Source organism: Drosophila ananassae (assembly GCF_017639315.1).
Source record: "Drosophila ananassae strain 14024-0371.13 chromosome Y unlocalized genomic scaffold, ASM1763931v2 tig00000168, whole genome shotgun sequence".
NCBI classification, from domain to species: domain Eukaryota; kingdom Metazoa; phylum Arthropoda; class Insecta; order Diptera; family Drosophilidae; genus Drosophila; species Drosophila ananassae.
The window spans coordinates 7,219-79,307 of record NW_025319091.1 but is presented as its reverse complement, the minus strand read 5'-3'; the positions used below and the strand labels follow the sequence as shown (position 1 = coordinate 79,307).

Below are 72,089 nucleotides of genomic sequence, written 5' to 3'. Positions count from 1 at the left end.
ATTTTACGGAATTTTATACCCTTATAAAATTCCGTATATAAGCAATATTTACTTGTCTAAATTTAATCATCTTGATGTTTTTAATGCTCTTTCAACCTTGGATATCTCATTTTCTGCTGGTCCCGATAATGTCCCGGGCTGTATTCTCAGGCACTGCTCTGATATCCTATGCTACCCTCTTACCATCCTACTCAATTTATCTCGGGACCTTTCATGTTTTCCTATGAGATGGAATTAATCTTTTATTATTCCACTTCATAAGAAAGGTTCTAAAATACTTATACATAACTACCGCGGTATTGCTAAGCTTTCTGCTATTCCCAAGCTGCTGGAGAAATTGGTTACATTGCAACTGCAAAAGCATAATTTCCTCCTCCCAGCATGGTTTTGTCAAATATCGTTCTACAACAACCAATCTGCTAGAATTCACTTCGATCGTCCACAAGGGTTATCTAAAACGAATGCAAACCGATGTAGTTTACACCGATTTTAGCAAAGCTTTCGATTCTGTTTACCATCGTCTCCTTCTCCGGAAACTTTATCTTATGGGTTTTCCTCCTAATATCATACAGTGGATGACTTCATATCTATCGAATCGTACGCAGCGGGTTTTGTTCAAGAACATCACATCTCATGTTATAAAAGTAACATCTGGTGTTCCGCAAGGCAGTCACTTAGGACCTCTTCTGTTTATCCTCTTTGTTAACGACTTACCTAGTGTCGTGAGCTATGCTTCTACACTTATGTATGCTGATGATGTCAAGCTCTGCTTTTGTTTCTCTGACCACTTCCTTCATAGACATCTGCATTTCGACCTCGATGAAGTTTTCTTGTGGTGTTCTAATAATCTTCTCTCACTAAATTGATCAAACAACAAACAAAAATGTGTTTCTATGGTGGGATCACCTGCAAGGGTTTTGGTGCCGCCGTAACTAATACAGCGGCATCAGTACGTACCGGGGGTCCGGCCGGTTGATTGCCCTGTTTGGTGACTGTTACAGGGGTTTGAATTATTGGTTCTGAGATCACTTGAAGCGATGCCACAGAGGACATATCGGACAATTGCTCATTAATCCTGAGATATTCGGAATGCGAATTTTTCTCAGGTCCGGCCTTGGGGTGGCAAGAGATATAAGCGGCTGCATAGTTGTCGGCTGAGCAGGCTGAAGATTATTCGCCACAAGTACATCACTAAAAGAGGATTTTTTAGGCTTTGGAGACTCGTTTAGTCGTTGAAGACTACTAAACTGTGTATCGAGCGCACAGATTTGGTCATTGATTTTTCGAAAACCACTAATCAACTCCTTGAAACCGCTTTTAGTCTGCCTCATAAACGATCTCATTTCGTCCTGAACAGCACGACAACCGTCACAGCAAAAGTGGAGACCAGACCTACGCGAGATTGCATCCGAAACTGAGGCCGTGGACCCGGCACACTTAGCGTCTAAAACGTTTTCACAGAGTCAGCAATGGATGGTATGCTGGGAAGACGAGATTGTCTTATTGCAAGACTTTAATGCACAGATCAATTTAAAATCCACAATTATTAAAATTTTAAATAATTAATTTATTAAAAATTATTTAAAATTAAATAATTAATTTATTAATAATATTGATGAACCTTGTACCACCTTGAAGAGAGCAGTTAGTGAAAGTTAGTAAAATGCAAATAGAGATAAGAATCTCTATTGAGCGAGAAATAGGAGCAATAAAGTAGACGCAACACCGTAAGAGATGAAGAAGAAGAGCAGGGCTATGTTTGGAAGAAAAATTTATAAAATTATTATTTTACCTCCAAATATATCACTGCACACGCGAAGCGATACGGATCTATGAATTGCAATATTTTATTGTTTTTATTTTTTTTTTAAGTGAATAGAAATAAACACCGATTGTTTATGCAAATCTAATAAGCAAATTTTATGAAAAATTGTATGACAACGCTGTGCGCACAAAAAAAACACGTCCGTCCGCTTTGAGATAAAGAGAAGAAGTGAAACTACTTATGTATGCTGATGATGTCAAGCTCTGCTTCTCTTTCTCTGACCACTTTCTTCATAGACATCTGCAATTTGACCTTGATGAAGTATTCTTGTGGTGCTCTAATAATCTTCTTTCACTAAACTGCTCAAAGTGCAAGGTTACGACGTTTAATCGTAGCATGCCTCATGTCATCTCGGAATCACTTTTTAGATCGTGTTTCCTTAATGAATGATCTTGGAGTTCTTTTCGATCACAAGCTGTCGTTTAATGAACATATTTCTGTAACAGTAAATAAAGCCAGAGGAGTACTTGCTTTTATCAAGCGTTGGTCAAAAGATTTTGATGATCCCTTTACCACTAAAACGTTGTATATCTCTTTGGTTCGACCGATCCTGGAATACTGTTCATGCGTTTGGAGTCCGCAGTATATGGTTCATCAAAAAAGTATTGAATCAGTGGTCAGAAATGAAACTGCGCGTCGATCAGCGTTGCCATGGTTATTTGTATATAGAATTTCTAACAATATTCTTAAGGGGAAATAAGATTCATGTTGCCTAAATTTAAGCAACATGAATAGATACAAAGTTGCCCAAATGCATTCCGTTCCTCAACATCCCGGCCCGCCCTGAAACATCGTTTCTGAATTTGGTAAAACTGCGATCTTGGTTATAGGGCGAGTTGCTTCTCCTGAAGCAGTTTTCAATTTGACAGCACGAACTCTACCATCTGTTCCTGTGAGAATTGAGATGACCCTTGCAAGTGGCCAGGCTGCTGGAGGAGTATTCGAATCCTTGATGAGAACAACTGATTCCAATTCCACATTGGGTTGCGGGGTTCCCCACTTGGGGCGATGCTGTAGCGTAGTTAGGTATTCCTGGTGCCAGCGCTTCCCGAATCCTTGGTATAGTGCTTGAACTCCCTGCTGCGATTTTCCTGTATGTGGCTCATGTCGCCTTCGGGAATTGTTGTGAATGATCTGCCTATCAACAGGTGTGCTGGAGACAGATATGTGACGTCGGTGTCCGGTGTATAGTACAGTGGTCTTGAGTTTACCACTGCACTTATTTGTGCTAATAGGGTGTGCATCTGTTCAAAAGTAAGGATAGTGTTGCCAATGACGCGGCGCAGTCATTAGTGATATCTCATTAGTCACTAGTGATATCTGCGGCGCAGATAGTGAAGCTTGACTGATCTTACGGAAGACTCCCACTTTCCTCCCCAGTGAGGTGCGTACGGTGGAATGAAGACCCATTTAATGCCTTCACCTGCCAATGTCTGCGAGACTCGATCCTTATGCTGTGAAGATGCCAGGAGTTGTTGCATCTTAATGCTCGCCTTGCTCCGACAAAGTTCCTGCCATTATCACTGTAGATTTGTGCACATTTTCCTCGGAGCGACATGAATCTTCTCAGAGCTGCCAGAAATGTCTCCGTGCTGGGATCAGTGGCTAGTTCCAGATGTAGTGCCGAGGCGACGAGGCACACGAAGAGGCATATGTATCCCTTTGCCTTTTTAGCGTTGCGACCCTTTCGATCCTTGAGAGTAATTGGTCCAGCGTAATCACATCCAGAATTGACAAAGGGAATTGATTGTGTGATTCTGATACTTGGCAAGTCGGACATGAGTTGATGCGTAGTAGGGTGTCTTTGAAGAAAGCATCTGATACAGTTGTGGGTGACCTTTCTTATCAGGTTGCGTGCTCCAATTATCCAATATCGTTGGCGAACTATTACAAACAGTGCAGATGTGCCTGGATGTAAGTTTACCCAGTGCTCGTGTTCCAGGATTAGCTTCGTAATGTGGTGTGTCTAGGGAGTAATATCGGGTGTTTGACTTCTTCTGGTAATTGAGATTGCCTCAAACGGCCTCCAACTCGTAGCAGACCATCCTGTCCAATGTATGGGGTTAGCTTGAATAACTGCGACCTGTTTCGCAGTGGTTGATCCTTTTGTAGAAGCCTTCTGTCATATCCAAAGCACGCCTGTGCGTCCGCAGGCATACTATTTGTGCTGCCTTGATTTCTTCAAAAGACAGTATCGTGGATTCGACTCGTTTTCGCGGCTCTTTCAGTCTTTGAATAAAACGTAAAACATAGCCCACGGTATGTACCAACCTATGCCAGGATGAGGCGCGGTGGACTAGTTCGTCAAATTCTGATAATGAATTATCCATCTCCTTCAGAGTGAGCATGGCTGTTGTCTTCAATTCGTCCTGTGCATGGGTTTCGGAAATATTCAAAGAGAGTTCTGAGTTTTGCATTTTGACTGTATACTCATCTTCATCGTGTAGCCAAGTTGGTCCGTTCCACCAGAGGTGAAATTCCATGAGCTGAGTAGCCGTCATTCCCCTTGATGCACAATCTGCGGGGTTTTCCTTTGAGCTTACGTGATGCCAGGCGAGTCGTGGCAACGTTTCAAGAATTTCCGATGTGCGATTTGCGACAATTGTTTTCATCTTCGGTATGATAACCAGGCTAATACAATTGTTGAATCACACCATGCGTAAACCTGTATATCCTTGTGTCGTAAACCATCCTTGAGTGATCGTACCAGGCGACTTAGCAGCAATGCTCCACAAAGCTCCAGCCGTGGTAGTGATTGTTGTTTCAGTGGTGCTACCCTAGTTTTGGCAGCCATCAATGAAACCGAATATGTTCCGTCTTCATGTCGAAACCTACAGTAAACAGCAGCAGCATATGCCTTGGTTGATGCGTCGGAAAAGGCGTGTAGTTCAATCGAGTCCTCCCTGTTGGGAACAAATCGTGATACTCTCAGCTTTTTTAGCGTGTCGAGATCTGCTCTGCAATTGAGCCATGGTTCGGCAATGTTTGGTGGAAGCTTCGGCGCTGATGGATGCTTTCTCCAAACAATACGTTGATAGTTTTGATGATCGGGGCTTACCCAAATTTGGCGAAACATTTTGACGATATCTGCGGAAAATACGTATCTATACATTCTAAAGCGTAGGGATACGGAAAAGAGATTGCGTTGAATACTAGGCCCAATCTGTAATACGTCATTTAGTGCAACTCCGTTGGCGTCCTTAAATGACCCGTCGAATACGACCCTAAGTTTTCGCCCAACTATAGGATGATGCGGCAAATAGAAGAAATTGCCTGAATCGAAGCTTGGTGTTCTGATTTCGTGCATATGGCCAAGACTGATGTATTCCTGCATGAACTTGATGTATCTTTCTCGTAAATCCTGATTGCGCTGTAGTCGTCTTTCTACACCCATGAAGCGGGATTGCGCTCCCTGGAACGTGTCTGCAAATTTCGGGTTTGCTATTTTGAAAGATAGCTCGTCTATATACCTTCCAGCGTCATCCCTTTTGTGAGTCTCGAGGAAATGTTTTTCCACCTTGTTTTCGTCGGGATCCGGGCCACTGATGCGAAGTTGGTATCCGCCATCAGGAATCCATTGATCCGTCTACTTTATTTTATTGTTTTTATTTTTTTTTTAAGTGAATAGAAATAAACACCGATTGTTTATGCAAATCTAATAAGCAAATTTTATGAAAAATTGTATGACAACGCTGTGCGCACAAAAAAAACACGTCCGTCCGCTTTGAGATAAAGAGAAGAAGTGAAACTACTTATGTATGCTGATGATGTCAAGCTCTGCTTCTCTTTCTCTGACCACTTTCTTCATAGACATCTGCAATTTGACCTTGATGAAGTATTCTTGTGGTGCTCTAATAATCTTCTTTCACTAAACTGCTCAAAGTGCAAGGTTACGACGTTTAATCGTAGCATGCCTCATGTCATCTCGGAATCACTTTTTAGATCGTGTTTCCTTAATGAATGATCTTGGAGTTCTTTTCGATCACAAGCTGTCGTTTAATGAACATATTTCTGTAACAGTAAATAAAGCCAGAGGAGTACTTGCTTTTATCAAGCGTTGGTCAAAAGATTTTGATGATCCCTTTACCACTAAAACGTTGTATATCTCTTTGGTTCGACCGATCCTGGAATACTGTTCATGCGTTTGGAGTCCGCAGTATATGGTTCATCAAAAAAGTATTGAATCAGTGGTCAGAAATGAAACTGCGCGTCGATCAGCGTTGCCATGGTTATTTGTATATAGAATTTCTAACAATATTCTTAAGGGGAAATAAGATTCATGTTGCCTAAATTTAAGCAACATGAATAGATACAAAGTTGCCCAAATGCATTCCGTTCCTCAACATCCCGGCCCGCCCTGAAACATCGTTTCTGAATTTGGTAAAACTGCGATCTTGGTTATAGGGCGAGTTGCTTCTCCTGAAGCAGTTTTCAATTTGACAGCACGAACTCTACCATCTGTTCCTGTGAGAATTGAGATGACCCTTGCAAGTGGCCAGGCTGCTGGAGGAGTATTCGAATCCTTGATGAGAACAACTGATTCCAATTCCACATTGGGTTGCGGGGTTCCCCACTTGGGGCGATGCTGTAGCGTAGTTAGGTATTCCTGGTGCCAGCGCTTCCCGAATCCTTGGTATAGTGCTTGAACTCCCTGCTGCGATTTTCCTGTATGTGGCTCATGTCGCCTTCGGGAATTGTTGTGAATGATCTGCCTATCAACAGGTGTGCTGGAGACAGATATGTGACGTCGGTGTCCGGTGTATAGTACAGTGGTCTTGAGTTTACCACTGCACTTATTTGTGCTAATAGGGTGTGCATCTGTTCAAAAGTAAGGATAGTGTTGCCAATGACGCGGCGCAGTCATTAGTGATATCTCATTAGTCACTAGTGATATCTGCGGCGCAGATAGTGAAGCTTGACTGATCTTACGGAAGACTCCCACTTTCCTCCCCAGTGAGGTGCGTACGGTGGAATGAAGACCCATTTAATGCCTTCACCTGCCAATGTCTGCGAGACTCGATCCTTATGCTGTGAAGATGCCAGGAGTTGTTGCATCTTAATGCTCGCCTTGCTCCGACAAAGTTCCTGCCATTATCACTGTAGATTTGTGCACATTTTCCTCGGAGCGACATGAATCTTCTCAGAGCTGCCAGAAATGTCTCCGTGCTGGGATCAGTGGCTAGTTCCAGATGTAGTGCCGAGGCGACGAGGCACACGAAGAGGCATATGTATCCCTTTGCCTTTTTAGCGTTGCGACCCTTTCGATCCTTGAGAGTAATTGGTCCAGCGTAATCACATCCAGAATTGACAAAGGGAATTGATTGTGTGATTCTGATACTTGGCAAGTCGGACATGAGTTGATGCGTAGTAGGGTGTCTTTGAAGAAAGCATCTGATACAGTTGTGGGTGACCTTTCTTATCAGGTTGCGTGCTCCAATTATCCAATATCGTTGGCGAACTATTACAAACAGTGCAGATGTGCCTGGATGTAAGTTTACCCAGTGCTCGTGTTCCAGGATTAGCTTCGTAATGTGGTGTGTCTAGGGAGTAATATCGGGTGTTTGACTTCTTCTGGTAATTGAGATTGCCTCAAACGGCCTCCAACTCGTAGCAGACCATCCTGTCCAATGTATGGGGTTAGCTTGAATAACTGCGACCTGTTTCGCAGTGGTTGATCCTTTTGTAGAAGCCTTCTGTCATATCCAAAGCACGCCTGTGCGTCCGCAGGCATACTATTTGTGCTGCCTTGATTTCTTCAAAAGACAGTATCGTGGATTCGACTCGTTTTCGCGGCTCTTTCAGTCTTTGAATAAAACGTAAAACATAGCCCACGGTATGTACCAACCTATGCCAGGATGAGGCGCGGTGGACTAGTTCGTCAAATTCTGATAATGAATTATCCATCTCCTTCAGAGTGAGCATGGCTGTTGTCTTCAATTCGTCCTGTGCATGGGTTTCGGAAATATTCAAAGAGAGTTCTGAGTTTTGCATTTTGACTGTATACTCATCTTCATCGTGTAGCCAAGTTGGTCCGTTCCACCAGAGGTGAAATTCCATGAGCTGAGTAGCCGTCATTCCCCTTGATGCACAATCTGCGGGGTTTTCCTTTGAGCTTACGTGATGCCAGGCGAGTCGTGGCAACGTTTCAAGAATTTCCGATGTGCGATTTGCGACAATTGTTTTCATCTTCGGTATGATAACCAGGCTAATACAATTGTTGAATCACACCATGCGTAAACCTGTATATCCTTGTGTCGTAAACCATCCTTGAGTGATCGTACCAGGCGACTTAGCAGCAATGCTCCACAAAGCTCCAGCCGTGGTAGTGATTGTTGTTTCAGTGGTGCTACCCTAGTTTTGGCAGCCATCAATGAAACCGAATATGTTCCGTCTTCATGTCGAAACCTACAGTAAACAGCAGCAGCATATGCCTTGGTTGATGCGTCGGAAAAGGCGTGTAGTTCAATCGAGTCCTCCCTGTTGGGAACAAATCGTGATACTCTCAGCTTTTTTAGCGTGTCGAGATCTGCTCTGCAATTGAGCCATGGTTCGGCAATGTTTGGTGGAAGCTTCGGCGCTGATGGATGCTTTCTCCAAACAATACGTTGATAGTTTTGATGATCGGGGCTTACCCAAATTTGGCGAAACATTTTGACGATATCTGCGGAAAATACGTATCTATACATTCTAAAGCGTAGGGATACGGAAAAGAGATTGCGTTGAATACTAGGCCCAATCTGTAATACGTCATTTAGTGCAACTCCGTTGGCGTCCTTAAATGACCCGTCGAATACGACCCTAAGTTTTCGCCCAACTATAGGATGATGCGGCAAATAGAAGAAATTGCCTGAATCGAAGCTTGGTGTTCTGATTTCGTGCATATGGCCAAGACTGATGTATTCCTGCATGAACTTGATGTATCTTTCTCGTAAATCCTGATTGCGCTGTAGTCGTCTTTCTACACCCATGAAGCGGGATTGCGCTCCCTGGAACGTGTCTGCAAATTTCGGGTTTGCTATTTTGAAAGATAGCTCGTCTATATACCTTCCAGCGTCATCCCTTTTGTGAGTCTCGAGGAAATGTTTTTCCACCTTGTTTTCGTCGGGATCCGGGCCACTGATGCGAAGTTGGTATCCGCCATCAGGAATCCATTGAACACATTGAGCGATGATGGATCGACATTGTGTCTCTGCAGCGAAGATGTGATCTTACTTAGAACGTGTGCGGTAATCTTAAGAGTGTTGTCCGAAACTCTAGATTTGAGATGCAGCTGAGTGACCCCTCTGGTTGCCTCAGCGTTGATGGCAGAAATTCCTGACACTAGAATTCGTGATGATGAACGTGCTAGCCCAAGTGCGTTGATGCAACGTTCCGAAATGTATGACAATTCAGATCCACTGTCGAATAGTAGCCGGCAGCTTGTATCTATCCCATTTGCGTTTTGGACATATACCAATGCAGTCGGCAGCGTGCTTTGGCGACGCCCATAATTGTTTGAAATTGCTACAGAGCCTTGTGCGTCTGCAGCCGATTGTGAGCCGTAAGCTCGGGCGATGTGACTCACTGTCACCGATGTAGTGTGAGGAGCGTCCTGATTACGCTGGACCTCCCTTCCTGTTGACACGGTCTGTGCCGTATCTTTGTCAATCAATCTTTGTTGTTTCCGGTAGCTTTGTGAACTGTTCCAATAATGAAAACACAATATGGCGTGGTCTGTCGTACCTCTCGTTTAAACGCGACACTGCTGTTTCATATGCGCTGTCAGTAATTGGCAAATGTGCAATTAGATTCGCTGCTTCATCGGTCAATAGTGATTTCAAATAGTGAAACTTCTGTATATCTGATAGTTGTCGCTTCTTATGGATAGTGCTTTTATAGATATCCCAAAATGCCGGCCATTCCTTGTAGTCTCCAGAAAAACGTTTGATTTGAATTTTCGGTAGTTCATTATGCGTTGCTCCCGCGTTCATTGCGTCATCTTGTAAAATAGGTGTACTTGCTGCTTCAGAAACAGCCATTCGTTCTAGCATCTGTTGTTGTTGTTGTAGTAACCTGAAAAGTGCATCTCCATTACCCGGCATTGACTCATTGCTTTGAGTGCTTGTTTGTGGCTCCAGTGAGCGCTTTCCTGAGACAAGTAACTCCCTTGCCCTCAGGTACCTTCCTTCGTACTCCTCGTAGTCGTTGGCTGGATCTACGTACCCATCGACCGCATCGTGAAGTCGATCCAACAAGACATCGATTCCATCCTTCGTTTGTGTTGCAGGTAAACGCTCAGCTAAGGACACGATCCTCGTGATCGTACCCTTCAGTCTGCGGCGGCCTACAACCAGCAACTTGTATTCCTCCATTTAAGGGAATATTCCGTGTAGTGGTGAATTATTCCTCCAGTCAATCCGGCTCGAAGGACCAAACGTTACTATGGTCAGAAATGAAACTGCTTCTCAGTGGACTGTATATGAATTCTGGGGTGTTTATTGATTGACGGTTAAGAAATAACTGAATAAACTAAATGCGACGCAGCGCATTGATGCCTTAGGTATACATACATGGATTTATATATGTGTGAGAAAGGGAAATTATTAACTATATAAGAAAATGGCGACGCGTCGATCAGCGTTGCCATGGTTATTTGTAAATAGAATTTCTAACAATATTCTTAAGGGGAAATAAGATTCATGTTGCCTAAATCTCAGCAACATGAATAGATACAAAGTTGCCCAAATGCATTCCGTTCCTCAACAATCAGTGCAAAAGCAGTTTCTTTTATTTGCCTTAAAATATTTAAACTGGGACTCAGATGATCTTCTTCCACCATATCTTTGTCGGCTAAAATTATTAGACCTACCACCATTGCATGATCCTTTTCGCGTTATTTGTAAAAACTATTATTGTCACATATATTTTCGCCTGAATTATCCCTAGATGTAATAAAATCTAAATTGATTGTTTTTCTATTAGAATAATTTGCCTAATTCTTAATTATAATTAATTTTAATAATAATTGTATAAATAACAGATAATTGTTATATTCAATAAATAAATAAATATCAGCCAATTGTCCGTTTCTCTTAATGTCTCTTAGGACAATTGTTTAGATTTACAAATAGTCCTTTTTGAGGTCTCTCTCTTAAGCCGAGGTTTGATGGTAAATCGATATTGATAGCAAGAGCAGTCTTAAGTCGGGATTGATCCGAGTATGAACTAAAATATAATTGTGGAGTGAAAAGTGGAAATAGCATTAAGTCGATTAAGGTTGAAGTTTGTAAAAGTGAAGAAATAAAATAAAAATAATTTTTTTAAAAAGTAAACTTCGGAACAAATTTAATTTGCATACATGTTGTGGATTCTAAAGCTAGTAGGTATAGAAAATATAAAGATGACAATATGGGATAACTTATAAACTATGTTTCGATAGTTCCGTTCCTAAACATCCCGGGCCACCCTGAAACACGGTTTCTGAACTGAGTAGTTTCGCAATTTTTGTTATTGACCGGGTTTCGAGCCGGATGATCCTGACTGCTCGAACCATATTGTCGTTTCCTTGGAAAGTGTCGATCACCTTCGCTAGATGCCATGATGCTGGTGGTGTGTTGGACTGCTTGACGAGCACAACGCTGCCGATTGAAATGTTATGGGTTGTCGAGGTCCACTTAGGACGCTGCTGATGCTTCGCCTCTGCTGACAACTGCGAATGTTGGATTTGTCCACCCACTCTCAGCAGGTTGTCCTTGTCGACGATTGGTGAGAGCTTGACCAATTGAGATTGGTTCCCTAGAGCCTTGTTTGCGCGTAATAACTGGAACTCCTGTTGAAAACCAGCTTGAGCTTGTTGTGTCATCGAATCCTTGCTGCTTTGATCTCGTCGAACGTTAGAGAGTTCGATGTTTGTTTCGAAGATGGGTGCTTCATGCGATGAATGAAGCGCAAAACGTAAGCAAGTGTGTGTATAAGCTTCAGCCAAGATGAGTTGCGATTGAGAAGCTTATCCCATGGGTTGTCCGTCGTGACATTCGTCTGCGCAGCTAGGCAGGTAGTTTTGACTTCATCTTGAATGCGTTTGCCTGAAAGAGAAGTACAGTTATGAGTATTGTTCAACCTTTCCAAGAATTTTTCCTTGTCCCTCAGCCATGAAGGACCCTTCCACCATAATTGGAAGTCAATGAGCTCGGATACTCCCAAGCCACGGGATGCGCAATCCGCTGGGTTCGATTTTGAGTCTACATGCCGCCATGCATGCTTCGGGATGGTTTCGAGGATTTCTGAAGTGCGGTTTCCAACAAAAGTCTTGAGTTGGGCTGGTAAATACGATAACCATGACAGGACTATCGTCGAATCACTCCATGCGTAGATCGTTACGTCGTTGTACATTAGTCCAACTTTTATGGTAGAAGTTGACTCAGTAGAAGTGCGCCACATAGTTCCAGGCGCGGCACAGACTGCTGCTTCAAAGGTGCCACTTTTGTTTTTAACAAGTTCTAAGTTAGCACAGGACATCAGTTGGATGAGCTCGACCCTGTTGCGTAGCAGCTCATCCTCACTATTTGCTCCAGTGAGAACGTCGTCGACATAGAAATCTTCCAACACGATTTTTGCTGCATTCGGAAACTCGTGCTTATGGTCAGCAGCTAGTTGCTCTAGCACTCGGGCTGCTAGAAATGGTGCGCATGATGTTCCATACGTTACCGTGCATAGTCGGAAGTGCTTGATAGGATCTGACGGATCCTCTCTCCATACGATTCTCTGATAGTCTCTGTGTTTTTCGCTCACCCAGATTTGACGGAACATCTTGACTATGTCCGCTGAAAAGACGTATTTGTACATACGGAATCGCAAGCACACAGCAAACAGGTCTCGCTGAATACTCGGTCCGATCGAGAGTGTGTCGTTTAACGCCATGCCTTTGGCGTCTTAATATGAGTCGTCGAAAACCACTTGAAGTTTCCGACCCAATACGGGATGATGTGGCAGGTAGAAATTCCTACCCTTGGGAATTTCGTTCGGTGAGATTTTTCGCATATGGCCTAGCTCCTGGTATTCCCTTTTGAACTTTTCGTAGTCGTTACGTAATTGTTGATTCTGTGCCAAACGTCGTTCAACTGATTTGAACCTCTGCAGCGCTCCTTGAAGTGTATCTGCGAATTGTGTTTCGGATTCTTTCAACGGCCTTGTTCGTCGCGAGTGTGTGTTGCAAGAAAGTGTTTCTCCACCTCCTCGTCTTTAGATTGGACTTCTGCTTTCAGAACCTTCTAAGATGAGCATTGATGTCGATTGTCGTTGTGAGTGCCGTAGCGCAGCATGCGCGTGATGAAAGCCGTGATGTAATTACCCATCCGAAAATTGATGATATAGCAGTGACCTTTCCTTTGTTGTCGTAGATCTTTCTTCCAGTTATAACACTCCAAACGTGTTCGCTGCCCAAAAGAATGTCAATTGGGGCATTCATGCTAAATTGTGAATCCGCCAATTGCAGATCGTTGAAAACTCGAAGTGCAGACGCGTCGATGGCCTGGACTACCAGCTGATCTTAAGAAATACGCGATTGGATGCGTCTATTGCTGCATCCCCTTTTAGTGTCTGCTTTGATTGATGAAATTCCCGTAACCAGTATGCGTGATGGCGTACCAGCCAAATCAAGTGTTTGTATACAGCGTTCAGATATGTACGACAGTTCTGAACCCGTGTCCAATGGGAGTCGGCATGCTACCAAATCTCCACTTGGGTATCGAACGTTGACCATGGCCGTCGGCAAGGTGCTCCTGTTCCATCCAGTTGATTGTTGTAAATTTGCAGTGCCTTGTGCACATACAATTGCTGCAGAACCTTCTGCTTGTGCGATGTGACTCGTAGTCACCGTTGTGATGTGTGCGCTAGGATCCTCCTGATCCTCACCAGTTTGAGCGGTTGTTCCTGTTGCGTGCGTTGCAGGTGCAACAGTGAGTGATGCTGACCTTTACATTGTCTGCATTTGAACGTGGATTTGCATTTTCTGACCCCATGTCCAGGATTCAGACAATTTTAGCATAGAGCGTTTTCCTTGGCAAACGAAAACCTCTGTCCTGCAGACATATCCAAGAATTGTGTGCATCCATACAGACGATGCTCTGTAGAATGACATTTGCTTCACTTGGTTCCTTTAATTACAACCAGCGAATGTGTGACCTTTCTTGTTTTGTCACCGATTGAGGCTGTAGTCTTGCCTCCGATTGTTTCACGCTTGCTGAGCTCCAGTTCCTCCAATTTCATTAGCGCCGTCTGACACCTTTCGTAATGTTGCTGTATCCGACATTGTTGTTGTTGGCAGCTTCATAAACTGCTCCAATAGTGCATTCACGATGTGCCGTGGACGATTATATCTTTCATTAAGTTGCTCCCACGCAGTGTTGTAAGCTGAATTCGTAATAGCCAAATGTCGTACTCGTCGATCAGAAGAGATTTCAAATGATGAAATTTGTGCGTATTTTTCAAATTCGCCTTATTGTGAATTGTGCTCTCATATATGTCTTTGAAAGCTGGCCACTCTGAATAATTGCCAGCGAACCGCTTAATTTGAATTTTAGGCAAATCACTTTGAGCTGATGCCCCTACCATTTCTCCTCCTTCAGGTCTCGACATGTTTGCAGTGGCTCTATTTGCCGCCAACTGCTCGAAGAGTTGTTGTTGTTGTTGGAGCAAACTTATTATTGCGTCGTTGTTTTGCAGCACGCCGCTGCCGTTTTCACCGTTCACAATTGATGGACTAGGTCTTGTACCTACCATCGCCGAAAGTAATGCATGTGCCCTTAGATATTTTTCCTGGTAGAATATGTTGTCATTCTCTGGATCCACATAGCCATCTACTTCGTCGAGCATAGTTATTTCATCACCAAATCTATTGAAGTCTTTCCATGTTGTGTTGAGATTTTCCAGCCGCGAACTCTGCCCGTGTGGCGTTCGAATGTTGCGCGTCCTCAGCCCAAGCCAAGCTCCGTGTGATATTGGCCTTGAGTCTGGCGTGCCCTTTTGTAAGTGCTTTTAATTGCTCCATGCCGAGAAACAATTACAAATGAGAACGAATGCACCGAAAACTACAAAACAAATCCGGTTGCGAAGGACCAAACAATGTTCCTCAACCGATGAGACGAATGAGCAGTGGACTATAGAGTTATATGTCTTGCCAGTTTCGCTGTCTAATTGGAACTAGGAAAATTTACATTTGTGGAACTTAACGATACGTGTGTGTGTGCATACATGTTGTGGATTCTAAAGCTAGAAGGTATAGAAAATATAAAGATGACAATATGGGATAACTTATAAACTATGTATCGATAGTTCCTAAACAGTTTTCAAGGTTACTAAATGGTTGCCTGTTGATCAGAATTGTGTCGTTGGAGCCAATGAATTTTGGGGGCCAATGAATTAAATAAGTTGAGTATAATATCGTTGAGTATATTTATGCCATTGCCGACGTCTTCTACTTCTTCTGTGTGATCCACGTTGCTGAAGTTACAGTGTACCCTAATACCCCTAGCTAATTTATAAGTTGAGTATAATTATGCCATTGCCGACGTCTTCTACTTCTTCTGTGTGATCCGCGTTGCTAAAGTTACAGTGTACCCTAATACCCCTAGCTAATTTAGGAATACAATTAGTTGTAGTTAAATTTACAATTTGACTCTTATTACATATTTTTATATTAAGTACTTTTTTGCAAGTATTTGTTATTTAATAAAATAGATTTTTAAATTTGAAATATTCGTGGTATTTCATATGGATTACGGTATTATTTTTCTTAACCGGCTTTATTATAATATAATATTTTCATAATCTATTGATTCGAGTATGGGGATAAATACTTTTTGGAACTGCCGGTAATAAAATATGACATTTTTGGGGGCGGTAGGGGGCGTGGCACATATTTGAAACAAACGGGGCCTGCGTTTTATTTGCAAGAGTCATCGTGCCAAAATTAAGAGCTGTGTCTCTTATAGTCTATAAGGTCCCCAAGTTAACTCGAACGGAGAACTAGCGACGACAATAACAAAAAAGAAAGGACTACTCATCTTTTTCACCCAAACTTTATTTTACCTATCAAAGTATAGATTTCCCAACAAAATTTTAGGTTTCATAATTTTATAAATGTTGAAATAAATAACAATCCAGCAGGAATGCAAAATGAATAGTCTATAACTCCTCTAAAGAATGAAAAGTCTATAACTCCTCTAAAAATGGTCCGATTTGACTGAATTTTGTTCTGTGGTAATAAATTCTGTGGTTCTGTGGTCATTGGCATTAAAACCTTTTCAAAATACTTTTTGGAACTGGCGGTTCCGAAATATGACATTTTTGGGGGCGGTAGGGGGCGTTGCACAAATTTGAGGGTGTTCATGCTGAATTCATAATTCACAATATATAATCACATATGTACATATTCATAGTATATACTAACATATCATACATATGTATATCGATAACCACCGACTGTGCCATGACTTGAGAACTTTACCATCTCTGGAAGGAGCTTAAGTTTTTGGAGTTATCTCTTGCCGCTAAAAATAAAGAAAGGAAAGTGAATTAAACCTAACCCGAGTGTCTTTGAAATCATCCTCAAATCCTTTTTTTTTACCTACCGTTCGCCTCATTCCTGGCGCCACATTGGTCCTTCGAGCCGGATATCACCGACACAAAACGGCAAGTTCACTATTCAGGTGGCTAAATTATTTTTGGTTGAGACATATAACAACCGAAACATATTTACCCACATTTATTCATTCTTACTATCATCTTCAAAAAAAATAGATATAAAAATATCATCATTTTCTATCACCTCATCTTCTGCATATATACTTACATACAAATTGTTGCCGAGGGCTGCTAGAAAAGTTCTCCTATATATTATTCCTATTATTCCTATATATTATTCCTATATATCCTATATATTACTACTCCATTTAACGCGTTAAGAGAAAGGAAATAAAAAAAACTAAGCCGTGTGCTATAAACTAAGCCATTTCGAGGCCAAGATCAATGAACCATCGACTTCTGAGTCCACGGTGGCCAACGTTCCGCGACCTTTTCACTGCTATCTATGTCAACAATCCGAGGTTGACGCCGGTGGAAAAGTTATTCCATTTAAATGCCAAAACAGAGGGAGAAGCGAAGGCTATAGTAGCAAAATCTCCACTCACGCATGACGGTTTTGAATCGGCTTGGACCGCGCTTTGTGACCGTTATGAAAACAAGCGTCTTCTTGTCAACAGCCAATTAAAAATCCTGTTCAATCTTCCCGTAGTGGTTGTTGAGTCCGGTGCAGCTTTAAAGGAGCTGCAAAGTACCATCCAAGACTGTCTCACGGCGTTAGAACACTCCAAAATTTCAATCGATAATTGGGATTGTCTTCTCGTATTTCTCTGCTCCTCCAAGCTTCCGAAATTGACCCTTTCTTTGTGGGAACAATCCTTGTCCAATAAGTGCGAGATACCCGCATGGCATGAAATGAACTCGTTTCTCAGCGAACGATATCCCACCCTGGAAGCCATAGAGGATGTTAAACCCAGCTCCAACCGCCTTCAAAAAACACAGGCTCAAAAAGGATCAACTCCTTTGAGACCAACGTGACGCAAGGACCCAAAAACTGTGACCTTTGCGCAAAAGAGAATCACCCAGTGCGGGTATGTTCTCGGTTTCTCCAAATGCCCGTCAGTGAACGATCCGCATATATAAGGAGAAAGAAATTGTGCTTAAACTGTTTCGCTGGGGGACACCAACTTAAAGAGTGAACCATTAAGCACAATTGTTTCACGTGTAAAGGGCGCCACAATACGCTCCTGCACAGAGCTGACCTTCCTCAGTTGACTACAATTCAATCCAATAATAATCCTACTACTTCAACTATACAGTCCACTACGCCTACCAATGTGCAAAGTTATCTAGCGGCAGCCATACAAGGTGTGCTGTTAAGTACGGCAATGATAAATGTCTGTCACTGAGAAGTGACATATACTGCAAGGGCATTACTTGACTCCGGGTCTGAGGCTACTTTTATCTCGGAGCGTCTCTTTAGGATTTTGAAGCTTCCGTACCAATCCGTACAAGCTAGAGTTTCCGGCTTAAATCAAGCAGTAGCTGCCCAATCAACTAAGATGTGCCATTTTCATATTGGGTCGCCAATAAAACCTAGACTACACATCGAGGCAGAAGCATTTGTTGTGCCACTTCTATCCGGAAAGTTGCCTTCAAACTCCATACCAAAGGAGCAGTTAAAGGACCTTCCCGGTTTTACATGGGCTGATCCTTCGTTTTTCGAGAGCTCACAAATTGATTTGCTGATTGGGGCGGATATTCTTCCGTCTATTCTTCTGAGTGGCTCGAGGACAAAGATTTGTGGCACTCTGTTAGGTCAGGAAACAGTATTTGGCTGGATCCTGAGTGGGCCAGTCTCCAAGGCCGTGCAAAAATCTATTTCGAACTTTTCCACAAAGGTCTCGATAAGCTCTGAAGCTAAACTCGAGAAACTTCTCACCAAGTTTTGGGAGGTGGAGGATCTTCCAGGGAAGCCGGTAAAAGAGTCCGATTCTTTCTGTGAGAAGAACTTTGTGCAAACAACAAGGAGAGATGGCACTGGGAGATATGTTGTCACCCTACCATTCCGAAGTTGTGATCGGATTGATCTAGGGCATTCAAGATCCATAGCACTGGCTCCATTCCTAAAGAACGAAAGCCGTTTGAGGAAAAATCCAACTCTTAAAGATGAATATGAAGCAGTAATCAGGGATTACTTAGACCAGCGGCATATGTCTCCAATCGTTCCAGACTCCAGTGGGAAGAATTTCTACTTGCCTCATCACGCCGTTTTTAAGCCAGATAGCACAACTACCAAGGTTCGTGTAGTATTCAATGCTTCCTGCCCTACTTCCAATGGAAAGAGCCTGAATGATATCCTTCATCCAGGGCCTGTGTTACAGTCCGATTTGACTTTGCAGGTCTTACGCTGGCGGTTCTTTCGCTTCGTTGTCAATGCCGACATTACGAAAATGTACCGGCAAATTCTCGTTGCTCCAGAGCACACTCCATTCCAAAGAATCCTGTTTCGTGATGCAAATGACCAAATCTGTGACTATGAACTCAAAACAGTCACATTTGGAGTAAATTGTGCTCCGTTCCTTGCAATAAGAGTATTGCAGCAGTTGGCGAAAGATGTGAGAACGACTTTTCCATTGGCAAGTGAAATTATTTCTACTTCTATGTACGTAGATGACGTACTGGCTGGGGCGCACACAAAGCAATCTGCTGGTGTAGCTATTGAACAGCTACGTGCGGCGCTCAGGAGCGCAGGATTTCCGTTGCGCAAGTGGACGTCCAACTCCAAGTGCATTCTCAAGGACATTCCTAAAGATCACTTGCTAAGAGAGGGTTTCTTAGAGCTAGATGATCAGAGCACTGCCAAAACTCTCGGGATTCGTTGGCAGGCAAATAAAGATGAATTTTTCTTCGCCCCATCCGATATTACTCCAAAGGCAGTCCTCAGTAAACGGGAGGTACTGTCACAAATTGCAAGACTTTTTGACCCGGCAGGATGGCTGGCACCTTTCGTGATCCGAGCAAAAATCTTTATGCAGGAGATTTGGCTCCAACAGCTGGGTTGGGACGATCCACTCCATGCTGAGCTCATGGGAAAATGGAACGAATTTCTTATGAGCTATCCTACTATAAACCAAATCCGAATTCCAAGATGGGTGAAATTTGGTCCACAATCCAAAGTTCAATCTCACGGCTTCTGCGATGCATCGCAGCAAGCATATGGAGCCGCGATCTATGTCCGAATTGAACACGCTCAGGAGGTTTCTATTTCTCTTTTGACCGCTAAAACTCGCGTGGCTCCAGTAAAGACCATGTCCATACCACGCCTTGAATTATGCGGTGCAGTTCTTCTGGCTGAGTTATTCCAATCGGTTGTTCCACAACTCCCTCCTGATGACTTCGACACATTCTACTGGACGGACTCCACGATAGTGCTAGCATGGTTAAGCAAACCGCCATGTACCTGGACATGTTTTGTGGCAAACAGAATTGCCAAGATTACACAGTCCGGAGATGCTGGGAAGTGGTCTCACGTGCGGTCTGAATTCAATCCAGCTGACTTGGCTAGTAGAGGCGTGGTTCCACAGGATCTCGTCTCAAGTAACTTGTGGTGGAATGGCCCACAATGGCTACAGCTTCCTAAGGAGCAATGGCCTACTCCAATAGAATCCGTACCTAAGACAGAACTTGAGCAGCGTCCTATCAAATGCAACCTAAAGACCTAAGTCGTGCCCTCCGGGTGACCGTTTATGTCCTGCGGTTCCTAAGGCGTTGCAAGGTACCATCTACGGTCTTGCCAACTGAAATCAGTACCGCCGAAATCCGAGAGGCACAGAAGTGTCTTCATGTTCTGACCCAACGGCAAGGGTATCCAAAAGAATACAGTTGCTTGTTAAAAAAGCAACAGATCCCATCATCCAGCCCTCTCAAGAACCTGAATCCCTTCTTAGACCACAGAGGGGTACTGCGAGCATCGGGCAGGCTTGTTGCGTCTGACACGCTTTCCTACGATGAGAGACATCCGATTATAATACCATATTCCAGTCCATGGGCCCGTCTACTGGTTCGATTTACTCACCGCATATCCTTGCATGGTGAGAGTCAGCTCCTAATGCGACTCATTCGATCCAAGTATTGGATTCCAAAGCTTAAAACTTTGCTAAAAGCTACTATTAGTGCATGCAAGGTGTGCTTGATCTACCGAAAGCGGTTGCAGACCCAACTCATGGGGGAGCTGCCCGCGGAACGGGCCACTTTCTCACGTCCGTTTACACACACTGGCGTAGATTTTGCCGGTCCCTTTGAAATTAAAAATTATACGGGCCGTGCGTGCCTTATCACAAAGGGCTACGTGTGTGTATTTGTCTGCTTCAGCACAAAGGCAATCCACCTTGAAGCTACGTCAGACTTGACGAGTGAGAAATTCCTGGCGGCTTTTGCGCGCTTGGCTGGAAGGAAGAGGCTGCCCACAGAAATTATATTCAGACAACGGTAAGACATTTGTGGGTGCCTCAGCCATTATCACGCGGGATTTCCTACAAGCAACGAGAGAGATGGTTACTGCACAATACAGCCACCAAAACCTATCCTGGTACTTCAATCCGCCAAGTGCGCCACATATGGGAGGACTGTGGGAAGCAGGAGTGAAGAGCTTTAAGGCGCATTTCTACAAGTCTGCTTCCTCAGTCAAATATACGTTTGAAGAACTTTCGACATTATTAATAAAAATCGAGGCGTGTCTCAATTCACGGCCAATTTCTCCAATGTCAGAGGATCCTACTGACTTATTAGCCTTGACTCCCGGGAATTTTTTGATCGGAGGCCCACTGCTGTATTTGTCTGCTTCAGCACAAAGGCAATCCACCTTGAAGCTACGTCAGACTTGACGAGTGAGAAATTCCTGGCGGCTTTTGCGCGCTTGGCTGGTAGAAGAGGCTGCCCACAGAAATTATATTCAGACAACGGTAAGACATTTGTGGGTGCCTCAGCCATTATCACGCGGGATTTCCTACAAGCAACGAGAGAGATGGTTACTGCACAATACAGCCACCAAAACCTATCCTGGTACTTCAATCCGCCAAGTGCGCCACATATGGGAGGACTGTGGGAAGCAGGAGTGAAGAGCTTTAAGGCGCATTTCTACAAGTCTGCTTCCTCAGTCAAATATACGTTTGAAGAACTTTCGACATTATTAATAAAAATCGAGGCGTGTCTCAATTCACGGCCAATTTCTCCAATGTCAGAGGATCCTACTGACTTATTAGCCTTGACTCCCGGGAATTTTTTGATCGGAGGCCCACTGCTAGCTCTGGCCGAACCAGAAATTAAAGCTAACGCAGTATCCATCATCAACCGTTGGCAACGTTTAAAGGGCCTTCATCAACAATTTTGTGTCCGATGGAAGGAAGAATACCTAAAGGAGCTCCACAAACGGAATAAGTGGCAGTCACCAACTACGAATCTCCAGGTCGATGACATGGTTGTCATAAAAGAAGACAACCTGCCCACGAACGAATGGCGCCTCGGCCGAATTCAGAAGGTTTGCCCAGGTGCAGACGACAAGGTCCGAGTGGTGGATGTTCTTATGTCAAGAGGCGAAATACGTCGGCCGATCGCGAAATTAATACTTCTTCCACTCCTAAAGTAACTCCTACGATATGCTTCTTCAATGTTCGTTTGTCCATGTTCACGTCTAGTCATATGTTTTTGGATACCACTAATTCTACTTCTCTTTCCTTATCATACAGAGAAAATGGCACCGCGTCCGAAGGCCCAGAAGCCAAACTATCCTCCGCAAGGAACCGCTTCCTATCGGTGCCGAGTGTGCAGAGGAGTTCATGCACTTTGGAAGTGCCAGCAATTCCTCAAGCTGACGGCCGAGAATCGCCTGCGAGCAGTACTTATCAATAAGTACTGCAGCAATTGCTTAGCCCATGAGCATTCCGGGCGCTCTTGCCGCAGTGCGGGAAAGTGTCGACTTTGCCAAAGGGACCACCACACGCTTCTGCATCTGCACAATGAAGGGGGCCGTCGAAGACGCTCACTTCAACGTTCCCGCTCCTCCCGTAGGCGGTCACCATCCAGATCCCCTCACCGCCGTCCGCTGGGGCGGTCGGATTCAGACCTAGGGGTTGAGCCGTTGAGCTCCGCCAGGCCTAGTTCTCCTGCTGCGCTTCAGGAGGATCAGCGTGGCGCCTATACCACCACGCTGTCTACCCTCCTGCCTACGGCTGAGTTGGTTATCAACACCGGAGTCAAGAAGTTCGAATTGAAGGCCTTGATCGACCCTTGCTGTCCTACCAGTCGGATCAGTGCATCCTTGGCAAGGTCCTTGGGCCTCTCCGTCACAAGCGTCGGGACCGATGGTGTGTGCACAGTAGACATCTGCATGAGTGGCATAAAACCCACATTCAAATGCACAATGCTAAAAATGAATTGAGTGAATTTGAGAGCAAAGCCAACATGATGTGAGAGGGTTGGATCTCTTACGCCTACTCATTTGCACAATCATTTGGTAGAAGGAAAGGATTTGAGTGAATTGAGAACGTTGAAAACAGAGACGTTTCATTCAAATGATTCGAGTTGTAAAGGTAAATAAAAGGAAATAAAAAAACAAATTAAATGCAGCGAATTTATATCTAATTTAAATTGGAATGCAAAAACATTAATTTGGCAATATTTTCAGAGTTAGTGACTATTTGACAACGCTTCTGTTATCAAATTTCTTGCGTTTGAAAAGGTCCGTTCCGAAGCCGCGCTGCTCGCTGGAATGCAAAATATTTTGCAGCTTGTTTTGTGCAGTAGCGGAAAAAATTGCTTATTTAAATGCCACCAAGCTAAAGCATTAAAATCAAGAGTGTATGCAACCTTAATATTGGAATATCCAGAAATTTCTTGTTCCACCTTGTCTTGTATTGTCTCAAATTTGGGGACATCGAAATAATAACCTAAAAACAAAACTTTAAAAAACTAGGTCTACATATATATGCATACAGGCTCGTCGGCTTCTTTTATAAATTGGTTGTCCATATTTCCGTCTTTTTTTTGCACCTCTTGTTTTTTTTTATATTAAGTTAAAAATTGTTAAAAATTTGTAGACAAATTTGTAGCAGCTCTCAGAATGATAAGAAACAACTCGAAGGATTCGGGTATACATGATATTGACATATTTCTCATTTCACTTTTCGTTTCGTTTATTCCCTGTCATTTCGTTTGAAGTCTCAAATTACGAGAGGAACCTAAGCTTACATTCATACAATTTCATTTCATTTCCAACATTCCACTCACTCCATTCTATTCGATTCGAATGTACTCTATTAGACGTATGTTATGAATGTAATCATGCAGATGTCTAGTGCACAGCGAGGCTCCAGTCGATCAGGGGGCCGTTGGACGAGGAAGTCATCTTCCACGTTGATTCCCAGCTACAGCAGAGATCGCCTGCACGGGAAATCGATCCGACGGCATACGAAGCCTTCGCAAACCTCGCCCTGGCGGATGAACGCTGGTTTAGGCCGAGTACCATATTCTTGGTATTAGGGGCCGAAGTGTATCCTCACATCATCCGTTCGGGATTCATTGCTGGTCAACGAGGATCCCCTGTCGCCCAAAATTCCGCCTTTGGATGGATTTTGTCGGGCCCGTGCGGCCATTGACAAAAGGCCCAAATTTGCAACTGCGTTGCAAGGGGGCCGGGATGTTCATGCTGAATTCATAATTCACAATATATAATCACATATGTACATATTCATAGTATATACTAACATATCATACATATGTATATCGATAACCACCGACTGTGCCATGACTTGAGAACTTTACCATCTCTGGAAGGAGCTTAAGTTTTTGGAGTTATCTCTTGCCGCTAAAATTCGTTTTTATAATAAAGAAATGAAAGTGAATTAAACCTAACCCGAAAGTCTTTGAAATCATCCTCAAATCCTTTTTTTTTACCTACCGTTCGCCTCATTCCTGGCGCCACAGAGGGGCCTGCGTTTTATTTGCAGGAGTCATCGTGCCATAATTTAGAGCAGTGTCTCTTATAGTCTATAAGGTCATCAAGAACGGATAGCTAGCGACGACAATAGCAAAAAGAAAGAACTACGCATCATTTTCACCCAAACTTTATTTTACCTATCAAAGTACAGATTTCCCAACAAAATTTTAGGTTTCATTATTTTATAAATGTTGAAATAAATAACAATCCAGCAGGAATACAAAATGAAAAGTCTATAACTCCTCTAACGAATGAAAAGTCTATAACTCCTCTAAAAATGGTCCGATTTGACTGAATTTTGTTCTGTGGTTCTGTGGTCATTGGCATTAAAACCTTTTCAAAATACTTTTTGGAACTGGCGATACCGAAATATGACATTTTTGGGGGCGGTAGGAGGCGTGGAACAAATTTGAGAGGCCTGCGTTTTATTTGCAGGAGTCATTGTGCTAAAATTTAGAGCAGTGTCTTTTATAGTCTTTAAGATCCCCAAGTTCACTCGAACGGATAACTGCGACGACAATAACAAAAAAGAAAGGAGTACTCATCTTTTCCACCCAAACTTTATTTTACCTATCAAAGTACAGATTTCCCAACAAAAAAATTTTAGGTTTCATTATTTTATAAATGTCGAAATAAATAACAATCCAGCCGGAATGCAAAATGAATGCAAAACTTATAACTCCACTAAAGAATGAAAAGTCTATAACTCCTCCAAAAATGGTCCAATTTGACTGAATTTTGTTCTGTGGTCATAAATTAGATATTGAAACAGTTTGGCATTAAAACCTTTTCAAAATACTCCAAAAAGTACTCCTAAAACTGGCGATACCGAAATATGACATTTTTGGAGGCGGTAGGGGGCGTGGCACAAATTTATTGGCCAAGGAGCAACTTCAACACCAACCCAGGCTGACGCCGCGGCGCCAGTAAGGCAGACAGAATTACCGAAAATTCACATAAAACCGTTTGGTGGCATTTACAAGGAATGGCCAGTGCTTTAAAGCACTGTACGTAGCAAGCAACATCTGGGTAAGATACAGAAGTACCACTATCTAAAATCGTTTCTCGTGGACGAGGCTGCAAGTTTGGTACGCCATTTGCCGATTTCTGAGACGGCATTTGACAACGCTTGGGAGCGCATTAACGAGAGATACGACCGACCACGTCAAATTATTCACAACCAGTTGGACACCTTTATGGAGCTACCATCGACTAAAAATGGAGAGGTATCCATATTGCGTAGCGTATCAGATAGTGCAAATGAGTTCATCCGTGCATTGGACTCCATTGGCCATATGGACCGAGACTTCTGGGTTATCCATTTATTGCTGAATAAAATCACGCACAATGTGAAGAATTTGAGCTGTGTCAAAGCGATCCTGTATCGAGACAGGGTTTTTACAACAATAAGACAAGCAGAGCCATAGTAACTGTTGCGCTATTGTCACAAGTAGGACGAACATGTACATTGCCGACTGCATTGGTACACATCCGCAACTCCTAAGGCACGAGTTATAATATGTATCGGAACGCTGTATTAAGGCACTGGGTCTTAGTCGGGCTCCTGGCCGGATTCTCATTTTCGGCATTTCTTCAATCACTCACGATCAAGTCTCGAGTTTCTGATCACTCGCTACAAGTAAAAGCTCATATTCTAGGAAAAATCACATCAACGCTGGCAAGGGAAAACATCGATGCATCTGCGCTTGAGATCTTCAATGGGATTCCGCTTGCAGATACTGAATTCAACTCGGCATCTCCTATAGACGATGCCTACTAGGCACCGATTCTGTATGGGCTATTTTAACCGGCAACAGGAAGCTGGATGCGCAAGGCAACATAATAGCTATTTCAACAATCTTCGGATGGGTTATCACATCGATTGCGTATCAAAATCCATCAATCACCACGTCATTTTTGTCTACAGTCGATATCCATGCTACTCTACAAAGGTTTTGGGAAATCGAGGACTCCCAAATCACCACTCACCATGATCCTGAAAATGTTAAGGTTGAAGAGCATTTTCAAACCACGCTCTCACGAGACTCCAAGGGAAGATACACCGTAGAGCTTCCATTCAAGGATGCAGATCCAGAATTCACTGACACTCTCAGGGAGCAACTCAACGCTTTGCTTCTATGGAGCGCCGTCTACATAGAGACACAGATCTGTACTCACGGTATGTACAATTCATGCAAGAGTCTATTTCTCTAGGCCACATGCGCCAATCGAACCCTGACGAAATTCTCACCAACGATGGAAAGGTATTCTACATGCCACATCACCGTGTACTTGGAAAGAAACTACGAGTAGTTTTTGACGGTTCATTCCAAGATTCTTCCGGTCAATCTTTAAACGACACCCTGAACGTTGGACCGAGCATTCAACGAAACCTGTTCGACCTGTTTTTTCTGCGGACATTATCAAGATGTTCAGACAAATCTGGATCAACAGGCATCACCGCAACTATCAACGTATCGTTTGGAGACAACATCCTTCAGCCCCACTTCTACATTACCAACTCTGCACTGTAACCTATGGCACTGCGTGTGCACCATTTCTGGCTGTACGGGTTCTTGAGCAACTGGCCAGAGACTACCAACATTTGTATCCAACTTGAAGATTTCTACGTTGATGATGTTTTAAAGAGACCGAGGAGAATCTTCTACAATACAAACAAGAACTAACTCGACTAATGTCATGTGCTCAACTCGAACTTGGGAAATTGATTTCCAACAGCAACCGCGTTGTCGACCCTGAGACAACAATTACAAACAACACATCATACAGTCCACTCGAAACTACGAACAAGGTCACAACACGGACACATTGGCATACAAGGTATGTTTGCCCAGCGAGGGAAAGATTACAAAACGGCAAGATTTATCAGACTTGTCTCGCATTTTCGACCCACTTGGATTGCTGGCTCCAGTGATTATTCAATTCAAAATCCTGTCCCAAGAACTTTGGGTTCTCAACGTAGACTGGGACAGCCCGCTACCGCTCAGCCTGATGGTAACATACAGGTTACTCTTATAGCTGCAAAGACTCATCTTGCACCGCTCAAAACACAATCACTTCCACGCCTGGAATTGTGCGGCGCACTGCTACTAAGTCGACTCATCAACTCAGTCAAAGCTGCACTGAAAAACTACAACGTCACTGTTTAGGTCTGGTGCGACTCTACCATTGTGGAATCTCATTCCACGAGATCACTGTCATCATGTAAAATCAGATGACAACCCTGCTGACTGCGCTTAAAGGGGCATGCTAGCTGCTGACTTAGTAAACCACAACCTGTGGTGGAAAGGGCCACACTGGCTATACTCAACAGAAGCTGAATGGGTAAAAACACCTAGCACTCCACATTCTGGTTTTATTTCAGATGAACAAGTCCAGGCTGAAGTAAAAGGTTCTGCATTCACATCAATGAGAACATACAACACAGAAACCTCACTATTGGGCCAACTGATTGACCGTGTCTCCTCGTGGCCACGGCTACTTCGTATTCTCGCCTATGTTCTCAAGTTCATCTGACGCAATCGCAGAAAATCCAACACCGCTGACATTTGAAGAAATCCATGACGCACGGATCCTGTACCTGCGCCAAAAGGGGCCTGCGTTTTATTGCAGGAGTCATCATGCCAAAATTAAGAGCAGTGTCTCTTTTAGTCTTTAAGATCAACGAGTTCACTCGGACAGATAACTTGAGACGACAATAACAAAAAAAAGAAAGGAGTACGCATCTTTACCATCCAAACTTTATTTCACCTATCAAAGTACAGATTTCCCAACAAAATTTTAGGTTTCATAATTTTGTAAGTGTTGGAATAAATAACAATCCAGCAGGAATGGAAAATGAAAAGTCTACAAAAGCTCTTAAGATCCACGAGTTCACTCGGACAGATAACTAGAGACGACCAAAACCGAAAAGAAAGGAGTACTCATCTTTTTCACCCAAACTTTATTTTTCCTATCAAAGTGTAGATTTCCCAATAAAATTTTAGGTTTCTTAATTTTGTAAGTGTTAAAATAAATAACAATCCAGCAGGAATAGAAAATGAAAAGTCTATAACTCCTCTTAAGGATGAAAAGTCTATAACTCCTCTTAAAAAGGTCCGATTTGACTGAATTTTGTTCTGTGATCATAAATTGGATAGTGAAACAGTTTGGCATTAAAACCTTTTCAAAATACTTTTTTAAACTGGCGGTACCGAAATATGACACTTTTGGGGGCGGTAGGGGGCGAGGCACAAATTTGAAACAAACGGTGCCTGCGTTTTATTTTCAGGAGTCATCGTGCCAAAATTTAGAGCAGTGTCTCTTATAGTCTTTAAGATCCCCAAGTTCACTCTAACGGATAACTAGCGACGACAATAACAAAAGAGAAGGAGTACTCATCTCTTTCGCCCAAACTTTATTTTAATTATCAAAGTATAGATTTCCCAACAAAATTTAAGGTTTCATTTTAGGTTTTGTAAGTGTTGGAATAAATAACGTCTATAACTCCTCTTAGAATGAAAAGTCTATAACTCCTCTTAAAATGGTCCGATTTGACTGAAATTTGTTCTGTGGTCATAAATTAGACAGTGAAGCAGTTTGACATTAAAACCTTTTTGTTGATGAACGGTCACTGTAAAACTAAAAACTGCATTAATTAACAATTCGATTTGGAAACTGGGCACACAATAAGTTTCTGTAGAGAAGAAGAAGGGACTAGAAGCGTCGATTGCAAGTTCGGCGTGTGAGTTTTTGCTTTGCTTTGTTAGACAGATGGCGAAATCAATCGATTGAGCCAGCACTTATATTTCAATAAATAAAGTTAATCATCATAAGGAAATTTGGTCCTTCAGAGCCAGATTCGTTATTGTTAGTAAAGTAAAGCACCATTGCGATGGAACAACTCAAACGGCTAAAGGGAGTGAGGGGCCGTCTCAAATCCAGCCTCACCAAACTGCTACACACAGCAGAAAACTCTTCCGCATCAATCGGCGTTGACGCCGTGGAGGTACTGCTAGTCAGGCTCGACAAGGTTTGGAATGATTTCGAACTTTCCGGAGATGATCTGAGCGTGCTTGACGACGTCGAGGGCTGGATTGATCCTGCGGATGACTACGACGAGTATGAGGCGAAGTACATAAAAGCCCGTGCGCTTTTGTTTTCCCTCAAGCGCTCACAGGAGCCGACAACACCAACAACAACGAGACATGCAGAAGGAGATTCAATAGCTAACAACGACGCTATTTCTTGCTTAGTGCAGCAACAACAAGAGTTTTTCGAACGCCTAGGAGCAACTTCAACACCAACCCAGGCTGACGCCGCGGCGCCAGTAAGGGAGACAGAATTACTGAAAATACAAATAAAACCGTTTGGTGGCATTTGCAAGGAGTGGCCAGCCTTCAAAGCACTGTGCATAAGCACTGTACATAGCAAGCAACATCTGGGTAAGATACAAAAGTACCACTATCTAAAATCGTTCCTCGTGGACGAGGCTGCAAGTTTGGTACGCCATTTGCCGATTTCTGAGACGGCATATGACAACGCTTGGGAGCGCATTAACGAGAGATACGACCGACCACGTCAAATTATTCACATCCAGCTGGACACCTTTATGGAGCTACCATCGACTAAAAATGGAGAGGTATCCATATTGCGTAGCGTATCAGATAGTGCAAATGAGGTCATCCGTGCATTGGACTCCATTGGCCATATGGACCGAGACTTCTGGGTTATCCATTTATTGCTGATCACGCACAATGTGAAGAATTTGAGCTGTGTCAAAGCGATCCTGTATCGAGACAGGGTTTTTACATCAATAAGACAAGCAGAGCCATAGTAACTGTTGCGCTATTGTCACAAGTAGGACGAACATGTACATTACCGACTGCATTGGTACACATCCGCAACTCCTAAGGCACGAGTTATAATATGTATCGGAACGCTGTATTAAGGCACTGGGTCTTAGTCGGGCTCCTGGCCGGATTCTCATTTTCGGCATTTCTTCAATCACTCACGATCAAGTCTCGAGTTTCTGATCACTCGCTACAAGTAAAAGCTCATATTCTAGGAAAAATCACATCAACGCTGGCAAGGGAAAACATCGATGCATCTGCGCTTGAGATCTTCAATGGGATTCCGCTTGCAGACACTGAATTCAGTTGCCTACTAGGCACCGATTCTGTATGGGCTATTTTAACCGGCAACAGGAAGCTGGATGCGCAAGGCAACATAATAGCTATTTCAACAATCTTTGGATGGGTTATCACATCGATTGCGTATCAAAATCCATCAATCACCACGTCATTTTTGTCTACAGTCGATATCCATGCTACTCTACAAAGGTTTTGGGAAATCGAGGACTCCCAAATCACCACTCACCATGATCCAGAAAATGTTAAGGTTGAAGAGCATTTTCAAACCACGCACTCACGCGACTCCAAGGGAAGATACACCGTAGAGCTTCCATTCAAGGATGCAGATCCACAATTCACTGACACTCTGCAGGGAGCAACCCAACGCTTTGCTTCTGTGGAGCGCCGTCTACATAGAGACACAGATCTGCACTCACGGTATGTACAATTCATGCAAGAGTATATTTCTCTAGGCCACATGCGCCAATTGAACCCTGACGAAATTCTCACCAACGATGGAAGGGTATTCTACATGCCACATCACCCGGTACTTGGAAAGAAACTACGAGTAGTTTTTGACGGTTCATTCCAAGATTCTTCTGGTCAATCTTTAAACGACACCCTGAACGTTGGGCCGAGCATTCAACGAAACCTGTTCGATGTATGCGTACGCTTTCGCCTACATAAATACGTTTTTTCTGCGAACATCATCAAGATGTTCAGGCAAATTTGGATCAACAAGCATCACCGCAACTATCAACGCATCGTTTGGAGAGAACATCCTTCAGCTCCACTTCTACATTACCAACTCTGCACTGTAACCTATGGCACTGCGTGTGCACCATTTCTGGCTGTACGGGTTCTTGAGCAACTGGCCAGAGACTACTATCATTTGTATCCAACTGCTGCGCGCATTCTTCTTGAAGATTTCTACGTTGACGACGTTTTAACAGGAGCTGACACCGAGGAAAAGCTTCTACAATACAAACAAGAACTAATTCAACTAATGTCATATGCTCAACTCGAGCTTGGAAAATGGATTTCCAACAGCAACCGCGTTGTCGACCCTGAGACAACAATCACAACCAATACATCATACAGTCCACTCGAAACTACGAACAAGGTTTTGGGAATTCATTGGCAACCGCACACGGACACATTGGCATACAAGGTATCTTTGCCCAGCGAGGGAAAGATTACAAAACGGCAAGTTTTATCAGACGTGTCTCGCATTTTCGACCCACTTGGATTGCTGGCTCCAGTGGTTATTCAATTCAAAATCCTGTTCCAAGAACTTTGGGTTCTCAACTTAGACAGGGACAGCCCGCTACCACTCAGCCTGGAAGATTGGTATCTCAAATGCAAGCACGATATCAACACGCTCAATGAACTTGAGGTTCCACGCTACATTGGCAACTCTACTGACACAATTGAATTGCACGCCTGCTCGGACGCATCTATAAAAGCCTACGCCGCTGCCGTTTACAGTAGAGTCACTCTCCCTGATGGTAACATACAGGTTACTCTTATTGCTGCAAAGACTCGTGTTGCACCGCTCAAAACACAATCACTTCCACGCCTGGAATTGTGCGGCGCACTGCTACTAAGTCGACTCATCAACTCAGTCAAAGCTGCACTGAAAAACTACAACGTCACTGTTTACGCCTGGTGCGACTCTACCATTGTTTTGGCTTGGCTCTCGCACATACCTGCCAAACTAAAGACTTTCGTCGCAAACCGCACTGCCGAAATCCTCAGCATCATTCCACGAGATCACTGACAACATGTCAAATCAGATGACAACCCTGCTGACTGCGCTTCAAGGGGCATGCTAGCTAGTGACTTAGTAAACCACAACCTATGGTGGAAGGGCCCACACTGGCTATACTCAACCGAAGCTGAATGGATAAAAACACCTTGAACTCCTCATTCTAGTTTCATTTCAGATGAACAAGTCCAGGCTGAAGTAAAAGGTTCCGCTTTCACGACAATGAGAACATACAACACTGAAACCTCACTATTGGATGAACTGATCGACCGTGTCTCCTCGTGGCCGAAGCTACTTCGTATTCTCGCCTACGTTCTCAAGTTCATCCGACGCACTCGCAGAAAATCCAATACCGCTACGCTGACATTTGAGGAGATCCATGACGCACGGATCCTGTACCTGCCCCATGCCCAAGACGAATTCCAAGCTGACTACAAGCGACTCCTCAACCAGCAAGATTTGGGAAACAAATCAAAATTGCGCACCCTCTCACCGCAAATCGACAAACATGGACTCCTGCGAGTGGGTGGCCGCTTAGGTAACTCAGAACTGCCAGCGGATGTGCAGCATCCAATAATTATGCCCAAATCTCATCGCATAACAAAACTCATTCTGGAACATGAGCACCGGATTCACTTACATCCTGGAGTATCGGCGTTATTCGGGATCGCACGCCAACGCTACTAAAATGCTTTAGACAACGGCAACACACATTCCACCAATTCATGTCAGATCTGCCGTCTGTCCGGGTTCGGCAGGCATTTCCGTTTGCAAACACTGGCTGCGACTACGCCGGTCCAATCACCCTCAAGGTCCACAAGGGACGAAATCCACGCAAAGAAAAGGGTTACATCTGCCTATTTGTATGCCTAGCCACTTCTGCCTTGCATTTGGAATTGGCTACAGATCTTACAACCGACACATTCTTGGCGGCACCCAGACGATTCATCTCTCGCCGCGGGAAATGCTCGCAAATGTATAGCGACAACGGGAGAAACTTCGTCGGGGCAAAAAGGGTATTGAACGAAATGCAAACTCTTCTGAAGTCAGACGAACACAACAACTGTACTAAAGGCCCTGGCATAACTAGAGACGACAATATCAAAAAAGAAAGGAGTACGCATATTTTTTACCCAAACTTTATTTTACCTATCAAAGTATAGATTTGCCAACAAAATTTAAGGTTTCATAATTTTATAAGCGTTGGAATAAAAAACAATCCAGCAGGAATGCGAAATGAAAAGTCTATAACTCCTCTAAAGAATAAAAGCTCTATAACTCCTCTAAAAATGGTCAGAGTTGACTGAATTTTGTTCTGTGGTCATAGATTAGAGAATGAAACAGTTTGGCACTAAAACCTTTTCAAAATACTTTTTTAAACTGGCGGTACCGAAATATGACATTTTTGGGGGCGGTAGGGGGCGTGGCACAAATTTGAAACAAACGTGGCCTGCGTTTTATTTGCAAGAGTCATCGTGCCAAAATTTAGAGCAGTGTCTCTTATAGTCTTTAAGATCCCCAAGTTCACTCTAACGGATAACTAGCGACGACAATAACAAAAGAGAAAGGAGTACTCATCTCTTTCGCCCAAACTTTATTTTACCTATCAAAGTATAGATTTCCAAACAAAATTTTAGGTTTCATTTTAGGTTTTGTAAGTGTTGGAATAAATAACAATCCAGCAGGAATGGAAAATGAAAAGTCTATAACTCCTCTTAAGAATGAAAAGTCTATAACTCCTCTTAAAATGGTCCGAGTTGACTGAATTTTGTTCTGTGATCATAAATTAGATAGGGAAACAGTTTGGTATTAAAACCTTTTCAAAATACTCCAAAAAGTACTCCTAAAACTGGCGGTACCGAAATATGACATTTTTGGGGTCGGTAGGGGGCGTGGCACAAATGTGAAACAAACGGGGCCTGCGTTTTATTTGCAGGAGTCATCGTGCTAAAATTAAGAGCAGTGCCTCTTATAGTTTTTAAGATCCACGAGTTCACTCGGACAGATAACTAGAGACGACAAAAACCGAAAAGAAAGGAGTACTCATCTTTTTCACCCAAACTTTATTTTACCTATCAAAGTCTAGATTTCCCAATAAAATTTAAGGTTTCATAATTTTGTAAGTATTGGAATAAATAACAATTCAGGCTGGAATGGAAAATGAAAAGTCTATAACTCCTCTAACGAATGAAAAGTCTATAACTTCTCTAAAAATGGTCCGATTTTGCTAAATTTTGTTCTGTGGTCATAAATTAGAAAGTGAACCAATTTGGCCTTAAAACCTTTTCAAAATACTTTTTGGAACTGACGGTACCGAAATATGACATTTTTGGGGGCGGTAGGGGCAAATTTGACACAAAAATTTGAAACAAACGGGGCCTGCGGTTTATTTCAGGAGTCATCGTGCCAAAATTTAGAGCAGTGTCTCTTTTAGTCTTTAAGATCCCCAAGGTCACTCGAACGGATAACTAGCGACGACAATAACAAAAAAGAAAGGAGCACGCATCTTTTTCACCCAAACTTTATTGTACCTATCAAAGTATAGATTTCCCAACAAAATTTTAGGTTTCATAATTTTGTAAGTGTTGGAATAAATAACAATCCAGCAGGAATGGAAAATGAAAAGTCTACAAAAGCTCTTAAGATCCACGAGTTCACTCGGACAGATAACTAGAGACGACCAAAACCGAAAAGAAAGGAGTACTCATCTTTTTCACCCAAACTTTATTTTTCCTATCAAAGTGTAGATTTCCCAATAAAATTTTAGGTTTCAAAATACTTTTTTGAACTGGCGGTAGCAAAATAAGACATTTTTGGGGGCGGTAGGGGGCGTGGCACAAATTTGAAACAAACGGGCCTGCGTTTTAGTTTAGGAGTCATCGTGCCAAAATTTAGAGCAGTGTCTCATATAATCTTTAAGATTCCCAACCTCACTCTACCGGATAACTAGCGACGACAAAAACCGAAAAGAAAGGAGTACTCATCTTTTTCACCCAAAGCTTATTTTACCTATCAAAGTATAGATTTCCCAACAAATTTCCCAACAAAATTTTAGGTTTCATAATTTTATAAGTGTTGAAATAAATAACAATCCTGCAGGAATGCAAAATGAAAAGTCTATAACTCCTCTAAAGAATGAAAAGTCTGTAACTCCTCTTAAAATGGTTCGATTTGACTGAATTTTGTTCTGTGGTCAAAAATTAGACAGTGAAGCAGTTTGACATTAAAACCCTTTCAAAATACTTTTTTGAACTGGCGGTAGCAAAATAAGACATTTTTGGGGGCGGTAGGGGGCGTGGCACAAATTTGAAACAAACGGGCCTGCGTTTTAGTTTAGGAGTCATCGTGCCAAAATTTAGAGCAGTGTCTCTTATAGTCTTTAAGATCCCCAACTTCACTCTAACGGATAACTAGCGACGACAATAACAAAAGAGAAAGGAGTACTAATCTTTTTCGCCCAACCTTTATTTTACCTATCAAAGTATAGATTTCCCAATAAAATTTTAGGTTTCTTAATTTTGTAAGTATTAAAATAAATAACAATCCAGCAGGAATAGAAAATGAAAAGTCTTTAACTCCTCTTAAGAATGAAAAGTCTATAACTCCTCTTAAAATGGTCCGAATTGACTGAAATTTGTTCTGTGGTCATAAATTAGACAGTGAAGCAGTTTGACATTAAAACCTTTTCAAAATACTTTTTTAAACTGGCGGTACCGAAATATGAAATTTTTGGGGTCGGTAGGGGTCGTGGCACAAATTTGAAACAAACGGGTCCTGCGTTTTATTTCAGGAGTCATCATCGTGCCAAAATTTAAAGCAGTGTCTCTTATAGTCTTTAAGATCCACGAGTTCACTCGGACAGATAACTAGAGACGACAAAAACCGAAAAGAAAGGAGTACTCTTTTACTTTTCACCCAAAGCTTATTTTACCTATCAAAGTATAGATTTCCCAACAAAATTTTAGGTTTCATAATTTTGTAAGTGTTGGAATAAATAACAATTCAGGCTGGAATGGAAAATGAAAAGTCTATAACTCCTCTAACGAATGAAAAGTCTATAACTCCTCTAAAAATGGTCAGATTTTGTTTCGTCTCTGTTTTGTCCCCAGTTTCGCATGCGCTTTATTGGCATTTGTAGCGTATGCGCTTTGGGGAGCTTTAGTTGAGCTTCTGCGCAAGCTCTTGTTTTGGCGTTTGTTGTGATTTGGAGTTTATTGGAGCCGCTTGTATTAGGGTTAAATTGAGCCCAAAATAAATATATTGAAACTATAATTTGAAACGCGTATAGTTATTCGGTTGCTATTAAAAACTATTAATAGCTCAACACCCCGTTTGTTTCAAATTTGTGCCGCGCCGCCTACCGCCCCCAAAAATGTCATATTTCGGTACCGTCAGTTCCAAAAAGTATTTTGAAAAGGTTTTAAGGCCAAATTGTTTCACTTTCTAATTTATGACCACAGAACAAAATTTAGCAAAATCTGCAAATGCTGATAACAACAGCTGCAGCTTAGCATATTATAATTATTTTAGATGAATTCTTTGGTGGCTGCTTGGCCCAACATCCTCCCCCCATTGAAGGGTTAGCCTTCAATAACAATGTCGGAAGGGGCAGCAGTCACATTATTGCAGAGGTTGTTCCATGGGTTGTCCTCCCTACCACAGAGCGCCGACACATCCCGTGATAGTCCACCGTGGCCAGAAAACACCCAGCCAAATCGAGTGTTCTGAGCAATTGGGAGCCCGTGACCTAACTGGATTTGGCCAGCCGACAACAGGTCAAAGAATAAGCCGGCTCCAATCAGCAGGTCCACTCGCTGCGTTTTGTGGAAGTTGGGGTCAGCTAGGTCCATATTACCAGGAATCTTCCAGCCCGAAGCATCTATGTCCTGGCTGGGCTGATAGTCCGTTATATGTGAAGCCACAACAGCCTCAATTTCCACTGAATATGTGCTAAGGCGGGACTTCAAGCACACATTAACCGATGCTCCATCTGTTTCAAATCCAGCGCCGCCGAAACCGGCCACCGTTGTGGAGCATTTGGAGCGGCCAAGCTGAAGTTCATTCGCCAGCCGCGACGAGATGAGATGTACTTGTGAACCGGAATCCAGTAACGCTCGGCAAGGCAGGAAGTCTCCAGATCGACCACGAACGAGTACATTTGCTGTTGGCAGGAGCACTAGCTCAGCATTGCGATCCTGGTTCATAACAGGGTTGATTGAGCGGGATGAGTTCGCACCAGCAACTGCACCGATGGGACGTGAGACTCGTGCGGGTGAAACCTGCCCGCGAGGGTGCAACAGAATATGATGACGGTGATTGCACGTCGAGCAGCGGGAAGCTGAGCATCCGCGAGCGAGATGGCCATCCTCCAGACAAACAAAACAGCGAGCCAGACGCCGCACTTCGTCGTATCGTTCCTCAATTGGCAAAGCATTGAACTTTGGACAAGCTGGAAGCTCGTGCGCCGAAACACCACACAGGGCGCATAGAACAGGACTGGCGTTAATAACCATGCACGAGGATCGGTTATTGGACGATCTACCTCGGCCTACTTGGTTAACTGGTGAATACGCCAAAGAAAAGTCAACGCTTTCGAGAGTCCGGCACCTTTGCTCTAAGAATCGTGCCATAGACTCCCAAGATGGAAGGCTGTCATCAGTGCTTCCTGCCAGAGAGTCTTCCCATTTGGCCTTTGTAGCGGGGTCCAGCTTTTGGAAGAGGATCTGGATGAGGAGGCACCCTTGAATTTCGGCCGACGTCCCGGAACTCATGAGGGCCCGCATATGTCCATTGAATCGGTCGGATAACTCCCGAAGAGTAGCAACGGATCCCGGCTCAACCACCCTTAGCTGCAGGATCTCGTTGATGTGAGCCTGGAAGATTAACCGACGGTTGCTGAAACGGTTGCGCAAAAGGTCAAGGGCAACATCATAGTTAGCGTCGGTAATCTCTAGCGCCCTCACAGTCTCCAGGGCTGAGTCCCGCAGGCAGGAAATGAGCCACCTGAGCTTCTCCATCTTGGTCAAGTGCGGGTGACTGTCGATGGTTGTCCTAAATAGGGCGCAGAAATCCGGCCACTCGGCATAGCCGCCGCTGAATGTTGGCATCGGCAACGGTGGCAAGGAGGGGGCTGGTTTGTATGGCATTGGCGATACACTGGCACCGTCGAGAAGTGTGGAGTGGGCAGCGATTCTCATGGAGCGCTTGGCAACCTCCACCTGAATTTCCACTTCCACATCAGTCGCCAGCTGCGAGAATCTCCAATACAAATCACTCCCGATCTCGCTAAAATTAAGCTCCTCCAATTCTTCTTGAAGCGCGGTGAACCGCTCACGCAAACGCTTCTCCACTGACTCCAGCGCCATAATAGTACAATCCTCAGTCCGCGCCGCAGCCTTCACTTTATGATGCAGCGCCTCCATCTCCTGGCAGGTGACCTCTGCTCTTCTCCGCAGCATCCTTTCCCGGTTCGCGGCAGCAGCTCCAATAGTCTCAGCTCCAGACTCCATTATTTGATTAAAATGCAACTTGTAACAACAACAAGGGCGTTTTCTTGGCACTTTTAATGTTGATCACAATAATCAACCGGGATGAGATCACGTCGGGGTCACCAATGTTGAGCTATTAATAGTTTTTAATAGCAACCGAATAACTATACGCGTTTCAAATTATAGTTTCAATATATTTATTTTGGGCTCAATTTAACCCTAATACAAGCGGCTCCAATAAACTCCAAATCACAACAAACGCCAAAACAAGAGCTTGCGCAGAAGCTCAACTAAAGCTCCCCAAAGCGCATACGCTACAAATGCCAATAAAGCGCATGCGAAACTGGGGACAAAACAGAGACGAAACATGCTGATAACAACAGCTGCAGCTTAGCATATTATAATTATTTTAGATGAATTCTTTGGTGGCTGCTTGGCCCAACACGGGGCCTGCGTTTTATTTGCAGGAGTCATCGTGCCAAAATTAAGAGCAGTCTATAAGGTCCCCAAGTTCACTCGAACGGATAACTAGAGACGACAAAAACCGAAAAGAAAGGAGTACTCATCTTTTTCACCCAAAGCTTATTTTACCTATCAAAGTATAGATTTCCCAACAAAATTTTAGGTTTCATAATTTTGTAAGTGTTGGAATAGATAACAATTCAGGCTGGAATGGAAAATGAAAAGTCTATAACTCCTCTAAAAATGGTCCGATTTGGCTAAATTTTGTTCTGTGGTCATGAATTAGAAAGTGAAACAATTTGGCCCTAAAACCTTTTCAAAATACCTTTTGGAACTGACGGTACCGAAATATGACATTTTTGGGGGCGGTAGGGGGCGTGGCACAAATTTGAAACAAACGGGGGCTGCATTTTATTTCAGGAGTCATCGTGCCAAAATTTAGAGCAGTGTCTCTTATAGTCTTTAAGATCCCCAAGTTCACTCGAACGGATAACTAGCGACGACAATAACAAAAAAGAAAGGAGCACGCATCTTTTTCACCCAAACTTTATTTACCTATCAAAGTATAGATTTCCCAACAAAATTTTAGGTTTCATAATTTTGTAAGTGTTGGAATAAATAACAATCCAGCAAGAATGGAAAATGAAAAGTCTATAACTCCTCTTAATAATGAAAAGTCTATAACTCCTCTAAAAATGGTCCGATTTGGCTAAATTTTGTTCTGTGGTCATAAATTAGAAAGTGAAACAATTTGGCATTAAAACCTTTTCAAAATACTTTTTGGAACTGACGGTACCGAAATATGACATTTTTGGGGGCGTTAGGGGGCGTGGCACAAATTTGAAACAAACGGGGACTGCGTTTTATTTCAGGAGTCATCGTGCCAAAATTTAGAGCAGTGTCTCTTTTAGTCTTTAAGATCCCCAAGGTCACTCGAACGGATAACTAGCGACGACAATAACAAAAAAGAAAGGAGCACGCATCTTTTTCACCCAAACTTTATTTACCTATCAAAGTATTGATTTCCCAACAAAATTTTAGGTTTCATAATTTTGCTAGTGTTGGAATAAATAACAATCCAGCAGGAATGGAAAATGAAAAGTCTATAACTCCTCTAAAGAATGAAAACTCTATAACTCCTCTTAAAATGGTCAGAGTTGACTGAATTTTGTTCTGTGGTCATAGATTAGAGAGTGAAACAGTTTGGCACTAAAACTGCGTTTTATTTCAGGAGTCATCGTGCCAAAATTTAGAGCAGTGTCTCTTATAGTCTTTAAGATCCCCAAGTTCACTCGAACGGATAACTAGCGACGACAATAACAAAAAAGAAAGGAGCACGCATCTTTTTCACCCAAACTTTATTGTACCTATCAAAGTATAGATTTCCCAACAAAATTTTAGGTTTCATAATTTTGACTTAATACTAAACTTTTAAAAAATACTTTTTTGAACTGGCGGTACCGAAATATGACACTTTTGGGGGCGGTAGGGGGCGTGGCACAAATTTGAAACAAGCCTGCGTATTATTTGCAGGAGTCATCGTGCCAAAATTTAGAGTAGTGTCTCTTATAGTCTTTAAGATCCACGAGTTAACTCGAACAGGTAACTAGAGACGACAATAACAAAAAAGAAAGGAGTACGCATCTTTTTTACCCAAACTTTATTTTATCTATCAAAGTATAGATTTCCCAACAAATTTCCAAAAAAAATTTTAGGTTTCATAATTTTATAAGTGTTGAAATAAATAACAATCCAGCAGGAATGCAAAATGAAAAGTCTATAACTCCTCTAACGAATGAAAAGCCTATAACTCCTCTAAAAATAGTCAGAGTTGACTGAATTTTGTTCTGTGGTCATAGATTAGAGAGTGAAACAGTTTGGCACTAAAACTTTTTCAAAATACTTTTTTGAACTGGCGGTACCGAAATATGACACTTTTGGGGGCGGTAGGGGGCGTGGCACAAATTTGAAACAAGCCTGCGTATTATTTGCAGGAGTCATCGTGCCAAAATTTAAAGCAGTGTCTCTTATAGTCTTTAAGATCCACGAGTTCACTCGGACAGATAACTAGAGACGACAAAAACCGAAAAGAGAGGAGTACTCATCTTTTTTACCCAAAGTTTATTTTACCTATCAAAGTATAGATTTTCCAACAAAATTTTAGGTTTAATAATTTTGTAAGTGTTGGAATAAATAGCAATTCAGGCTGGAATGGAAAATGAAAAGTCCATAACTCCTCTAACGAATGAAAAGTCTGTAACTCCTCTAAAAATGGTCCGATTTGACTAAATTTTGTTCTGTGGTCATGAATTAGAAAGTGAAACAGTTTGGCACTAAAACTTTTTCAAAATACTTTTTTGAACTGGCGGTACCGAAATATGACACTTTTGGGGGCGGTAGGGGGCGTGGCACAAATTTGAAACAAGCCTGCGTATTATTTGCAGGAGTCATCGTGCCAAAATTTAGAGTAGTGTCTCTTATAGTCTTTAAGATCCACGAGTTAACTCGAACAGGTAACTAGAGACGACAATAACAAAAAAGAAAGGAGTACGCATCTTTTTTACCCAAACTTTATTTTATCTATCAAAGTATAGATTTCCCAACAAATTTCCAAAAAAAATTTTAGGTTTCATAATTTTATAAGTGTTGAAATAAATAACAATCCAGCAGGAATGCAAAATGAAAAGTCTATAACTCCTCTAACGAATGAAAAGCCTATAACTCCTCTAAAAATGGTCAGAGTTGACTGAATTTTGTTCTGTGGTCATAGATTAGAGAGTGAAACAGTTTGGCACTAAAACTTTTTCAAAATACTTTTTTGAACTGGCGGTACCGAAATATGACACTTTTGGGGGCGGTAGGGGGCGTGTCACAAATTTGAAACAAACGAAGCCTGCGTATTATTTGCAGGAGTCATCGTGCCAAAATTTAGAGTAGTGTCTCTTATAGTCTTTAAGATCCACGAGTTCACTCGGACAGATAACTAGAGACGACAAAAACCGAAAAGAGAGGAGTACTCATCTTTTTTACCCAAAGTTTATTTTACCTATCAAAGTATAGATTTTCCAACAAAATTTTAGGTTTAATAATTTTGTAAGTGTTGGAATAAATAGCAATTCAGGCTGGAATGGAAAATGAAAAGTCTATAACTCCTCTAACGAATGAAAAGTCTGTAACTCCTCTAAAAATGGTCCGATTTGACTAAATTTTGTTCTGTGGTCATGAATTAGAAAGTGAAACAATTTGGCATTAAAACCTTTTCAAAATACTTTTTGGAACTGACGGTACCGAAATATGACATTTTTGGGGGCGGTAGGGGGCGTGGCACAAATTTGAAACAAACAGGGCCTGCGTTTTATTTCAGGATTCATCGTGCCAAAATTTAGAGCAGTGTCTCTTATAGTCTTTAAGATCCCCAAGTTCACTCGAACGGATAACTAGCGACGACAATAACAAAAAAGAAAGGAGCACGCATCTCGGAACTATCTTTATTTCAGAAGAACAACTCAATGTTATGGTCAATGTTATGGACGTGCTGAAACTAATGTTAATGCCAGGGTCACCCACCTCTGAGTCTGCTGACTCATATTGTTTGTTTTTGCTTGCATCGGTCAGTCGGTCATTCTTCCCGCTGATACGCTGATTCTGCTTCTGGCGCCGTCTACTAGTGCTGGGTTAATAGGTTGGATATAGTTTTATGCTTATTACTAATTATTTATAAGTGAGAAAATCGGTTAGTGGGTTTGTATATTGCGACATGCTGATGCATATTGATTGGATCAAATTACTAAGTGTGCATATAGGGTAGTAGGTCTTGGCACTAGGTGCCAACATTCTCCCCCCCCATTGAGGGACTCAATCCAATGCGGCTGTGCGTTGTTGTTGAACCGTCTCAGTGAACCGATGTGTACCCTGGCACTGGAACATATTGTGGATCTCAAAACTAGTTCCTAAAAATCTAATGTTAATAACAAAAAAATTTTTGCATCACGTGGGTGAGATCTCCAACATTTATACGATACCAATGATAATTCTATCCGGCCTGTTGTCTCCTTCGCCTTGTTGCGCGCCCTCGTAACCATTTTCCTTGAGCATCCCATGAAGTACTAGACCTTCTTTCTGGTTGGTCAGTGCGCATACAGGACTCTTGGTCCTCTCTTGACCTTGCTTCTTGCTCTCCTTTGGAGATGCATGCCACCCATGCCAGATAGGAGGTGACTTCTACTTCTTGACTTTCCTTGGTTACTGGCCCTTGCACTCTGTGCTCTTCAGTTGGGTCCATCTGCGGCTCTTCTTGTTGATCTTATCGTGGCTCGTTATCTTCTTGTTGATCCGCAATGAGTGGGGAACTATGTACTCTTCCGGATTTTACTATTTGCTCCTTGCCGATGCATGCAATCAAACCTTGTCGTGGCTCGTTAGCTTCCGGTGTCCAAGCCGTCGTATTACCGATGTTAGGAGCTGATTCCGGTCGCACTGGCCCCATCACAATTCATCCAAGCGCGGTATTTTTTAGTAGTGGTTGTCCTTCTCCCAAATATGTCTGTTGTGGCCTCATAAGCTGGGAGATGATTTCGGCGCCCAACAACAGATCAATATTCTGGGGCTGCGTAAATTCAGGATCGGCTAAGCGCAACTGAGGTGAGATGTTTCTTGGCCAGTTCCTCCCAGTGCAGCGATATTCAGGGTTGATGGCTCCAATTGTAGTCCAAGTGTGTCAACTATCCTTCTGGTGATTATGTCAATATGTGATCCAGAATCTAGCAGTGTGCGGCATTGCTGATGGGTTCCGGCTGGGCCATGTATTGCCACTTGGGCGGTTGGTAACAGAACGGTGGGCTTGGTGGGAACACACCAATCGTGATGAACTGGATCGAAGTGGAGCAGCCGACGTATTTTTCTGCATTGTTACTTGACTGGTTGCCTGACGCTCAAGGGTTTCTAACATCTGCTTCAGAGATTGTTGATTGGTTGGATCGGTGACGGCTAGTTCTAGAGCTGACAGCGTGTGTGGATCCAATCTTTCCTCAATGATGTGTACCAAGATTGGGTCCCAGTTGTCTGTTGACACTTTGAGTGCGTTGAGAGTGGCGACCATTCGGAGCACGGTATCATGTAAGCTGCGCAGCTGGTCCGCTGATCCATTTTACTGCATCGCAGTAGTCTTGATCGTGGATGCATTCCGTAAAAATTTCGTAGAATCGTAGCCAATGCCGGTAGTCTCCGTCAAACTTTGGAATTTCTACTGGTGGTATTACAAACGGAGGTGCAATCGCGGGTTTTTGTGTTGATGCTGAAGTTGATTGCGATTCTTCGCTCAAAAACGAAAAGTATTCTGCTCGTACCACCTGAAATCTGTCATCGGTGTGTCCATCATTTTTTATGGCTGGTTCCAGGTCGAGGAGATCATGGTATCCCGTGACGATTTCCTTGCATAGCTCCTTCATGTGTTGTCTGACGTGTGTGGACACTTCCCTTCCTTCAATGCGGTTGCACAGAAAGTCTTCCATATCGTCTAGTCGTCCTTCATGTCTTCGTTTTAATGATGTTACGTGAGGGTCTTCTCCCTCGGTTCCTTGTACTTGTGCCTTTTGCTCAAGATTTTCTCCTGTTTTCCGGGGCCTTGTGACGGGCCTGACCCTGATGGGATTCCATCGGAAAATATGGCTTCATATTTCTTCACCAGTTCTTCTAGCGCCTTTGCCTTTGTGAAATAATCATTTTGCGGGCTTAGCGCCAGCTCACGGAGCTTGGCGTCGATCCTTTTAAATTGGGTTTATGAGTGAGTGAGCTGTTTTAGTCTCTCCTCGAAGTATCCGTCCTTGAGCCTTCGCTTTGCGGAGTCCTTAGTGAAATTTTTTATTAGCCTTTGGATGGCTATGTTGTTTTCAATTTGCTCCTCAATGAGCATCTGGGTTACAGGGTCTGATTGTGATCCCATGGTTGCGGTGTAAGTCTCCATGACCTGCTACAACTTCTGTAAAGCTTTACGAAACAAGCTGAACCTGCAAAAGATACGTGTTGAACAAAGAAACAGTTTCAGATAGCCTTGACTTTTTGAAAATAGGAGATTAAAAACTCCAATTTACTTGAAGAAAATATTGTTTAACCACCTATAATAATTTCAATAAAATTATTTCGAGTTTTTCCTTAAATCCAAAATTAAAACATGGTATGATCTACTGATTTCAATAAGAAAATAAAAATCTTCCATGGGAAAATGTTTGGAAAAAAATCATAGAAGACCAAAAATTAATGTAGAAAATCAGAGATTTCAACTTTGGATGAGTATTTCAAAGATATGGTAACTGCTAGATACCATTTTTTAATTTTAGTTGGTACACATACATTTCAAAAATGATATGTACTAGAAACAATGATGTTCATCGCTATTACACGGCCTGCATAATTCAATATATGGTAAAATTTGATCGATTTCTTCTCATAGGTGTACCGCGGAAACTGTGGGTGATAGAACCTATGTTTGTTCTGGACTTTGGTTCAGGGGAGCCTAAAGGTTATGGAGCAGGTAAAATTATACGTGGAGGAAAAGAAAAGTTGGAAATTGTCGGCCTGTGTTATTTATAAGTGAGAAAATCGGATAGTGGGTTTGTATATTGCGACATGCTGATGCATATTGATTGGATCAAATTACTAAGTGTGCATATAGGGTAGTAGGTCTTGGCACTAGGTGCCAACACAAAATATTTTTTTAAACTGGCGGTACCAAAATATGACGTTTTTGGGGGCGGTAGGGGGCGTGGCACAAATTTGAAACAAACGGGGCTTTATTTGCAGGAGTCATCGTGCCAAAATTTAAAGCAGTGTCTCTTATAGTCTTTAAGATCAACGAGTTCACTCGTACAGATAACTAGAGACGACAAAAACAGAAAAGAAAGGAGTACTCATCTTTTTCACCCAAAAAATTTATTTTACCTATCAAAGTATAGATTTTCCAACAAAATTTTAGGTTTCATAATTTTGTAAGTGTTGGAATAAATAACAATCCAGCAGGAATGGAAAATGAAAAGTCTATAACTCCTCTTAAGAATGAAAAGTCTATAACTCCTCTTAAAATGGTCCGATTTGACTGAATTTTGTTCTGTAATCAAAAATTAGACAGTGAAGCAGTTTGACATTAAAACCTTTTCAAAATACTTTTTGGATTTGGCGGTACCGAAATATGACATTTTTGGGGTCTGTAGGGGGCGTGGCACAAATTTGAAACAAACGGGGCCTGCGTTTTATTTTAGGAGTCATCGTGCCAAAATTTAGAGCAGTGTCTCTTATAGTCTTTAAGATCCCCAACTTCACTCTAACGGATAACTAGCGACGACAATAACAAAAGAGAAAGGAGTACTCATCTTTTTCGCCCAACCTTTCTTTTACCTATCAAAGTATAGATTGTAATTTTGTAAGTCTTGGAATAAATAACAATCCAGCAGTAATGCAAAATGAATAGTCTATAACTCTTCTTTAGAATGAAAAGTCTACAACTCCTCTTAAAATGGTCCGATTTGACTGAATTTTGTTCTGTGGTCATAAATTAGACAGTGAAGCAGTTTGACATTAAAACCTTTTCAAAATACTTTTTTGAACTGGCGGTAGCAAGAAATTTTGACAAATTTCAGAGTTGACTAAATTTTGTTCTGTGGTGGGGCGTTTTTTTTCTAGATGTCATCGTGCCAAAATTTAAAGCAGTATCTCTTATGGTCTTTAAGATCCACGAGTTCACTCGGACAGATAACTATAGACGAGCATAACAAAAAAGAAAGGAGTAAGCATCTTTTTCACCAAAACTTTATTTTATTTATCAAAGTATAGATTATATAGTATAGTAAAGATCCACGAGTTCACTCAGACAGATAACTAGAGACGACAATAACAAAAAAGAAAGGAGTACGCATCTTTTTTACAAAAACTTTATTTTACCTATCAAAGTATAGATTTCCCAACAAATTTCCCAAAAAACTTTTAGGTTTCATAATTTTATAAGTGTTGAAATAAATAACAATCCAGCAGGAATGCAAAATGAAAAGTCTAAAACTCCTCTAAAGAATGAAAAGTCTATAACTCCTCTAAAGAATGAAAAGTCTATAACTCCTATTAAGAATGAAAAGTCTATAACTCCTCTAAAAAGGGTCCGATTTGACTGAATTTTGTTCTGTGGTCATAAATTAGAGAGTGAAACAGTTTGGCATTAAAACTTTCTCAAAATACTTTTTTTAACTGGCGGTACCGAAATATGACACTTTTGGGGGCGGTAGGGGGCGTTTATTTCCAGGCGTCATCGTGCCAAAATTTAGAGCAGTGTCTCTTATAACTATAACAAAAAAGAAAGTAGTACGCATCTTTTTCACCAAAACTTTATTTTATTTATCAAAGTATAGATTTCCCAACAAAATTTTAGGTTTCATAATTTTATAAGTGTTGGAATAAATAACAATTTAGCAGGAATGCAAAAATGAAAAGCCTATAACTCCTCTAAAGAATGAAAACTCCTCTAAAAATGGTCCGAGTTGACTGAATTTTGTTCTGTGGTCATAAATTAGAGAGTGAAACAGTTTGGTAATAAAACTTTTCCAAAATACTTTTTAGAACTGGCGGTACCGAATTATGACACTTTTAGGGGCGGTAGGGGGCGGGGAACAAATTTGAAACAAACGGGGCCTGCGTTTTATTTTAGGAGTCATCGTTCCAAAATTTAGAGCTGTGCCTCTTATAATCTTTAAGATCCCCAACCTCACTCTACCGGATAACTAGCGACGACAAAAACCGAAAAGAAAGGAGTACTCATCTTTTTCACCCAAAGCTTATTTTACCTATCAAAGTATAGATTTCCCAACAAATTTCCCAACAAAATTTTAGGTTTCATAATTTTATAAGTGTTGAAATAAATAACAATCCAGCAGGAATGCAAAATGAAAAGTCTATAACTCCTCTAAAGAATGAAAAGTCTGTAACTCCTCTTAAAATGGTTCGATTTGACTGAATTTTGTTCTGTGGTCAAAAATTAGACAGTGAAGCAGTTTGACATTAAAACCCTTTCAAAATACTTTTTTGAACTAGCGGTAGCAAAATAAGACATTTTTGGGGGCGGTAGGGGGCGTGGCACAAATTTGAAACAAACGGGCCTGCGTTTTAGTTTAGGAGTCATCGTGCCAAAATTTAGAGCAGTGTCTCTTATAGTCTAACTTATAGTCAACTTCACTCTAACGGATAACTAGCGACGACAATAACAAAAGAGAAAGGAGTACTAATCTTTTTCGCCCAACCTTTATTTTACCTATCAAAGTATAGATTTCCCAACAAAATTTTAGGTTTAATAATTTTGTAAGTGTTGGAATAAATAGCAATTCAGGCTGGAATGGAAAATGAAAAGTCTATAACTCCTCTAACGAATGAAAAGTCTGTAACTCCTCTAAAAATGGTCCGATTTGACTAAATTTTGTTCTGTGGTCATGAATTAGAAAGTGAAACAATTTGGCATTAAAACCTTTTCAAAATACTTTTTGGAACTGACGGTACCGAAATATGACATTTTTGGGGGCGGTAGGGGGCGTGGCACAAATTTGAAACAAACAGGGCCTGCGTTTTATTTCAGGATTCATTTATAAGTGAGAAAATCGGTTAGTGGGTTTGTATATTGCGACATGCTGATGCATATTGATTGGATCAAATTACTAAGTGTGCATATAGGGTAGTAGGTCTTGGCACTAGGTGCCAACATTCTCCCCCCCCCATTGAGGGACTCAATCCAATGCGGCTGTGCGTTGTTGTTGAACCGTCTCAGTGAACCGATGTGTACCCTGGCACTAGAACATATTGTGGATCTCAAAACTAGTTCCTAAAAATCTAATGTTAATAACAAAAAAATTTTTGCATCACGTGGGTGAGATCTCCAACATTTATACGATACCAATGATAATTCTATCCGGCCTGTTGTCTCCTTCGCCTTGTTGCGCGCCCTCGTAACCATTTTCCTTGGGCATCCCATGAAGTACTAGACCTTCTTTCTGGTTGGTCAGTGCGCATACAGGACTCTTGGTCCTCTCTTGACCTTGCTTCTTGCTCTCCTTTGGAGATGCATGCCACCCATGCCAGATAGGAGGTGACTTCTACTTCTTGACTTTCCTTGGTTACTGGCCCTTGCACTCTGTGCTCTTCAGTTGGGTCCGTCTGCGGCTCTTCTTGTTGATCTTATCGTGGCTCGTTATCTTCTTGTTGATCCGCAATGAGTGGGGAACTATGTACTCTTCCGGATTTTACTATTTGCTCCTTGCCGATGCATGCAATCAAACCTTGTCGTGGCTCGTTAGCTTCCGGTGTCCAAGCCGTCGTATTACCGATGTTAGGAGCTGATTCCGGTCGCACTGGCCCCATCACAATTCATCCATGCGCGGTATTTTTTAGTAGTGGTTGTCCTTCTCCCAAATATGTCTGTTGTGGCCTCATAAGCTGGGAGATGATTTCGGCGCCCAACAACAGATCAATATTCTGGGGCTGCGTAAATTCAGGATCGGCTAAGCGCAACTGAGGTGAGATGTTTCTTGGCCAGTTCCTCCCAGTGCAGCGATATTCAGGGTTGATGGCTCCAATTGTAGTCCAAGTGTGTCAACTATCCTTCTGGTGATTATGTCAATATGTGATCCAGAATCTAGCAGTGTGCGGCATTGCTGATGGGTTCCGGCTGGGCCATGTATTGCCACTTGGGCGGTTGGTAACAGAACGGTGGGCTTGGTGGGAACACACCAATCGTGATGAACTGGATCGAAGTGGAGCAGCCGACGTATTTTTCTGCATTGTTACTTGACTGGTTGCCTGACGCTCAAGGGTTTCTAACATCTGCTTCAGAGATTGTTGATTGGTTGGATCGGTGACGGCTAGTTCTAGAGCTGACAGCGTGTGTGGATCCAATCTTTCCTCAATGATGTGTACCAAGATTGGGTCCCAGTTGTCTGTTGACACTTTGAGTGCGTTGAGAGTGGCGACCATTCGGAGCACGGTATCATGTAAGCTGCGCAGCTGGTCCGCTGATCCATTTTACTGCATCGCTGTAGTCTTGATCGTGGATGCATTCCGTAAAAATTTCGTAGAATCGTAGCCAATGCCGGTAGTCTCCGTCAAACTTTGGAATTTCTACTGGTGGTATTACAAACGGAGGTGCAATCGCGGGTTTTTGTGTTGATGCTGAAGTTGATTGCGATTCTTCGCTCAAAAACGAAAAGTATTCTGCTCGTACCACCTGAAATCTGTCATCGGTGTGTCCATCATTTTTTATGGCTGGTTCCAGGTCGAGGAGATCATGGTATCCCGTGACGATTTCCTTGCATAGCTCCTTCATGTGTTGTCTGACGTGTGTGGACACTTCCCTTCCTTCGGTGCGGTTGCACAGAAAGTCTTCCATATCGTCTAGTCGTCCTTCATGTCTTCGTTTTAATGATGTTACGTGAGGGTCTTCTCCCTCGGTTCCTTGTACTTGTGCCTTTTGTCAAGATTTTCTCCTGTTTTCCGGGGCCTTGTGACGGGCCTGACCCTGATGGGATTCCATCGGAAAATATGGCTTCATATTTCTTCACCAGTTCTTCTAGCGCCTTTGCCTTTGTGAAATAATCATTTTGCGGGCTTAGCGCCAGCTCACGGAGCTTGGCGTCGATCCTTTTAAATTGGGTTTATGAGTGAGTGAGCTGTTTTAGTCTCTCCTCGAAGTATCCGTCCTTGAGCCTTCGCTTTGCGGAGTCCTTAGTGAAATTTTTTATTAGCCTTTGGATGGCTATGTTGTTTTCAATTTGCTCCTCAATGAGCATCTGGGTTACAGGGTCTGATTGTGATCCCATGGTTGCGGTGTAAGTCTCCATGACCTGCTACAACTTCTGTAAAGCTTTACGAAACAAGCTGAACCTGCAAAAGATACGTGTTGAACAAAGAAACAGTTTCAGATAGCCTTGACTTTTTGAAAATAGGAGATTAAAAACTCCAATTTACTTGAAGAAAATATTGTTTAACCACCTATAATAATTTCAATAAAATTATTTCGAGTTTTTCCTTAAATCCAAAATTAAAACATGGTATGATCTACTGATTTCAATAAGAAAATAAAAATCTTCCATGGGAAAATGTTTGGAAAAAAATCATAGAAGACCAAAAATTAATGTAGAAAATCAGAGATTTCAACTTTGGATGAGTATTTCAAAGATATGGTAACTGCTAGATACCATTTTTTAATTTTAGTTGGTACACATACATTTCAAAAATGATATGTACTAGAAACAATGATGTTCATCGCTATTACACGGCCTGCATAATTCAATATATGGTAAAATTTGATCGATTTCTTCTCATAGGTGTACCGCGGAAACTGTGGGTGATAGAACCTATGTTTGCTCTGGACTTTGGTTCAGGGGAGCCTAAAGGTTATGGAGCAGGTAAAATTATACGTGGAGGAAAAGAAAAGTTGGAAATTGTCGGCCTGTGTTATTTATAAGTGAGAAAATCGGATAGTGGGTTTGTATATTGCGACATGCTGATGCATATTGATTGGATCAAATTACTAAGTGTGCATATAGGGTAGTAGGTCTTGGCACTAGGTGCCAACACAAAATATTTTTTTAAACTGGCGGTACCAAAATATGACGTTTTTGGGGGCGGTAGGGGGCGTGGCACAAATTTGAAACAAACGGGGCCTGCGTTTTATTTGCAGGAGTCATCGTGCCAAAATTTAAAGCAGTGTCTCTTATAGTCTTTAAGATCAACGAGTTCACTCGTACAGATAACTAGAGACGACAAAAACAGAAAAGAAAGGAGTACTCATCTTTTTCACCCAAAAAATTTATTTTACCTATCAAAGTATAGATTTTCCAACAAAATTTTAGGTTTCATAATTTTGTAAGTGTTGGAATAAATAACAATCCAGCAGGAATGGAAAATGAAAAGTCTATAACTCCTCTTAAGAATGAAAAGTCTATAACTCCTCTTAAAATGGTCCGATTTGACTAAATTTTGTTCTGTAATCAAAAATTAGACAGTGAAGCAGTTTGACATTAAAACCTTTTCAAAATACTTTTTGGATTTGGCGGTACCGAAATATGACATTTTTGGGGTCTGTAGGGGGCGTGGCACAAATTTGAAACAAACGGGGCCTGCGTTTTATTTTAGGAGTCATCGTGCCAAAATTTAGAGCAGTGTCTCTTATAGTCTTTAAGATCCCCAACTTCACTCTAACGGATAACTAGCGACGACAATAACAAAAGAGAAAGGAGTACTCATCTTTTTCGCCCAACCTTTCTTTTACCTATCAAAGTATAGATTGTAATTTTGTAAGTCTTGGAATAAATAACAATCCAGCAGTAATGCAAAATGAATAGTCTATAACTCTTCTTTAGAATGAAAAGTCTACAACTCCTCTTAAAATGGTCCGATTTGACTGAATTTTGTTCTGTGGTCATAAATTAGAGAGTGAAACAGTTTGGCATTAAAACTTTCTCAAAATACTTTTTTTAACTGGCGGTACCGAAATATGACACTTTTGGGGGCGGTAGGGGGCGTTTATTTCCAGGCGTCATCGTGCCAAAATTTAGAGCAGTGTCTCTTATAACTATAACAAAAAAGAAAGTAGTACGCATCTTTTTCACCAAAACTTTATTTTATTTATCAAAGTATAGATTTCCCAACAAAATTTTAGGTTTCATAATTTTATAAGTGTTGGAATAAATAACAATTAAGCAGGAATGCAAAAATGAAAAGCCTATAACTCCTCTAAAGAATGAAAACTCCTCTAAAAATGGTCCGAGTTGACTGAATTTTGTTCTGTGGTCATAAATTAGAGAGTGAAACAGTTTGGTAATAAAACTTTTCCAAAATACTTTTTAGAACTGGCGGTACCGAATTATGACACTTTTAGGGGCGGTAGGGGGCGGGGAACAAATTTGAAACAAACGGGGCCTGCGTTTTATTTTAGGAGTCATCGTTCCAAAATTTAGAGCTGTGTCTCTTATAATCTTTAAGATCCCCAACCTCACTCTACCGGATAACTAGCGACGACAAAAACCGAAAAGAAAGGAGTACTCATCTTTTTCACCCAAAGCTTATTTTACCTATCAAAGTATAGATTTCCCAACAAATTTCCCAACAAAATTTTAGGTTTCATAATTTTATAAGTGTTGAAATAAATAACAATCCAGCAGGAATGCAAAATGAAAAGTCTATAACTCCTCTAAAGAATGAAAAGTCTGTAACTCCTCTTAAAATGGTTCGATTTGACTGAATTTTGTTCTGTGGTCAAAAATTAGACAGTGAAGCAGTTTGACATTAAAACCCTTTCAAAATACTTTTTTGAACTGGCGGTAGCAAAATAAGACATTTTTGGGGGCGGTAGGAGGCGTGGCACAAATTTGAAAGAAACGGGGCCTGCGTTTTATTTCAGGAGTCATCGCGCCAAAATTAAAAGCAGTGTCTCTTTTAGTCTTTAAGATCCACGAGTTCAATCGGACAGATAACTAGAGAAGACAATAACAAAAAAGAAAGGAGTACGCATCTTTTTCACCCAAACTTTATTTTGTCTTTCAAAGAATAGATTTCCCAACAAAATTTTAGGTTTCATAATTTTGTAAGTCTTGGAATAAATAACAATCCAGCAGTAATGCAAAATGAATAGTCTATAACTCCTCTTTAGAATGAAAAATCCACAACTCCTCTTAAAATGGTCCGATTTGACTGAATTTTGTTCTGTGGTTAGACAGTGAATTAGACAGCGAAGCAGTTTGACATTAAAACCTTTTCAAATTACTTTTTTCAACTGGCGGTAGCAAGAAATTTTGACGAATTTCAGAGTTGACTGAATTTTGTTCTGTGGTGGGGCGTTTATTTCCAGGCGTCATCGTGCCAAAATTTAGAGCAGTATCTCTTATGGTCTTTAAGATCCACGAGTTCACTCGGACAGATAACTATAGAGGAGCATAACAAAAAAGAAAGGAGTACGCATCTTTTTCATCCAAACTTTATTTCACCTATCAAAGTACAGATTTCCCAACAAAATTTTAGGTTTCATAATTTTGTAAGTGTTGGAATAAATAACAATCCAGCAGGAATGGAAAAAGCTACAAAAGCTCTTAAGATCCACGAGTTCACTCGGACAGATAACTAGAGTCGACCAAAACCGAAAAGAAAGGAGTACTCATCTTTTTCACCCAAACTTTACTTTTCCTATCAAAGTGTAGATTTCCCAATAAAATTTTAGGTTTCTTAATTTTGTAAGTGTTAAAATAAATAACAATCCAGCAGGAATAGAAAATGAAAAGTCTATAACTCCTCTTAAGGATGAAAAGTCTATAACTCCTCTTAAAAAGGTCCGATTTGACTGAATTTTGTTCTGTGATCATAAATTGGATAGTGAAACAGTTTGGAATTAAAACCTTTTCAAAATACTTTTTTAAACTGGCGGTACCGAAATATGACATTTTTGGGGGCGGTAGGGGGCGTGGCATAAATTTGAAACAAACGGTGCCTGCGTTTTATTTGCAGGAGTCATCGTGCCAAAATTTAGAGCAGTGTCTCTTATAGTCTTTAAGATCCCCAAGTTCACTCTAACGGATAACTAGCGACGACAATAACAAAAGAGAAAGGAGTACTCATCTTTTTCGCCCAACCTTTATTTTACCTATCAAAGTATAGATTTCCCAACAAAATTTTAGGTTTCATAATTTTGTAAGTCTTGGAATAAATAACAATCCAGCAGAAATGCAAAATGAATAGTCTATAACTCCTCTTTAGAATGAAAAATCCACAACTCCTCTTAAAATGGTCCGATTTGACTGAATTTTGTTCTGTGGTTAGACAGTGAATTAGACAGTGAAGCAGTTTGACATTAAAACCTTTTCAAAATACTTTTTTGAACTGGCGGTAGCAAAATAAGACATTTTTGGGGGCGGTAGGGGGCGTGGCACAATTTTGAAACAAACGGTCCTGCGTTTTATTTTAGGAGTCATCGTGCCAAAATTTAGAGCAGTGTCTCTTATAGTCTTTAAGATCCCCAAGTTCACTCTAACGGATAACTAGCGACGAAAATAACAAAAGAGAAAGGAGTACTCATCTTTTTCGCCCAACCTTTATTTTTCCTATCAAAGTATAGATTTCCCAACAAAATTTTAGGTTTCATAATTTTGTAAGTCTTGGAATAAATAACAATCCAGCAGAAATGCAAAATGAATAGTCTATAACTCCTCTTTAGAATGAAAAATCCACAACTCCTCTTAAAATGGTCGGATTTGACTGAATTTTGTTCTGTGGTTAGACAGTGAATTAGACAGCGAAGCAGTTTGACATTAAAACCTTTTCAAATTACTTTTTTGAACTGGCGGTAGCAAGAAATTTTGACAAATTTCAGAGTTGACTGAATTTTGTTCTGTGGTGGGGCGTTTATTTCCAGGCGTCATCGTGCCAAAATTTAGAGCAGTATCTCTTATGGTCTTTAAGATCCACGAGTTCACTCGGACAGATAACTATAGAGGAGCATAACAAAAAAGAAAGGAGTACGCATCTTTTTCACCAAAACTTTATTTTATTTATCAAAGTATAGATTATATAGTATAGTAAAGATCCACGAGTTCACTCAGACAGATAACTAGAGACGACAATAACAAAAAAGAAAGGAGTACGCATCTTTTTTACAAAAACTTTATTTTACCTATCAAAGTATAGATTTCCCAACAAATTTCCCAAAAAAATTTTAGGTTTCATAATTTTATAAGTGTTGAAATAAATAACAATCCAGCAGGAATGCAAAATGAAAAGTCTATAACTCCTCTAAAGAATGAAAAGTCTATAACTCCTCTAAAGAATGAAAAGTCTATAACTCCTCTAAAGAATTAAAAGTCTATAGCTCCTCTATAAATGGTCCGAGTTGACTGAATTTTGTTCTGCGGTCATAAATTAGAGAGTGAAACAGTTTGGCACTAAAACTTTTTCAAAATACTTTTTGAACTGGCGGTACCGAAATATGACACTTTTGGGGGCGGTAGGGGGCGTTTATTTCCAGGCGTCATCGTGCCAAAATTTAGAGCAGTGTCTCTTATAGTCTTTAAGATCCACGAGTTCACTCGGACAGATAACTATAGACGAGCATAACAAAAAAGAAAGTAGAACGCATCTTTTTCACCAAAACTTTATTTTATTTATCAAAGTATAGATTTCCCAACAAAATTTTAGGTTTCATAAATTTATAAGTGTTGGAATAAATAACAATTCAGCAGGAATGCAAAAATGAAAAGCCTATAACTCCTCTAAAGAATGAAAACTCCTCTAAAAATGGTCCGAGTTGACTGAATTTTGTTCTGCGGTCATAAATTAGAGAGTGAAACAGTTTGGCACTAAAACTTTTTTAAAATACTTTTTTGAACTGGCGGTACCGAAATATGACACTTTTGGGGGCGGTAGGGGGCGGTGCACAAATTTAAAATAAACGGGGCCTGCGTTTTATTTGCAGGAGTCATCGTGCCAAAATTTTGAGCAGTGTTTCTTATAATCTTTAAGATCGGACACTCGGACAGATAACTAGAGACGACAATAACAAAAAAGAAAGGAGTAAGCATCTTTTTTACCCAAACTTTATTTTACCTATCAAAGTAAAATAAAAAAATTTTAGGTTTCATTATTTTATAAATGTTGAAATAAATAACAATCCAGCCGGAATGCAAAATGAATGCAAAACTTATAACTCCACTAAAGAATGAAAAGTCAATAACTCCTCTAAAAATGGTCCAATTTGACTGAATTTTGTTCTGTGGTCATAAATTAGATATTGAAACAGTTTGGAATTAAAACCTTTTCAAAATACTCCAAAAAGTACTCCTAAAACTGGCGATACCGAAATATGACATTTTTGGGGGCGGTAGGGGGCGTGGCACAAATTTGTTGGCCAAGGAGCAACTTCAACACCAACCCAGGCTGACGCTGCGGCGCCAGTAAGGCAGACAGAGTTACCGAAAATTCACATAAAACCGTTTGGTGGCATTTACAAGGAATGGCCAGTGCTTTAAAGCATTGTACATAAGCACTGTACATAGCAAGCAACATCTGGGTAAGATACAGAAGTACCACTATCTAAAATCGTTTCTCGTGGACGAGGCTGCAAGTTTGGTACGCCATTTGCCGATTTCTGAGACGGCATATGACAACGCTTGGGAGCGCATTAACGAGAGATACGACCGACCACGTCAAATTATTCACATCCAGCTGGACACCTTTATGGAGCTACCATCGACTAAAAATGGAGAGGTATCCATATTGCGTAGCGTATCAGATAGTGCAAATGGGGTCATCCGTGCATTGGACTCCATTGGCCATATGGACCGAGACTTCTGGGTTATCCATTTATTGCTGATCACGCACAATGTGAAGAATTTGAGCTGTGTCAAAGCGATCCTGTATCGAGACAGGGTTTTTACATCAATAAGACAAGCAGAGCCATAGTAACTGTTGCGCTATTGTCACAAGTAGGACGAACATGTACATTACCGACTGCATTGGTACACATCCGCAACTCCTAAGGCACGAGTTATAATATGTATCGGAACGCTGTATTAAGGCACTGGGTCTTAGTCGGGCTCCTGGCCGGATTCTCATTTTCGGCATTTCTTCAATCACTCACGATCAAGTCTCGAGTTTCTGATCACTCGCTACAAGTAAAAGCTCATATTCTAGGAAAAATCACATCAACGCTGGCAAGGGAAAACATCGATGCATCTGCGCTTGAGATCTTCAATGGGATTCCGCTTGCAGACACTGAATTCAGTTGCCTACTAGGCACCGATTCTGTTTGGGCTATTTTAACCGGCAACAGGAAGCTGGATGCGCAAGGCAACATAATAGCTATTTCAACAATCTTCGGATGGGTTATCACTTCGATTGCGTATCAAAATCCATCAATCACCACGTCATTTTTGTCTACAGTTGATATCCATGCTACTCTACAAAGGTTTTGGGAAATCGAGGACTCCCAAATCACCACTCACCACGATCCTGAAAATGTTAAGGTTGAAAAACATTTTCAAACCACGCTCTCACGCGACTCCAAGGGAAGATACACCGTAGAGCTTCCATTCAAGGATGCAGATCCAGAATTCACTGACACTCTCAGGGAGCAACTCAACGCTTTGCTTCTATGGAGCGCCGTCTACATAGAGACACAGATCTGTACTCACGGTATGTACAATTCATGCAAGAGTCTATTTCTCTAGGCCACATGCGCCAATTGAACCCTGACGAAATTCTCACCAACGATGGAAGGGTATTCTACATGCCACATCACCCGGTACTTGGAAAGAAACTACGAGTAGTTTTTGACGGTTCATTCCAAGATTCTTCTGGTCAATCTTTAAACGACACCCTGAACGTTGGGCCGAGCATTCAACGAAACCTGTTCGATGTATGCGTACGCTTTCGCCTACATAAATACGTTTTTTCTGCGAACATCATCAAGATGTTCAGGCAAATTTGGATCAACAAGCATCACCGCAACTATCAACGTATCGTTTGGAGAGAACATCCTTCAGCTCCACTTCTACATTACCAACTCTGCACTGTAACCTATGGCACTGCGTGTGCACCATTTCTGGCTGTACGGGTTCTTGAGCAACTGGCCAGAGACTACCAACATTTGTATCCAACTTGAAGATTTCTACGTTGATGATGTTTTAAAGAGACCGAGGAGAATCTTCTACAATACAAACAAGAACTAACTCGACTAATGTCATGTGCTCAACTCGAACTTGGGAAATTGATTTCCAACAGCAACCGCGTTGTCGACCCTGAGACAACAATTACAAACAACACATCATACAGTCCACTCGAAACTACGAACAAGGTCACATCACAAGGTCACAACACGGATACATTGGCATACAAGGTATGTTTGCCCAGCGAGGGAAAGATTACAAAACGGCAAGATTTATCAGACGTGTCTCGCATTTTCGACCCACTTGGATTGCTGGCTCCAGTGGTTATTCAATTCAAAATCCTGTCCCAAGAACTTTGGGTTCTCAACGTAGACTGGGACAGCCCGCTACCGCTCAGCCTGATAATAACATACAGGTTACTCAATCACTTCCACGCCTGGAATTGTGCGGCGCACTGCTACTAAGTCGACTCATCAACTCAGTCAAAGCTGCACTGAAAAACTACAACGTCACTGTTTAGGTCTGGTGCGACTCTACCATTGTGGAATCTCATTCCACGAGATCACTGTCATCATGAAGGGGCATGCTAGCTGCTGACTTAGTAAACCACAACCTGTGGTGGAAAGGGCCACACTGGCTATACTCAACCGAAGCTGAATGGGTAAAAACACCTAGCACTCCACATTCTGGTTTTATTTCAGATGAAAAAGTCCAGGCTGAAGTAAAAGGTTCTGCATTCACAACAATGAGAACATACAACACAGAAACCTCACTATTAGGCCAACTGATCGACCGTGTCTCCTCGTGGCCACGGCTACTTCGTATTCTCGCCTATGTTCTCAAGTTCATCTGACGCAATCGCAGAAAATCCAACACCGCTACGCTGACATTTGAAGAAATCCATGACGCACGGATCCTGTACCTGCGCCAAAATGGGCCTGCGTTTTATTGCAGGAGTCATCATGCCAAAATTAAGAGCAGTGTCTCTTTTAGTCTTTAAGATCAACGAGTTCACTCGGACAGATAACTTGAGACGACAATAACAAAAAAAGAAAGGAGTACGCATCTTTATCATCCAAACTTTATTTCACCTATCAAAGTACAGATTTCCCAACAAAATTTTAGGTTTCATAATTTTGTAAGTGTTGGAATAAATAACAATCCAGCAGGAATGGAAAATGAAAAGTCTACAAAAGCTCTTAAGATCCACGAGTTCACTCGGACAGATAACTAGACACGACCAAAACCGAAAAGAAAGGAGTACTCATCTTTTTCACCCAAACTTTATTTTTCCAATCAAAGTGTAGATTTCCCAATAAAATTTTAGGTTTCTTAATTTTGTAAGTATTAAAATAAATAACAATCCAGCAGGAATAGAAAATGAAAAGTCTATAACTCCTCTTAAGGATGAAAAGTCTATAACTCCTCTTAAAAAGGTCCGATTTGACTGAATTTTGTTCTGTGATCATAAATTGGATAGTGAAACAGTTTGGCATTAAAACCTTTTCAAAATACTTTTTTAAACTGGCGGTGCCGAAATATGACATTTTTGGGGGCGGTAGGGGGCGTGGCACAAATTTGAAACAAACGGTGCCTGCGTTTTATTTGCAGGAGTCATCGTGCCAAAATTTAGAGCAGTGTCTCTTATAGTCTTTAAGATCCCCAAGTTCACTCTAACGGATAACTAGCGACGACAATAACAAAAGAGAAGGAGTACTCATCTCTTTCGCCCAAACTTTATTTTAATTATCAAAGTATAGATTTCCCAACAAAATTTAAGGTTTCATTTTAGGTTTTGTAAGTGTTGGAATAAATAACGTCTATAACTCCTCTTAGAATGAAAAGTCTATAACTCCTCTTAAAATGGTCCGATTTGACTGAAATTTGTTCTGTAGTCATAAATTAGACAGTGAAACAGTTTGGCATTAAAACCTTTTCAAAATACTTTTTTAAACTGGCGGTGCCGAAATATGACATTTTTGGGGGCGGTAGGGGGCGTGGCACAAATTTGAAACAAACGGTGCCTGCGTTTTATTTGCAGGAGTCATCGTGCCAAAATTTAGAGCAGTGTCTCTTATAGTCTTTAAGATCCCCAAGTTCACTCTAACGGATAACTAGCGACGACAATAACAAAAGAGAAAGGAGTACTCATCTCTTTCGCCCAAACTTTATTTTAATTATCAAAGTATAGATTTCCCAACAAAATTTAAGGTTTCATTTTAGGTTTTGTAAGTGTTGGAATAAATAACAATCCAGCAGGAATGGAAAATGAAAAGTCTATAACTCCTCTTAAGAATGAAAAGTCTATAACTCCTCTTAAAATGGTCCGAATTGACTGAAATTTGTTCGGTGGTCATAAATTAGACAGTGAAGCAGTTTGACATTAAAACCTTTTCAAAATACTTTTTTAAACTGGCGGTACCGAAATATGAAATTTTTGGGGTCGGTAGGGGTCGTGGCACAAATTTGAAACAAACGGGTCCTGCGTTTTATTTCAGGAGTCATCATCGTGCCAAAATTTAGAGCATTGTATCTTATAGTCTTTAAGATCCCCAAGTTCACTCTAACGGATAACTAGCGACGACAATAACAAAAGAGAAAGGAGTACTCATCTCTTTCGCCCAAACTTTATTTTAATTATCAAAGTATAGATTTCCCAACAAAATTTAAGGTTTCATTTTAGGTTTTGTAAGTGTTGGAATAAATAACAATCCAGCAGGAATGGAAAATGAAAAGTCTATAACTCCTCTTAAGAATGAAAAGTCTATAACTCCTCTTAAAATGGTCCGATTTGACTGAAATTTGTTCTGTGGTCATAAATTAGACAGTGAAACAGTTTGGCATTACAACCTTTTCAAAATACTTTTTTAAACTGGCGGTACGGAAATATGACATTTTTGGGGGCGGTAGGGGGCGTGGCACAAATTTGAAACAAACGGGGCCTGCGTTTTATTTGCAGGAGTCATCGTGCCAAAATTTAGAGCAGTGTCTCTTATAGTCTTTAAGATCCCCAAGTTCACTCTAACGAATAACTAGCGACGACAATAACAAAAGAGAAAGGAGTACTCATCTCTTTCGCCCAAACTTTATTTTTCCTATCAAAGTATAGATTTCCAAACAAAATATTAGGTTTCATTTTAGGTTTTGTAAGTGTTGGAATAAATAACAATCCAGCAGGAATGGAAAATGAAAAGTCTATAACTCCTCTTAAGAATGAAAAGTCTATAACTCCTCTTAAAAAGGTCCGATTTGACTGAATTTTGTTCTGTGATCATAAATTAGATAGTGAAACAGTTTGACATTAAAACCTTTTCAAAATACTTTTTGGAACTGACGGTACCAACTCCTCTAAAGAATGAAAAGTCTATAACTCCTCTAAAAATGGTCCGAGTTGACTGAATTTTGCTCGGTAGTCATAAATTAGAGAGTGTAACAGTTTGGCATTAAAACTTTTTCAAAATACTTTTTTGAACTGGCGGTACCGAAATATGACACTTTTGGGTGCGGTAGGGGGCGTGGCACAAATTTGAAACAAACGGGGCCTGCGTGTTATTTGCAGGAGTCATCGTGCCAAAATTTAGAGTAGTGTCTCTTATAGTCTTTACGATCCACGAGTTCACTCGAACAGATAACTAGAGACGACAATAACAAAAAAGAAAGGAGAACGCATCTTTTTTACCCAAACTTTATTTTACCTATCAAAATATAGATTTCCCAACAAAATTTTAGGTTTCATAATTTTATAAGTGTTGGAATAAATAACAATCCAGCAGGAATGGAAAATGAAAAGTCTATAACTCCTCTTAAGAATGAAAAGTCTATAACTCCTCTTTAAATGGTTGTTCTGTAATCAAAAATTAGACAGTGAAACAGTTTGGCATTAAAACATTTTCAAAATGTTCGTCCGTAGAGCGTTATGCGGCAACTACGTCAAACGAGTCGTAGTCAAAGACCGTAAATAGTCTTGACTTAATTTACCTGGATTCTGCAAGGGACTGCTCGGGTTGGCCAGACGAAGTCCTGGGGTGGTTTCCCTCAAGTACCGGTGGTATGGTGGTTCGGCTGATTCCTTATCGGCCGGTCCTACAGGCGGTCCGTTTCACGGGAGCAACACTCGAAGTAGGTTAGATAGCGCGGGGTCTGCTGGTGGTCCGTTTCACGGGAGCAACACTCGAGCTAGACTGGTATGCCGCGGGGTTTCCTCGTGGTCCGTTTCACGGGAGCAACACGCGAAGAAATAAGGTGACGCGGGGTCTACTTGTGGTCCGTTTCACGGGAGCAACACTAGAAGTAGACTGGTAGGATCACTCGAAGTAGGTTGATTTTAAGTGCCGTGGTTCAGACACTGAGTAACGAGACGATTGACTCTGATTTCGGAACTATCTTTATTTCAGAAGAACAACTCTTATATAAGATGCTAAATTAAAAGGTCAATGTTATGGACGTGCTAAAACTAATGTTAATGCCAGGGTCACCCACCTCTGAGTCTGCTGACTCAGATTGTTTGTTTTTGCTTGCATCGGTCAGTCGGTCATTCTTCCCGCTGATACGCTGATTCTGCTTCTGGCGCCGTCTACTAGTGCTGGGTTAATAGGTTGGACATAGTTTTATGCTTATTACTAATTATTTATAAATGAGAAAATCGGTTAGTGGGTTTGTATATTGCGACATGCTGATGCATATTGATTGGATCAAATTACTAAGTGTGCATATAGGGTAGTAGGTCTTGGCACTAGGTGCCAACATTCTCCCCCCCTCATTGAGGGACTCAATCCAATGCGGCTGTGCGTTGTTGTTGAACCGTCTCAGTGAACCGATGTGTACCCTGGCACTAGAACATATTGTGGATCTCAAAACTAGTTCCTAAAAATCTAATGTTAATAACAAAAAAATTTTTGCATCATGTGGGTGAGATCTCCAACATTTATGCAATACCAATGATAATTCTATCCGGCCTGTTGTCTCCTTCGCCTTGACTTCGAGGTGACTTCTACTTCTTGACTTTCCTTGGTTACTGGCCCTTGCACTCTGTGCTCTTCAGTTGTGAGTTGACAACCTTGGGCTTGTGGTTTGGGGTCCTTCTGCGGCTCTTCTTGTTGATCTTGTCGTGGCTCGTTATCTTCTTGTTGATCCGCAATGAGTGGGGAACTATGTACTCTTCCGGATTTTACTATTTTCTCCTTGCCGATGCATGCAATCAAACCTTGTCGTGGCTCGTTAGCTTCCGGTGTCCAAGCCGTCGTATTACCGATGTTAGGAGCTGATTCCGGTCGCACTGGCCCCATCACAATCCATCCAAGCGCGGTATTTTTTAGTAGTGGTTGTCCTTCTCCCAAATATGTCTGTTGTGGCCTCATAAGCTGGGAGATGATTTCGGCGCCCAACAGCAGATCAATATTCTGGGGCTGCGTAAATTCAGGATCGGCTAAGCGCAACTGAGGTGAGATGTTTCTTGGCGCTTGAAAAGGGTGGGATGGTTGATTGGGCATTATTTCCGGTAGCACAACGACGTTGATTTGATCTGCGAAGTTAGTGGTTAATGATGATAGGGTCACCACAGCCTTTTTTCGTGATCTTTTAGTTGTTCCTCCCAGTGCAGCGATATTCGGGGTTGATGGCTCCAATTGTAGTCCAAGTGTGTCAACCATCCTTCTGGTGATTATGTCAATATGTGATCCAGAATCTAGCAGTGTGCGGCATTGCTGATGGGTTCCGGCTGGGCCATGTATTGCCACTTGGGCGGTTGGTAACAGAACGGTGGGCTTATCTTTAAGCAGGGCTGTGGCTGAACACACCAATCGTGATGAACTTGATCGAAGTGGAGCAGCCGACGTATTTTTCTGCATTGTAACTTGACTGGTTGCCTGACGCTCAAGGGTTTCTAACATCTGCTTCAGAGATTGTCGATTGGTTGGATCGGTGACGGCTAGTTCTAGAGCTGACAGCGTGTGTGGATCCAATCTTTCCTCAATGATGTGTACCAAGATTGGGTCCCAGTTGTCTGTTGACACTTTGAGTGCAATGAGAGTGGCGACCATTCGGAGCACGGTATCATGTAAGCTGCGCAGCTGGTCCGCTGATCCATTTTACTGCATCGCTTGTGGGGGTCGCTCGTTGGTTCAAAGCAAAAAAAAAAAAATAAATAAATAATAATAATAATTAATTTGAAAATTTTTTGGGAAAAAAAAAAGAAAACAAAAAATAGTAAACAAAAAACATATGGTCTTATTTACCCCTTGAACGCAATGCAGCTAATTAAAAATATCGATAGGCTCAGCTGACCCCAATTGACATTCACCCCCCACCACAGCTGCTCCCCTTTTTGGGAATTCACCCACCCACGTAAGCACCTGTCAAAAAGTGACAATCCCAAAAGATGCATTTCCTGTCTGCCACCTGATTTCACTTTTATTCTGAATCTCGCTGCGGGCAGACCTGTGCATCTGTGAATTAAAATATTAAACCAGTGACTTAACCTCGTGGAGGAGAAAATTAGTGTGTGTTTTTTATAAGAATAGAGGTGAGAAAATATTAAGCTCCATGCCATTCCCTGCAATGGCTTAGTGTTTATTTTCCCGTTTAGCGGATTTTTGTCGCTGGATGACCCTCGATGCCCGTGGATTTGGAGGCACCACCTGGCCCAACCCCGGCATCCATCATAAGCACCAGCATCACCACCAAGCTTCAGGGATTATTTTTACGACCCGTCGCCGAAATTCCGCCGGCAACATCAACCCCTCTGCCTCTGGAGTCTTGGATTTTTTTTATGTATTTTTTTTATATAAAAAAATTACAAATATCACGTAACTACAACTAATAAATATCCCCGCGAGAGAGGACAAAAAATCCAGCAATTTCGAATACCATTTAAACTTCGAAATTCAATTTCAAAATTTCAATTTTCAAATCCTATAATTCACCAAATGAAAAAGAAGAAGAAAAAAAAAGGAAAACCTAAAAATCCATAATTATCAATTTTTATATCATTTTCTGAAAAGTCTTGAATTATTATTTCTAAGCAATCCCATTTAAAAAAAAAAAAATTACTTGTTAAGCCCCAAAACCGAATTATTATCTTTAATTATCTTTAATTAACTTTAAGTATCTTTAATTATTATTATCTTTACTATTGAATTGTTCTAAATACCGCCACATTAATATTAATTATCATCGAAAATATCTTTTTATGGTTAATGAAAACCCCCTTATGTTAATTTATTTTATGAGAGATTTTCCTGAATTATAACGTTAACTAAAATGAATTTATATTAGACCTTTTGTTTGGGCACCGGAAGTAATCTCGCCACCCATGCAGTTAAATAACAGTTAGCCACCTCAAACATCTTAGCCAAGGAACTTTATTTTTTTTCACCCCCAACACAATGCTATTTAGGAATCCTTCTCCCAGGACCCTTCCTATTCGATCTACGACGATTCGCGTGACGACCATGTCCATACTGAAGGTACAAGAACCACTCCCACTTTCCCTGAGCACGGCTGGAGCCTGTTAGTAGGTCGAAGTACCTTCAGGACATGTGCCAAACCGTTACAGAATTATGGCGCCCAACATGGGGCAACGACGCGGCTTTAATTATCCTTTAAGGATATTCGAAAATATAAAGTTGCAATGCCCGATTTCCTTTAACCTTTTCTTACCCCGAATAGTATTTTTTTTTGTTTTTTTTTCCCTCTTCATTCAAAGTCAATTCTTTAATTTCTTTTTTTGTTTGATTAGGTTTTTTTTAATTGAGATTGTTCATGCTCCTAAGCTGGGAGTGTGTCCCTCTTCAAGGAAGTTAATCAAACAAACTTCTATAGTATTTTTTTTTGTGGAGATTTTGTTTTTTTTGATTGAGATTGCTCAGGCTTCGCAAGTATGGAGTCTGTTCCTCTTCAAAAACAAGCGAAACTCCAGTAGTAATTGTTCATTCCGGTTTTATTTTTATATTTCGATTTGAATTGAGATTTTTTTTGTTTTCGCTAGCTGGAAGCGGATTACTCTTCAAGGAAGAAATTCATTTAAATTTTAATAGAATCTTTTGGTCATTTTTGGATTGAGATGGTACAAGCTTTGGACGAACGGAGCTTTTCCCTCTCCAAATAAGACATTTCAAATTAAATAAATAATTTAAGTTCCTTGGCTAGGAAGAATAAAATAAAATAAATAGGCTTTTAACTAATGGCGAGAGTTCTGAAGGATAAGTCCCAATTCAAATTTATAAACAATAATTTGATAACGAAAATTGATAATTCACCTTTATTGATCAACAGTACCCATACGTATAATTTAAAGTAACAATTATAATAATCATTCAATATCATGGCGGTTAGACGAAGTCTTGAAAATATCCCTGCATTGTCACAGCCTAGGGAATCTCATATTTGCACCATTTGCAATGAAGCTAATGAGGAAGCAGAATGGACTATAACCGCATGTAGGCATCAATTCCATTTGAGGTGTCTCACAACTTGGCTTGAAACCAACGCCACTTGTCCACTCTGCAGAAGGGCGAGTAGTAGAAGCGAGTTAGGAAATCCTGAAGCAGGTGAAGCCCGACAGTTGATCGAGGTAGTGCCATCGACTGGCAATAGTCCGCGTACAGGCACCATTCCGCGTACACGGCCTCAGACCAGGCAGGGCTCTCGTAATAATCGAGTTGCCACCACCATTCCCAGGGTAACTCGGAATACCATGCAGAATCCCGAAAGGGCGAACCATACGCGAAGTTCTTCGGCTGGCAACAGCGTCTCAGAAGAGCGGGTACACCAAATAATAGCAGGGGCCTTAGAAAATCAGATGTCGAGCTTGGCAGCGTCAATCTCTAATCAAATTAGTGCCACCATGGCAAATTTAAATTTGGGTCCAAGTCGTAGAGGATCACGGGGCGAAATTCCACTCGAATGGGATAATGAGGTACCCAGTTTTGTGTCAAGGGGTAACCCACCTCGCGATAATTTCCGAGAAAACGTTCCGTCAAGAAATCGTTTAAGCAATCACTCAGTAGACAGACCAGATAGAGTATCTAGCGTAATTTCAAACTGGAACCTCAAATTTAGCGGATCCAACGGGGAAATCCCTATCGAGGATTTTATATATCGAGTGAATATTTTAACCACTCAGTGTCTAGATGGAAATTATGATTCGCTGTTTCAATTTGCAAACTTATTATTTACGGGTCCGGCATTGAAGTTTTATTAGCGAGTACATCGGTCTCCCGATCTCACAAATTGGTTTTGTTTGTGTGACCGACTAAAGGAAAGAAATCAGGATCAACGATCAGATCGCGATATCAAAGAATCTCTACGACGTCGGAAGCAGGGAAACACTGAAACCTTTGATGACTTCCTAGATTCGATGTTAGGGATCGCGGACGCGTTAAGAGATCCGTTGTCTGACTCCGAAATAACGGAAGAGTTGCATGTTCCAACCCCAACCTTGGCGGTGTTGCGCACTGAATGCCACAGGCATGAAGAGTTCTTCAAAGGATTTCGTAATAGAGCCGTCCCGCGAACAAATACTCGACCTTCGCTTAACGAAATTCAATTCATTAACCAGACGGAGGAAGATTTTGATGGCGACCAGGAATCAAATGAAGTTTGTGCCATTCGTTCGACGGACAAAATCAAATGTTGGAACTGTGACGAAATAGGACATCGTTATCAAGATTGTTTAAAAACTCGTCGCATATTTTGTTATGGGTGTGGGTCGATTAACACCTATAAGCCCAATTGTTCGAAATGTCATCCCGGGTCGGAAAACCGATCTCGGGATATTCGCCAAAACCATTAAGCGAATATCCTTTTCAAATCTCGAACCAATCAAATCAGAACTCGATGAAGACGAACTTAACGTAAACCCTATCAAATTTACTCCCTATCATAGACGTTTAGACAAACCACTATCGGACGGTGAAAATAAGGACAGTTTAACAGCCTCAAGAGTTAAAAGTCGTAGCGCTGAGCGCATTCAAAATTATTTTAGAAACGTTCGGGAGCTAAAGAAAGTCGTAATTTCATCACTCTTACACAAGCATAACGACATTCGTCCGTTTTCACAAATACAAATATTAGGTCAACCATATTTAGCTCTGCTGGATAGCGGAGCCAACAAAAGTGTAATAGGTGGTGCTTTAGAGAAACGCATACTGGCGGAGAAAAATAATTTTGAGTCCCGAAAGGGGATGGTAAAAACCGCCGATGGGCAAATGCAGAATATCGCTGGAGTGATCACCGTATCATTGACTTTTAACACCAAGCATGACAACATAGAGTTTCTAATAGTACCGTCAATAAATCAGGATGTTATTTGCGGCATGGATTTCTGGAAGAAATTCGAAATTTGCTTATCTTTAGTGGGAAATATAAGTGAGATAAACCAAACGGAAGGCGAAACGGAAAAAGACCAAATTCATCTTTCTCCTTCGGAGAAGCGTCGTTTAAAATCGGTAATAAATTCTTTTCCGTCCTTTGAGGTAGACGGGTTAGGGAAAACTTCTCTAGTAGAACATTCTATCGACACAGGGGAGGCCAAACCTATCAAACAGAGATTTTATCCTTTATCCCCTGCCAGGGAAAAACTTTTATGTGAAGAAATTGATAGAATGATCGCACAAGATGTAATTGAAGAAGCACCTTCATCAGCGTGGTCATCAAAAGTAACGCTGTTAGTAAAGCCAAATAAGGTTCGATTCTGTCTAGACGCAAGGAAACTAAATTCAGTCACCATAAAAGATGCTTATCCGATGCCTATATTAGAAGGGTTGTTGAGTCGATTGCCACCCGTGCATTGTATTTCGAAAATTGATCTCAAAGATGCCTTTTGGCAAATCGAGTTAGATTCTCAATCAAGGGCGAAAACAGCGTTCACAGTCCCCAATCGACCGTTGTATCAATTCAAACGTATGCCATTTGGATTGTCTAATGCGCCGCAGACTCTCTGTCGACTAATGGATATGGTGATTCCATATAATATGAAATCTCATGTTCTAGTTTACCTTGACGATTTATTAGTTCTATCTTTAACATTTGAGGATTATCTGAAACACTTAGCCGAAGTAGCTGTCCAACTTCGAAAGGCGGGGTTGACCATAAATGTCGCGAAAAGTCAATTTGCTTTGAAACAAGTACAGTACTTGGGTTTCATAGTAGGAGAAGGAACGTTGCAAACCAACACTGAGAAGGTTAGAGCAGTAGCCGAATTTCCCGTTCCCAGTACTCAGAAACAGCTAAGGCGGTTTTTGGGAATGACTGGTTGGTACCAGCGGTTCTTATCCCAATACTCCACCGTAATATTTCCACTAACGGAGCTCTTAGGAAAGAAGGCGTTCAAATGGAATGAGCAAGCTCAATCCGCATTTGAAGAAATAAAAAAGAGACTATGTTCAGCACCTCTATTAATGCACCCCAACTATGAAAAGCCTTTCATTGTCCAATGTGACGCATCTTTTCATGGAGTGGGAGCGGTACTCGCTCAGTTAGATGACAACAACGTAGAAAGACCAATTGCCTACATGTCAAAGAAATTAAACAAGGCTCAGCGTAATTATACCGTAACCGAAATAGAGTGTTTGGCTGTTGTTTTGGCAGTTTTGAAGTTTCGAATGTACATCGAAGGGCATCCTTTCAAAATTGTTACGGATCATGCCAGTTTACGGTGGTTAATGAAACAGACCGATCTTAGTGGTAGATTGGCCCGATGGGCACTCAAATTACAACGATACACCTTTCAAATTGAACATCGAAAGGGATCGCAGAATATAGTTCCCGATGCGCTTTCTCGTTCTTTCGAAGAACCGGATGCGGTAAATGCTATTGAGTTAGAGCTTTCACCAACAATTGACTTAACGTCAAGTGCCATTCAATCCGAAGAATACACGGCACTAAAAGACAAGTTTATCGAAGCCGGATTACCCGATTTCCAGGTTATCGACAATTTCCTTTACCATCGAAATTGCTTTTCCACAACTGAAAATAGAGATGAGGTTTGGAAATTGTACGTTCCAACTGCCCTGCGAGAGGATGTTATCCGCTCTAGTCATGATCAGCCTTCTTCGGCACATGGGGGCGTAGCCAAATGTTTGGAACGTATCCGACGAAATTTCTTTTGGCCAGGATTGGCTTCAGACGTTCGGCAATATATTGCAAAATGTGAATTGTGTAGGAAGTCAAAGTATCCAAATCATAGCCAAAGACCACCTATGGGAAGCCAGATCATCAGTGAACGACCTTTTCAAAGATTGTATATTGATTTTATAGGGCCTTTTCCACGATCGAAAAAGGGCAATATAGGTATTTTCATCATTCTTGATCACTTTTCCAAGTTTACTTCTCTAAAGCCTGTTCGGAAGTTTTCGTCCCAGATCATTATCGACTTCTTAAGGGATGAGATCTTTGCGTGTTTCGGAGTTCCCGAATCCATTGTAAGTGACAATGGATCGCAATTCAAAAGTCATGAGTTTGCAGCATTTCTTACTAAGTATGGTATTAAGCATATCTGCACTGCATCGTACGCCCCTCAAGCTAATGCCGCCGAACGAGTTAATCGCTCCATTAACGCAGCGCTCCGAACCTATGTACGTCATAATCAGAGAGAGTGGGATATCATCCTGCCCAGTATAAACTGCGCGTTGAGAAACTCCATACATCAATCAGTCGGAGCTGATCCTTACCGTATTGTGTTTGGTCAGTACATGTTAACGCATGGAAAGGATTACACGTTGCTTAGGAAGTTGGATCTGTTAAATAGTGGAGCAGGACATATAGAAAGAGAAGACGAATTTACAAACATTCGTGATGATATTGGGAAATACTTAAAAAGGGCATTCTCGAAAAATAGAAGGACGTACGATCTGAGAGCAAGACCAAAATCGTTTGAAGTAGGGGAAGAGGTTATTAAACGAAATTTTCAGCTTAGTAATTTGGAATCGAATTTTAATGCTAAATTGGGGCCAATCGGCATCAAAGCCAGGATAAAACAGAAAGTTGGCTCTGCCATTTATAGATTGGAAGACCTTAAGGGGAAGGAGCTAGGCAATTTTCATGCTAAGGATATCTGGAAGGCCTAATTCCAACTCGCCGACCTTTTTCAGCTTTTATTTAGGCATGACTACCAAAATAAAACCTGTGATGTGGGGGTCGCTCGTTGGTTCAAAGCGAAAAAAAAAAAAAAATAATAAAAGTAATTTGAAAAT

The 72,089-nt window shown here is 41.5% G+C and overlaps 2 protein-coding genes across 2 annotated transcripts; both read left to right on the top strand.

Annotated features, from left to right (window-relative positions):
* Positions 1-17,946: 17,946 nt before the first annotated feature.
* On the top strand, positions 17,947-20,109 carry LOC123258251. Its single transcript, XM_044718123.1, has one exon. It carries the CDS (start codon positions 17,947-17,949, stop codon positions 20,107-20,109), a length of 2,163 nt encoding a protein of 720 aa, XP_044574058.1.
* Positions 20,110-30,308: 10,199 nt separating this feature from the next.
* LOC123258250 lies at positions 30,309-32,291 on the top strand. The gene has a single exon (XM_044718122.1). It carries the CDS (start codon positions 30,309-30,311, stop codon positions 32,289-32,291), a length of 1,983 nt encoding a protein of 660 aa, XP_044574057.1.
* Positions 32,292-72,089: the final 39,798 nt, after the last annotated feature.

What these genes read in the sequence shown, in the direction of transcription:
- LOC123258251 (XM_044718123.1), top strand. Translation starts at nt 17,947, where the DNA reads ATGTGCCATTTTCATATTGGGTCGCCAATAAAACCTAGACTACACATC.
- LOC123258250 (XM_044718122.1), top strand. Translation starts at nt 30,309, where the DNA reads ATGTATCGGAACGCTGTATTAAGGCACTGGGTCTTAGTCGGGCTCCTG.